Below are 72,089 nucleotides of genomic sequence, written 5' to 3' on the forward strand. Positions count from 1 at the left end.
CTTGTGAGAAGATAGCTCATGAAAGCAGGGAACATAGAATCAAGCTTTAAACCCTTACTGGTAGTGTATATGCACTCTAGTCACTCAAGTGTATAGGGTTATTCACTCTACTCTTCTCTAGTCATGCTTTCTAAATCTTGTTCTTCACCTAACCAATTAACAAATATTTAATGTACCAATACAAACATCATGAGGTCTTTTCAAGGTTGTAATGGGGCCAAGGTAAGGGTGAGGGTATATGTATGGCTAAGTGAGCTATAAATTGAATCTTTGAATAACCTAAGCTTTCACCTAACATACACACACTCTATATAACTCTAGAATCATGCCTAGCTACCCAAAATTTCTACTTTTGTATTACATACTCATGCATCAACTCTTCTTTTAGTTTGTATCACATATGCATTGATTTTTTATTAAACTTAACAATGGGGTAATTTTGTCCCCTTATTTATTTACTTATTTATTGAATATTTTTTTCTCTTTTTTTTTCACTTTTTTTTATAAAAGTAAACATAACATATCAATGCACATGAATATTTGATTTTTCTGGTTTCACATGAGTAGGTACCCAAATTCCTAATATTTTGTTAACAAAATACTATACACTTTCTTCAACCCAAGTTCCCATAGTTTCCCACACTTAATTTATACACAATCTCTAACTTAAGCTAACCAAAGATTCATTTGGGGTAATTAATTTATTTTTCTGATTAAGGCTAGTAATATGGTAAAATACAGAACAAGTGGGGATTAAAAAGGTTCAAGGTGGCTAACAAAGGTGATTGAAAGGGTAGGCTATTTGGGATAAGTGAGCTAATAACAAATGATGGCCTCAATCATATGCAAGCATGTAAATACACTAAACAATGGACATATAGAGTGGAACAAAGCAAAGATTGCAATCATAGAGAAGAAAACACACAAGGAAAAATATTATGGTTAAATAGTGTAACCATGCAATTAAGCTCAAGTCTCACAGGTTGTGTTTTCTTTGCTATAATTCATGTTCCAATTTACAGTCTTCAAAAAAATTTAACACAAAATTTTTTAATTCGAATTAGTGGAATTTTTTCAAAAATAGGGTCTTAAAAGAAACTTATTATTTTTCAACCAAGTAGAACATACATGCAAACACTTATTATTATGCAATCTATCCTATCTAACAAAAGAAAGAAAAACTAAAAATGTTGGTGTAAAAAGCTAGAGAAGTTACCTCCGGAAGTCAGGTACTGACCGACCTCCCCACACTTAAAGCTTGGCACCGTCCTCGGTGCCATCTGTCAGGAACAAAGGGGGGCTGGTAGCAACATCTCCATAGTCGGGATTGTCATGGCTTCCTATGCTGGTGGATGAAGTGGAATCTGGAGTGTCTGGGTCTTCTACAGGTGGTTGGTTGTCAACAATTAGCTCCTTGAGGTATGTAAATCGGTGCTTGTTACGGCGCTCCATTTATTTTGCCTACCGGTCTAGCCGGTCCAACCTCTGAAGTATCTGAGGGAGCAGCTGATTTGTTGAAGGTGCTTGTGCTTTTCGTTCCTCTTCTTGCTGGTGGCTTGTTAGAGGCTCTCTCTGCACCCTTCCTGATGGCCATCCTGAAAAGGGAGAAGAAAAAGGGACATGAATTGAAAGGGATAGAGGAAAGAAGAGGACAGTATGAGTGATAATCATGCCAAGGTAAATAAGAATGTCATTAAAACATGGTCGCGACTCCATGCAATTAGGACATCAATGGAAATATAGCATGATAAATTAAGGAAATTAAATGCAAGATGTTTATTGGCATGCTGGCAAAGGCATGAGTAGCGTAGATCAAGCATTAGAAGCCAAAATGTGTTATCACTCATAACAAACTAGCAATAACATTCGTATTGACAATTATATTTAATTAATAAAATTTTGGAAGGGTTTTGTGAAAAACAGGCATTAGAGCGAAAGGATAGAATAATTAAGAATTTATAATGCTATACGGGCTTTTCACAATCACTTGGTATGCATGTAAAATATGTTAAGGAAAGTAAGAATTCTAACATGCATGCAATCCAAAAATTAATATTAATTGTCAGATCACTCTTGATGATATTCACCAGCTCAAGTATAATAATATAAGACCTAAATAAAGTTCCAACACCAATATAAAAATTAATGCATGAAGAAAAAGAAAAGAATGAAAAAGAAACCATAAATAACTAAACATGAAAGAAAAAAATTAAAGAAAAAAAGTAAGTAAATGCAATAAGAAGAATGAAGGAAGAAAGGAGAAGGGAATGCAAAGCAGGATGCGACGCGCGCGCGCAAGGCATGCGTGCGCGTGAGAACTATATTCGCCATGTGATGCGTACGCATCGCCCATGCGTACGCGTGGGTGGTCTTGGAAGCAAAAAGACACGCACGCGTCAGGGACGCGTACGCGTAGATGACCTTGTGCCTCTAGCACAGTTCCAGCGTGGGGGCAGTACAACTTTCTGTCCAACATGCCATTTACGCCGATTTTCCTATCCACGCGTGCGCTTGCTTGACGCGTACGCATGGGTTTCCCTTGTGGCAGATGACACGCACGCGTCATAGACGCGTACATGTGGGTCGAATTGTGCACAGAGCACACCAGCTGCACGATTCCATCACAACTTTCTGTCAGTTGGATGAGGGAGCAAGATTACTATTGACGCCCACGCGTGGCCTACGCGCACGTGTGGTTTTCCCCCCTTTTTTTTCGAATGCAGAATGCAAAATGCAGATGATGATGTGATAAACCACGATTTCGTGATTTATCTTGTGCTTATTTTGGGGGATTTTGTCACTTTTTCTCACATTTATTCAATGAAATAGCATGATTTTGTAATTCTCCCTTGAATTTTGCTTAAGTGTAAAAACATGCTTTTTAGGCCCTAAATTGGTGATTTTAATTCACTTTAATTCCATTCGATGCCTTGATGCATTTGATGAGTGATTTCAGGTCCGTAAGGCAAGTATTGGATGGAAGAAATAAGGAGAAAAGCATACAAAAAGGGAAAATGCATGGAGAAACAAAGGTTGGGAATGCACAAAGGACGCGCACGCGCAAAAGTGATTTCGCCTACGGACGCGCCCGCGTACATGCTGCGTCCGCACGGGTTGAGAATTCGCCAGCGAGGCGCACGTGCCGATACCCTCACGTGGCCCACTTGATGGCAAAATGCTGGGGGCGATTTCTGAGCTGCCGAGGCCCAAATCCAACTTGTTTCTGAGTGTATTTCATGCAGAATTGAAGTCCAAGCAAGGGGGAGCAATTAGTTTAGCCAACATGAGCCTTTAGTTAGTTTTCTAGAGAGAGAAGCTCCCTCTTCTCTCTAGAATTAGGTTAGGATTAGGTTAGATTATCTCAATTTCATGTTTGAATATTAGATCTCATCTTGTTTCTTTGATAATTTCTCATTTCTACATCTTGACCCTCTTAGTTTTTATGTCAATTTCTCAATTTGCTCTCTTTTGTGATGATGACTCATGTTGGATTTGTTTATATTTAATGCAATTTGATGTTGATGTTTCTTTACTTGATGAATTGAGTTGTGACCTATCTTTTCTTGCAATTAATAGTGATAGATTTTGATATCCTTGCATTTTATGGTGTTAATTTTTATTGCACTCCAAGTGTTCGATGAAATGTTCTCTTTAGTTCTTGAGTAGTTTTATCAACTATTGGCCTAGGCCAAGGGACTTGAGTGATCTTGAGTTTTTGGACACAATGAATTTGGTAATTTGAGAACCCTGTGTGATCAATTTGAAGCTCATTGACGCTAACCCACTACTAAGCTAATTAGTAGGTAGTTTAGGACTTATGGGTGGATGTGATTAGGCCTATTCGACATACTTCCGGTCTAGGAGTAAATATTACGTACTTAAGGCTTCGAGAAGTAGACTTAATGGGTTGGCCTCTCATAATTGTCAATAATAGGTTTGTTAACTGGGATGGTGATCTCGAGTACCCAAGTCTTAGCCAAGAGTTCTTTATTTTGTTTTCTTTATTTACTCGCTCAATTTACTTTCTTGCCATCTCATAAACAAAAACCCCTTTTTACCACATCATAACCAATACGCATGCACTCCATTGTGTCCTAGGGAGACGACCCGGAGTTCAAATACTTCGGTTAATTTTAATTGGGGTTTGTTATTCGTGACAAAACCATAATTTTTTATTGGGAGGATTGTTTGTTGGTGTAGAACTATACTTTACAATGAGAATTCATTCAATTGAGGAAATTCTATACCACCAAAGAAAACCGATCATCAAAAATGACGCCGTTGCCGGGGATCGAATGGTGCTATGTTATTGGTTATTGTACATATTGTGAATAGCTTGAACTTTGGTTTGTTTGCCAGTTTTTACTAGTTAGGGTTTTATCTTCTTTATTTCTTATTGCCTTTTGTCTTTATTTTCTATTTCATTATAAATTCTCATCCTTTTGGCTATGAGCGTAGTTCAAACTATGTTGTAGGAAATGGAAGTTCCAATGAGGATATGCATCAAGGATTTGGAAATCAAGGATGGGAGGAACTTCAAGCTTATGAACAACCTTCATGGCAACAACCTCCTACGAACTCCTATGGGTATAATTCTGATCTTAATGTATACCAGTCAAATGTGTGTGATGACCTTTATTGTGGTTGTCAACCACAATCATCATATGCATGTGACCCCATTCCTCAATATAGCTACACATCATACTCACAAGCCTCACACCAATATTCCACTCTACATGACCATAATTCATACATACCATATCAACCACCGTTTGAATCATATATAGAACAACCACCATCCCAATACCAATATTCCCAAGAACCACAAATTCCACATACACCACCTCAAGAACTCCACCAACATGAACCACCTTCCGATTACAACAATCTTCCCTTAACCGATGAACTCTCTCTTCTAACACCACCGCCTCCTGACGAAGCCTTCATATCAGAACTGAGAGACCTTGAATCTCACATCCTAAGGCGACAAGAGGAGGATGAAACTAAGTTTAAGGAGCTAAGAGTAAAGATAGCTAGCATGGTAGAGACCGTGAATCACTTGACATCTCACCTAAGTTCATACACCTTGAGTACCCCCATTGTTGAATGTGGAGAGACAATCAAGGAGATCCGTGAGGATGTGAACCTGAAGCTCCATGGTGAGGAAGGAGAATTGAGGCAAGAAGGACAACAAGAGGAGAAGATAGAGATTAGTGCACAGAAGGAAGTAGTGGATGGATGTTTAGGATACGTTGAGCACATAAAGGTATACCGAATTGAAGAACCCTCTTCCAAGAAGTTTGAAGGGGATGTTGAAGGAAAGAGTAATGTTGCGGAAGTAAACAGAGAGTTGGAGGAAATTGATCAGGAAGCGGATTCCATCACTAGTGATTTTTTGCCCATGTTGATCAACCCCCTTGACAATCTTGTTGAACCCTTCCCCAGTGGATTAGAAAGCAAGGTTGAGGAAGACTTGAACCCTCCAAGGCCTACTGAAGATGAAGAACTGGGAGAAGTATTCCAAGCAACAAGCGCCCCTATCTATGATGATTCCGAATCAACATACGATCCGTCCGAGTTTGAAGAGTCCTTCTCCAAAATGTCTAGATTCGACGATAAGGTAGATTTTGCTTTACCTCCTATCTACGATGAGAGTGATGGGGAGGAAATAGAAGAAATCGGTAAAGAAGGATGTGAACTTGAGAAAGCTTGGCATGAGGAGGAACTTGAAGAACCTTGCCAAGTGGTGGAAACCTCTAGAAGAGGATGGACGGGAGTAGAACATGCTTTATCAAGATCTTTGGGAACCCCTCCATCTAGTTCGTCATCCAATCCTCCGCTTGAGTGGGTAAAACTTCTAACTCTCAGTTTTATTATCCCACTTGAGTATGGTTTGCTTAAAACAGATGGCCAACTTAGGGCACTTTGTGGAATTAAGCGAAAGAGGAGGATGTTTAGTGGTTAACGATCTAAATCTAGGTTCATTATGATGGGAAGCTCGAAATTGAAGAGCATGGATTGGTGTAATGTTCAAGTAAATGGGTCTAGGATAGTAGTTTGGTGCTTACATGAGAATTCTATTTTCTCGTAGCCCAGACAAAGTCAAGGCAATCAACTAGAGGATGGGTGCGAGGACAAGATATGGGATCCTGGATTATCCTATGATAGTCAATTTCGGGAGCTCGCGTCTTGGAAAGAACCTCACCAAAGCTTAATGAAGAAGGTTGAAACGTCTGACAACCGATTGAAGGACAAGCACTTTTGGAGGTTAAGGGATGGATACAATCATAAGCCGCCTTGACAAGAAGCCTCCCAATGTCCAACTTAAGGACTTAAACTAAAAGTGCTTGGTGGGAGACACCCCACCATGGTAAACTCTTTCCATTCTCCTGTAGATATAATGAATGAATGAATTGAGTTCCATTGTACAGAGTTTCTTTATTTCTGGGCATATTTTTTTTTTGCTTGCTAAGTTGTCTACGCATTCTATGCTTTGATAGGGGATGAATCTTTGAATTGAGTTTTTGCTTGAATTGCAAGTTTTCTCAAGTTATTTGAAAGATCCCATATGTTTCAAAATGTGCTTAATATCACATCTTAGCTAGTTTAGAGTCTTGAAGAAGAATGGAAATTTTGGAAGTCCTTTGATGCTCTTTAGAAAAAAAAAGAAGAGAAAAAAAGAAGCCAACCTACGCGCAGGCTGCCCATTTCGGCTATCTGGGCCAAAGACCAGAGAGTTGTGCCACTTTTGGGCCAACTCTGTGTCTCAACCCATGCGGACGCACGCTGTATGCATCCGCGCCACCCCCTATTTCTTCATACACGTGTTGGCGTACTTCGCGCTTCCGCGCCCATTCCATAGGCTCATACCATCCACGCGAACGCGCAAGGTGCGTCCGCGCGTCGATGCGTTTTCACATCACCCAGGCCAAAGGACATGTGAGTTGTGCCAACTCTGGGCCTCTTTTGTGCCTCTGGCCTAGCATACCCGCGCGGTCGCGCACTGTACACGTTCGCGCCAACCCTTAACTCGCCCATATGTGCGTAGGCGCATGTGGCGCTCCCGCGCCACCTCCATATTTTCGATCACCCATGCTGACGCGCACGGTGCGCGCTCGCGCAGATTCAAAAACCCCATTTAACCAGAGACGCAAAGCCCTAGCGCATTCGCGCACTACCCCTTCGTCCCTTTCACCCCCAACGTTCCATTTCCCTCCATTGCTAACCATCACCCCTGCAACCACCAGCACTCCGGTGAGCCCTCTGGCACACCGCCGCCGCCATCGCCGTGCGCACCCTCATCCCTCTTCCTCGCTCTTTCGCTCTCTTACTCCTCTGCCCCTCCTCTCTGTTTTCTCTCACTCTACTCTGCCCCGTCATCGCCCTCGACAGCTGCGACCCCACCGTCGCCAGCGAACCCTCCGGTGACATCCCAGGCCACCACTCTTGCCCCGGCCGTTCTTCTTCTCTTTTTTTCCCCGTTCAGTCTCTGCACCCCAGGTTCTTGCTTCCCCTGTTCTGCATTCTTTTTACTGCTTACTGTAATTCCATTAATTTAGTTAGAATTAGCTTAGTTAGTTAGTTTAGTTTGATTTAGGTAGTTAGCGAATCTGGGCTGAGTATTGGATTTAGTTATTGTTTGAATTTCTGTTGCTGTGTGAAATTGCTCTCTTTTGCTGCATTATTTTGTGTTCATGTAATGAGTTAATGCTGCTTGCTTGAGATTGATTGGTGAAGGGAGTGCTAATTGAAGCAACTACCCATGTTCTCTGTGTTGTCTGCATTGCCTTGTGCTGAACTATTGGCTATCTGTTATATTCATATGAACTTGTATATGTGTGATTTTGTGCTTCTAATTGTTAATGAATTCGTATGAAATCTAATTTGACTGTTTGAATTTGGAAAATAGCCAATTTGCTGCTGAAATGCTGCCAGGTTTTTCTTAACCACAGTTTTTGTGTTGATCTTGTTTGATGAATGTAGCAACCCTTAGTTGATGAATTCTGTTCAATTAGAGTTTTGTTGCTTAAATGGTTTTGGAAAATCCTTAGGAACAAGTTTTGGTATCGTTTAACCTCTTTGCTTGTTATGCATGATGGCTTGCATATAGGCATTAAATGGTTTGAATAAACTTTCTAATTGACCATCACTTGTGATTTCCTTAAAAAATTTTGCCTCTTTTGCATGGACACACAAGTTCGAACATTCTCATCTATGTGACCAATTAGTTCATTATGTTCATACGTTGTCTCAGTGAGTTACATAGACCATGAGATTTCCAATTAACATTTGAACTTGTGACTTATGTGCATTGTTAGAATTGGTGTTAAATGTGCTTGATTTACTTGTTTCTCAAGGTTTTAATTTCACCAACATTGCTAGTGATCCTTGCATTGATTGATGGTTTGTTTCACATTAACTGCTTTCTAGCTACATCATATTTCATCATCAATGACTTGTTGCAATTCATGATTGTGAACATGCTTACATCCTTGTTTTGTGCGTTCCTTTCGAGTTGAGTCGGTAATCGCCATATCACTAATTTTCAAACTGATTTCTAACTTTAACATGTTTAACCACCTGACTTCTTTTGGTTTTCAACTTAACTCTTTATATCATTCTTTTAGATATGGTGCTTTCTAAGCTCAGTGAACAAGCAATGTGCAAAATATGGTTTGAATTCTTGGGTTGAAGTTTGGTTTAAATTCTGAATTTTGTTTGCTTGCATTCCAAGAAATATCCTTTCTTTATTCACTTCATGAGTATGCTTTGCTTTGAGTGCTTTATACCTACTTGGCTATATGCTTATATTATATTATTTCCGTTTTTCAGGATGTCGGATAAAGGAAAAGCTATAGCCACCACTTCCAAAAAGAGGAAGCGCTCCAAGACCTCTACCCCCTCACTATATGCTAATTATGCCAGGAACCCGCTGAATGATGAAGATATAGAAAATCAGTCACTTTCATCCACTAATTCAATCAAATTCCCCAACCTCTACTGTGAGCTACGCTTCTCTCGTTATACAAAGAAAAACTTGAACATTGAGAAGAAGCTGAATCTTCCCAATGACGTGAGGCGTGCCATAAACGCCCGTATCTCAGAGTTGGGATTGGATTTCGTTGATAGGGACCGAGGAAGGATTAACGTTTCATGGGTTAAAGAGTTTTACTGTAACTTCTTCCGATTGAATTTGGATTCAGTGCACGTAAGGGGTAGAGAGATTATGATCACTGAGGAGGCTATAGGGGATGCGCTGCTTTACAGAGTTGGTACTCCTGAGACTTGTGCCTACCAGCAGGCAGATGTGGCTATCCTCTTCATGAATTTTGACTATGAGGTGCTTAGGCGCGTGATTGCTACACCAGACGCTCCCTGGGTGATGGATGCGAACAACAAGAAGCCTAAGGGGATACTATCTGCATATCTGTCTAGGGAGGCTAGGACCTGGCAGCAGATCTTTGCCCACTACGTCCTGCCTACCACTCACTTCTCATAGATCCCGATGGATATGCTGACTCTGATTGGGTGTGTCATGGAAGGGAAAGAGGTGTATTTCCCACGGCTGATTAGGCATAGCATGTGGAGAGCTCACATCCCCGGCTTGCTACCGTTTCCTACGCTTGTTACCAGCTTGGCTGAGCTGGCTGATGTCCCGTGGGAGAACGATGATGCGACACCACCACCCCGCAGATGACGACGACAAGGAAGTTACTATTCCATGGGGTGGATGGGTACACGAGAAGCCCTCGACCAGACGTCGTTCTCGGGCTAGAGCGGCAGTTGAGGCCGCAGGACCCTCTTCCTCCACAACAGCCGCAGCATCCTTGCCACCACCGCCACCAGCACCTGAGCCGACTTACCTGTTAGTACATCACCTTCTTCGCTTCATGATGCTCTTCGAGCGTCGTGTCATGCGACGCCTTGACCGGATAGATCAGGTGTTTGCATCACAGGGCATTGAGCTCCCTCCACTTCCAGGCTCTCCCGCCTCTGACGAGCAGGACCAGGAGGAGGAGCATAGTGAGGAGCTGACACAGCAGGAGGCACCGCCAGAGACGCAGACCACCACTGAGGTCCAGCAGCCTCCTGAGGTCCAGCATGACATTCCACAGCCAGTACTTGAGCCACAGCCAGTACCACCTCCAGTTCCACAGCCCGAGCCTGAGCATGAGCCACAGCCTGGTGCGATTGTTGACCCCCATCCCGAGCTTCAGTAGTAGCATCGAGGACGATGCTTAATTCTAAAGTGTGAGGAGGTCACCGTTCGTGACCGGTGTTTGCATCCATGTGGTGAACTATCAGACTCTTATTTCTATTCACTACTACTTTATTTTGTTTTATTCCGTACTTTATGTTTTAGATCATTTTGGGATTATTGTACATATTTATGCTATTGTAGACACTTTTATCTTGGTTGCGCACACTCTTAGTATATATATATATATATATATATATATATATATATATATATATATATATATATATATATATATATATATATATATGCTTTGCATCTTAGTTTTTGAGTGTGATTAGAAAAGTAATGGATTGCTAAAAATCTAGTCAACCCTTTTTTTTTAATAAGAAATGTGTTTTGATTGAAAAAGGGGTAAACTAGGAAAATTTTTAAAATTTTCTAAATCACAATATTGCATTAGAATAAGCTTAATCAATATGATGAAAATTTCCAAGAAACTCATTTTTAGGGCACCACCCCAATTGGTTGAAAATTTTTTTTAACTTGCTTGAGTTATACACGTTGTGGATCATGTTTTGAGCAAAGAACACAAGCGTGTGAGATTTGATCCTAATTGTGTGGTTTCATCATACATAACCACTTACTTCCATTCTTGTGTGCATTATTCTCCTCCTACGATTGTAATCTTTGATTTGTTTGATTCTTTATGTCCATTAAATTGTATATACATGCATTTATATGATTGAGGCCGTTGTTCAAATAGCTCACTTACCCAAATAGCCTACCTTTTATCTTCCATTGTTAGCCAATTTTGAGCCTATGCTTAACCCATTTGTTCTTAATTATAGCACATTACAAGGCTAAGCGAAAAAAAACAATAAATATCCCTTAATTTGGATCTTTGATTAGCCTAGGCTAGTGAGAGTGTTTGTCAATTGATTTTGGGAAAGTTGGGAACATTGAGTAGAGATAGAAGTGTAATTTTTATCTTTGTTGAAAAATATTGGGAATTAGGTACATATTCATGTATTAATCATGTGTAAACCATATGCATTGATGTTCTTGTATATATATCTTTACTTGATGAAAAAAAATAATAATAATTTTATTTCTCATATATAAAAGAAAGAAAAAGAAAAGCAATAAAAAGGGGACAAAATACCCCAAAGTGAAGTTCGATAAGAGTCAATGCATAGGTGTGGTGATCAAAAAGAGAATACATGAGTGTGTGAGAAAAGTGAAGAATGAGTATTTAGGCTTGTTTAGAATTGTATGGGTTGTCATAGGTTAGGTGGGAAGTTTAAGCTAATCAAAGATTCAAATCTCAAGCTCACTTGACCAAAAGCATCCTACCTTAACCCTAGCCTCATTACAACCTATGGGAAAGACCTCATGATATCTGTATGCATGCATAAAGTAATTGTTAATTGTTAGATGAAAAACAAATCTTGGAAAGCATGATTAGGGGAGAATTAAGTGAATCAACCCCATACACTTGAGTGCCTAGAGCGGATACACATCCGGTGAGGGTTCGATCGCTCAAGTACATGTTTCCACCCATGATCATCCTTTCTTGCAAGTTTGTGAACCTTTTCAACGATTCAATCTAATTGTGGTTTGCTTGATTGCTAATACCTTAGCCCTTGTGCTTATATGCGTATTCTTGGAGGTTGATTTATCTTGACTAAGCCATTGCATTATGTAGATAGATTGCATTTAGTAGTTGCATTGAATAAATGTTAATACCCTTTTGCTTCTTCTTGATTTTAGCATGAGGACATGCTTAGTTTAAGTGTGGGGAGATTTGATAAACCCCGATTTCGTAATTTATCTTGTGCTTATTCTGGGGGATTTTGTCACTTTTCTCACATTTATTCAATGAAATAGCATGATTTTGTAATTCTCCTTTGAATTTTGCTTAAGTGTAAAAACATGCTTTTTAGGCCCTAAATTGGTGATTTTAATTCACTTTAATTCCATTCGATGCCTTGATGCGTTTGATGAGTGATTTCAGATCCGTAAGGCAAGTATTCTCTCATTGATCCTTCATAGTTCTTGATTGCCATCTCTTGGTTCTTCATGAGCTTTTCCATCATCATCTCTAGATTAGAAATTCTTTGAGACTCTTGATGTGGCTGAGGTTGTTAATGAGAGGTTGGTCATTGATGGAAGTTGGTTGGGTTATTTGAAGGGTTATTTTGTGGGTAGAATGTGGATGTGGAGTTATTATTTTGTGGTTTTCAGTATGGATTGTTGTTAATGGGGTGATGGTTTTGGTTGCTTGTGTTGCAAAAGTTATTGGGATTAGAGTTCCTCTGCCATTGGTTCTGGTTGTCTCCCCATCTCAAGTTGGGATGGTTCCTCCATGAGGAGTTGTATGTCTCCCCATGGAAGTCATTTTGGGAAGAACTTGTGTTGTGCATGTACTGGACTTGCTCAGACTGCTGCTCATTGCTGTATGCCTTATAGCTTTCCTCATTTTGGCCCCATGCATTTGGAGCTTGGCTTGTTGTGCTAATTGCTACCAATTGCAGTCCATCCATCCTTTTTGCCATTATTTCCATCTGCTGCTGAATTTGTTGATGCATTAGCTTGTTCTGGGCTAGGATAGCATCCACACCCTCAAGCTCGTATACACCTCTCTTTAGAGTTGCTTGTCTCTCTGAGGAGTAAAAGTACTGGTTGTTGGCCACCATATCTCTGAGGTCATATGCCTCCTCTGGAGTTTTCATCATTTGAAGTGACCCTTCTGAAGAATAATCCAGTGCCTTTCTTGCTTTCATAGAGAGACCTTCATAGAAGTTCTGAAGCTTCACCCATTCACTAAACAAATCTGAAGGACATCTTCTGATTAGTGCCTTGTACCTCTTGATGGGTCCACATTTTCCAATATATTTTAGCTTGATTTAGATGGATTTTATCATATAAACTCACACTTAAGCACCAAAGTAGCATACTTTTGTGTTTTGTTCCTAAATTGATCTTAAATGTGAAAACATGCATTTTTGTGCTTAAATTAAGTGATTTTGATTCCACTTTCATGCCATTCGATGCCGTGATATGTTTTGTGAGTGATTTCAGGTCATTTTGGCAAGATTGGCTAGGCAAAAATGGAAGAAAGCATGTACAAGGGAGAACACACGAAGAAAACAAGGAATAGCACACACAGACAAGTGTGCGTGTGCACAAGTACCCGTGTGTACGCACAAGAAGGAATTTGTATGTGTGCGTGCGCACAACCCTCTCTGCGTACGCACAGGACCCTGAACGTGGTTTTATTAATGAAACACGTGCTGCGTGATTTCTGAGGGATTTTGGCCCAATTTTGGAAGCTCCAATGCTGAATTGAAGTGCTATATGAAGGGGTTATCAACACATATCAAGACATGAGGTTTTATTAGGACTTTAGATTAGGTTTTATTAGGTAGTAGTAGTTAGGAAGCTTCCATAGGAGTAGGAGTAGAGTAGAATGCTCTCTTAGGGTTTATCAATTTCTATTGTAGCATTTTATAGCAAGCCTTGATCTTTGATTTTACTTCTTTAATTGTAAGTACTCTCAATTTCATCTTTAATTATAGCACTTTTACTTTCATTTCCTTTGGTTCAAGTTACTTTGTTCATAATTCCAATTTTGTGTTTCTTGAAGTTTTGATCTATGAATTTACTGCTTGATGTTTCCTTTATGTTTGATTGCTTGTTTCTTGTTGCTATTGTGATAGTTGGTTATAGTTTTTCATTTTCCTTTGTGATTTTTCATGTTTTTACTTTTATGAACACAAGGTGTTTGTAAAAATGTAAATCTTCGAATTTGAGTATATTTTCACACCTTGGCTTGGGATTTGAGTTTCTAGGATACTAGAGTCATAATGTCCGACATTTAGTGGTAATTCTTGGGTAGTTAGTTGACTCTTGTTGCCATTGACGCTAGCTTTTTATCAACTAGTTTGGTAAGTTAGCTAGGACTTATGGATTAAGGTCAATTATGCTTGCTTGACTTACCCCTCGATGTTAGGGGTTAACTTGGTGAGATTCACTCATCATGATTATCATAGTTGTGGTTATGACGATGATAGGATTCCTTGGATTCTCTTATTCCCAAGTGAAGGCTCTTTTGCATTTATAGCATTTTCACTAGTTTTGATATTGTTTCCTTATTAATAGCATTGATTGCAATTTTGATCATTCCTTACTTCTTTCATTTCTTAGTTCTTTTAATCTTTAGTTCTTTGATTTCAAAAACCCTTTTTTTGTCCTAACAACTGAGGAAGTGACACTTCAATTGCATCTTATGGAGAATGACCTGAGGTTGAAAGACTCTCAGTTTATATTTTGTATTTGAAAAATCTAAACTTTGATTGACGGTCGATTGTCGGGGTGGGACTATACTTACAACGCTAATTCTATTTTGAGAGAAAAAATTCCTAACCCACTTTAGGCCATTATCAAGTTTTTGGCGCCGTTGCCGGGGATGCAATTGGTGTTATATCTTAGGTTGTTGTGAATATGTCCATAGTGTAAATATCTTACTTTTTGGTTGTTTGTTTGTTTTTTTTTTTGTTAATATCTAGGTGTTTATTTTTCTTGTTTATTAATGTCTTTTGCTTCTTTTATTTTCTACTTTCTTTATGGGCTATCACTGATGCCAGGGCATTTTGGCCAGTTTTACTGACCTTTTCTTTACTGTTTTTAGGATAGTTTCATGCATTTCTTTAGGAAATAAGCTAGTTTTGGGTAAATATTCACTTATGCCTTGACTCAAGCATACATTGTGCATTTTACATGATTTCATGAGGATTTTGCATAAGTTTAGTGACAAATATTATGTTGCATTACTCATGACTTAGACTAGAGCTTTGATGCACTTTGTTGCTTGGTTTCAGGACCAAAAAGAAGCAAGAAAAGGAGAGGTAACTTGCAAAGATTAATGAGAAAAGTGATTGCCAATAACACTCTCAAAAAGCCATCAATGCCCACGTTAGAGAGTCACGTTAACCAAGTTAACATGAACTCTAACGTGGAGAAAAGAAGTTGAGCCAATGTTAGTGACACTCAACATTGTCACTAACGTTGGCACTTACTCATAAGTAGCCACGTTAGAAGCCACGTTAACCTAGTTAACGTGGCCTCTAACGTTAAGGGGGAGGGAGAGAAGCCAACGTTAGTGACACTCAACATTGTCACTAACGTTGGCCTATGGTGCTAAGTACCACGTTAACTCCCACGTTAACTTGGTTAACGTGGGAACTAACGTAGAGGATGAAGAGTTGTCGACAGAGTTAGTGACACTCAACATTGTCACTAACGTTGAAGCAACCACACTACCCCCAAGAGTCACGTTAACTTCCACGTTAACTGGGTTAACGTGGAAGCTAACGATGAGGAATGAAGGATGAGCCAACGTTAGTGACACTCAACATTGTCACTAACGTTGGGATGGCTAAAGATGGCAACGTTAGAGGCCACGTTAACCTAGTTAACGTGGACTCTAACGAGAGACCCAGGGGCACATTGGAACGTTAGTGACAATGTTGAGTGTCACTAACATTCTCGAAGGATAGCAAAGGCCACGTTAGAAGCCACGTTAACCCAGTTAACGTGAGCTTTAACGTGAAGCAAGAAGGGGCACACTGGAACGTTAGTGACAATGTTGAGTGTCACTAACGTTCTCGAAGGTTTACAAGGCAACGTTAAAAGCCACGTTAACCTAGTTAACGTGGGTTTTAATGTGAGGCAAAGGGGTGCATTGGAACGTTAGTGACAATGTTAAATGTCACTAACGTTCCCGAACTTGGACTTTCATTAAATAATTAACACTCCTTACGCCCTGAGCTTAAGTCTCTGCCCACTCCGCACTTTCTCTCTGCAAGTAAAGCCAAGCCCAAATAAAGAAAGGAACTGCTTCAAACTCAAGATCCAAAGGCCCAAGACTTGAAGAGTGAACTAGAAGCTGAGAAGAGTAGTATATATAGGAGTAGCTTTGAATTGTAAAATAGTTCTGGAGGCTGAGGAATTACTCTCTGTATTTACTTTCTTTGCAATTTCTAGTTTCATGATGTATTCTCCATCTTTATTTTCATTTTCAAGAGCTATAAACAACTAAACCCCTTTCATTGGGTTAGGGAGCTCTCTTGTAATTTGATGGATCAATACTAATTTTCATTGTTCTTCTTCTATCTTTCCTCTTGATTTTACTTGAAAGCTTTCGATCTTCATCCAATTGAGTAGTTATCTTGGAAGAGAAGCTATTCAAACTTGGATCTCTTTTGAACCTTGGAAGAGGAATGAAGAGATCAAACTAGAAATGCTTTCTCATGCTGGACCAAATTGGGTTTGGATGGGTATGTGACTGTAACCCTCTCAATACTTGGTTTGGGAAATGCATGTGGTATAATCAGTGACCATACTTCATCTCTTCTCATGAGCAATTGACCAAGGAATTGGCTATTGATCAAGATTTGAGAGATTGAATTGCAAGGAATTGCAATTCAATCACTTAAGATTGCCAAGGAGATCAATGAGTGCATTGATTGAGGAAGAGATGAAAATGAACTTGATCCGGAGAATTGCAACATCTCCTAAGCCCAATGAACTTCCCATCTCTAATCTTACCCATTCTCTTTAATTTCTGTCATTTACTTTTATGAGCAAATCCCCCATTCCCATTTACAATCTGGAATTTATTTTCAATCATTTACTTCCAGTCCTTTAATTCTAGCATTTACTTTTCTGTTATTTACATTCCCGCCATTTTATTTTCTGCAACTCTCAACCCAAATTCTGGATTCGCTCAACTAGAACATTCTTCTAATTAAAGTTGCTTGATCAATCAATCCGTGTGGGATTCGACCTCACTCTATTGTGAGTTTTTACTTGACGACAACTTCGGTACACTTGCCGAAGGGAGATTTGTTGAGAGACAAGTTTTCCACGCATCAATCACCCTTGTTGCTTGGAGCTTGGTTGTGAGTATTTTGTAAGGTATTATGAATTCAAGTTGGGATTGCTTCATGGAATGAGAGAATCAATTTAGGGAGGAATCAAGTACGTATGAGCAACACTCATGACAAACACCTCCCTCATACTACAACGAGCCAAACTTTCCCTTTTGTAAATATCAACCCCAAAGATATGGAAGATACCCCCTACATGACCCCCAACCACCAAACTTTCATGTACCATACTATCCACCTCTATGGAATCCCAATGTCTATACACCTTACTACCAACCATATGAACCATCACCCCCTTATATACCAAACCCTCACCCACATAATACACCTTCCAACTTTACAACCTTTCTCCCAACCTATGAACCTTCTTTTCCATCAAATTGTGAAGTTTTCCAACCTTTGTCCCAAGAACAACAAGACCTTCAAGCATTCTTCGAAGAGCAAGAAGGGTTTTGAAAGAAGCAAGGGGAGTTCATTGCTACCATAGCCGAAGCGGTCAACCGTTTGGCCCCACTACGCTCAACCACTCAAGACATCCCCCTTGAAGAAAGTAGAGGATGAAGTAAGGAGTGTAAAAAGGAGGAGAACATGGAGCCTCAAGGAAAGGAAGAAGAGTTAGGACAAGAATTGCAAGAAGAAGAAGAAGGTAGAACTTATGAACCAGAAGGGGTGAATGGAGACTTGAGGGAGTTTGATCAAGAAGTGGATTCCATCATCAACGATTTTTTGTCCGCCTTAGTCAACCTCTTCAATGATCTTGAGGAGCCTTCCACTTTTGAGTTTGAGAGAGATAGGGGAGCACTAGAGAAGAGTGGTGAGGAAGAGGTAGTCAACTGGTGCACAAAATTGTGATCTTTGGTAATGGCTCCAAAAACTTGGTGCTCTAATCTCAATTCATAATTTGTCACAACTTCGATACAACTAACCAGCAAGTGCACTGGGTCGTCCAAGTAATAAACCTTACGTGAGTAAGGGTCGATCCCACGGCGATTATTGGTATGAAGCAAGCTATGGTCACCTAGTAAATCTCAGTCAAGCAGATAATAATTGATTATGGAGTTTTCGAAAATAATACTAATTAAACAGAAAATAGGGATAGAAATACTTATGTAATTCATTGGTGAGAATTTCAGATAAGCGTGTAGAGATGCTTTTGTTCCTCTGGATCTCTGCTTTTCCGCTGTCTTCATCCAATCAGTCTTACTCCTTTCCATGGCTGGCTTTATGCAAGGGCATCACCGTTGTCAATGGTTACATCCCCTCCTCTTGTGAAAATGGTTCAAATGCTCTGTCACAGCACGGCTAATCATCTGAGGTTCTCGATCATGCTGGAATAGGATTCACCCTCCTTTTGCGTCTGTCACTACGCCCAGCACTCGCGAGTTTGAAGCTCGTCACAGCCATTCAATCCCAGAATCCTACTCGGAATACCACAGACAAGGTTTAGACTTTTCGGATTCTCATGAATGACGCCATCAATCTAGCTTACACCACGAAGATTCTGATTAAGAGATCTAAGAGATAATCATTCAATCGAAGGTAGAACGGAAGTGGTTGTCAGGCACACGTTCATGGGAAATGATGATAATTGTCACGTTCATCACATTCAGGTTGAAGTGCGAATGAATATCTTAGAAGCGGAATAAGTTGAATTGAATAGAAAACAGTAGTACTTTGCATTAATCTTTGAGGAACAGCAGAGCTCCACACCTTAATCTATGGAGTGTAGAAACTCTACCGTTAAAAATACATAAGTGAAAGGTCCAGGCATGGTCGAGAGGCCAGCCCCCAAAACGTGATCACAGGATCAGAAATACAATCCAGGATGTCAAATACAAAAGTAAAAAGTCCTATTTATACTAAACTAGTTACTAGGGTTTACAGAAGTAAGTAGTTGATGCATAAATCCACTTCCGGGGCCCACTTGGTGTGTGCTTGGGCTGAGCTTGAATGTTACGCGTGCAGAGGCTCTTTCTGGAGTTGAACGCCAGGTTGTAACATATTTCTGGCGTTCAACTCTGGTTTGTGACTTGTTTCTGGCGTTTAACTCTAGACAGCAGCGTAGAACTGGCGTTCAACGCCCTTTTACGTCATCTAAACTCGTTCAAAGTATAGACTATTATACATTGCTGGAAAGCCCTGGATGTCTAATTTCCAACGCAATTAGAAACGCGCCATTTTGAGTTTTGTAGCTCCAGAAAATTCACTTTGAGTGCAGGGAGGTCAGAATCCAACAGCATCAGCAGTCCTTCTTCAGCCTCTGAATCTGATTTTTGCTCAAGTCCCTCAATTTCAGCCAGAAAATACCTGAAATCACAGAAAAACACACAAACTCATAGTAAAGTCCAGAAATGTGAATTTAACATAAAAACTAATGAAAACATCCCTAAAAGTAACTAGATTCTACTAAAAATATACTAAAAACAATGCCGAAAAGCGTATAAATTATCCGCTCATCACAACACCAAACTTAAATTGTTGCTTGTCCCCAAGCAACTGAAAAGCAAATAGGATGAAAAAAAGAGAATATACTATAAATTCCAAACTATCAATGAAACATAGCTCAAATCAGATGAGCGGGACTTGTAGCTTTTTGCCTCTGGAATAGTTTTGGCATCTCACTTCATCCATTGAAGTTCAGAATGATTGGCATCTATAGGAACTCAGAGTTCAGATAGTGTTATTGATTCTCCTAGTTCAGTATGATGATTCTTGAACACAGCTGTTTTATGAGTCTTGGCCGTGGCCCTAAGCACTTTGTGTTCCAGTATTACCACCGGATACATAAATGCCACAGACACATAATTGGGTGAACCTTTTCAGATTGTGACTCAGCTTTGCTAAAGTCCCCAATTAGAGGTGTCCAGGGTTCTTAAGCACACTCTTTTTTTTGCTTTGGACCTTGACTTTAACCGCTCAATCTCAAATTTTCACTTGGCACCTTCATGCCACAAGCACATGGTTGGGGACAGCTTGGTTTAGCCGCTTAGACCAGGATTTTATTCCTTTAGGCCCTCCTATCCACTGATGCTCAAAGCCTTGGGATTCTTTTTATTTGCCGTTGCCTTTTGGTTTTAAGGGTTATTGGCTTTTTGCTCTTGCCTCTTGGTTTTAAGAGCTTTTGGCTTTTTCTGCTTGCTTTTTCTTTTTCTTTCTATATTTTTTTTTTTGCCTATTTTTTTTTCTGCAAGCTTTGTTCTTTGCTGCTTTTTCTTGCTTCAAGAATCATTTTTTTTTTATTTTTCAGATTATCAAATAACATGTCTCCTAGTCATCATTCTTTCAAGAGCCAACATATTTAACATTCTTAAACAACAACTTCAAAAGACATATGCACTGTTCAATCATTCATTCAGAAAACAAGAAGCATTGTCACCACATCAATATAATTAAACTAAGTTCAAGGATAAATTCGAAACTCATGTACTTCTTGTTCTTTTGAATTAAAACAGTTTTAATTTAAGAGAGGTGATAGATTCATAGGATATTCATAACTTTAAGACATAGTTACTAACTACTAATGATCATGTGATGAAGACACAAACATAGATAAGCACTTAACATAGAAAACGAAAAACAGAAAGTGAGAACAAGGAATGAGTCCACCTTAGTGATGGTGGCGTTTTCTTCTTGAGGAACCAATGATGTCCTTGAGCTCTTCTATGTCTCTTCCTTGTCTTTGTTGCTCCTCCCTCATTTCTTTTTGATCTTCTCTAATTTCATGAAGGATGATGGAGTGCTCTTGATGTTCCACCCTTAGTTGTCCCATGTTGGAACTTAATTCTCCTAGGGAGGTGTTGATTTGCTCCCAATTGTTTTGTGGAGGAAAATGCATTTGAGGCATCTCCGGGATCTCATGGTGATGAGCTTTCTGTGCCTCTTGAGCTCCATGAATGGGCTCTCTTGCTTGCTCCATCTTTTTCTTAGTGATGGGCTTCTCTTCCTCAATGTGAATGTCTCCTTCTATGAAAGCTCCAGCTGAGTAACATAGATGGCAAATAAGATGAAGAAAAGCTAGCCTTGCCCCAGGGGAGGGCTTTTCGACTATTTTGTAGAGTTCAAGGGAGATGACTTCATGAACTTCTACTTCCTCTCCAATCATGATGCTATGGATCATGATGGCCCGATCCATAGTAACTTCAGATCGGTTGCTAGTGGGGATGATGGAGCGTTGGATGAACTCCAACCATCCTCTAGCCACAGGCTTGAGGTCCAGTCTTCTTAGTTGAACTGGCTTGCCTTTGGAGTCAATCTTCCATTGAGCTCCTTCTACACATATGTCCATGAGGACTTGGTCCAACCTTTGATTAAAGTTGACTCTTCTAGTGTAGGGGCGCTCATCTCCTTGCATCATAGGCAAGTTAAATGCCAACCTCAAATTTTCCGGACTAAAATCTAAGTATTTCCCCCGAACCATTGTAACATAATTCTTTGGATTCGGGTTCTTACTTTGATCATGGTTCCTAGTGATCCATGCATTGGCATAGAACTCTTGAACCATTAGGATGCCGACTTGTTGGATGGGGTTTGTTAGAACTTCCCAACCTCTTCTTTGGATTTCATGTCGGATCTCCGGATACTCATTTTTATTGAGTTTGAAAGGGACCTCGGGGATCACCTTCTTCTTGGCCACAACATCATAGAAGTGGTCTTGATGGGCTTTGGAGATGAATCTTTCCATCTCCCATGACTCGGAGGTGGAAGCTTTTGTCTTCCCTTTCCCTTTTCTAGAGGATTCTCCGGTCTTAGGTGCCATCAATGGTAATGGAAAAACAAAAAGCTTATGCTTTTACCACACCAAACTTAGAATTTTGCTCGCCCTCGAGCAAGAGAAGAAAGAATAGATGAAGAAGAAGAAGAAAATATGGAGAGGAGGGGGGAGGTGTGTTTCGGCCAAGAAGAGAAAGGAGGGTTGTGTTGTGAGAAAATGAGGAAGAATGGAGGGGTATATATAGGGAAGGGAGGGGGGTAAGTTCGGCCATTTAGGGTGGGTTTGGGTGGCAAATTGATTTTGAATTTTGAAGGTAGGTGGAGTTTATGAGGTAGGTTTATGGGGAAGAGTGGATGGATGTGAGTGGTGAAGAGGTGATGGGGAAGAGAGATTGAGGTGATTGGTGAAGGGTTTTGGGGAAGAGTGTTTATGGGATTGTGTGAAAGAGGGGTGAGAAGAAATGAGTGGAGGTAGGTGGGGATCCTGTGGGGTCCACAGATCCTGAGGTGTTCAAGGATTTACAACCTTGCACCAAATTGGGCATGCAAAATGCCCTTGCACACAACTCTGGGCGTTCAGCGCCAGATTGGTGCTTATTCTGGGCGTTTAACGCCCATTTGTAGCCTATTTCTGGCGTTGAACGCCAGAACCATGCTTGTTTTGGGCGTTCAGCGCCAGCTCTTCTCCAGGGTGCATTTCTGGCATTCAAACGCCCATATGCTGCCCATTTCTGGCGTTCAGCGCCAGAACCATGCTCTGTTCTGGCGTTGAACGCCCAAAACATGCTTCTTACTGGCGTTTAAACGCCAGTAAGGTCTTCCTCCAGGGTGTGATTTTTCTTCTGTTGTTTTTTATTCCGTTCTCAAATTTTTGATTTATTTTGTGACTCCACATGATCATGTACCTATAAAGACATATAACTAATAAAAATATAAATAAATAAAAATTGGGTTGCCTCCCAACAAGCGCTTCTTTAATGTCAATAGCTTGACAGTGGGCTCTCATGGAGCCTCACAGATATACAGAGCTTTGTTGAGACCTCCCAACACCAAACTTAGAGTTTGGATATGGGGGTTTGACACCAAACTTAGAGTTTGGTTGTGGCCTCCCAACACCAAACTTAGAGTTTAACTGTGGGGGCTTTGTTTGACTCTGCTTTGAGAGAAGCTTTTTATGCTTCCTCTCCATGGATGCAGAGAGAGATCCTTGAGTTGTAAACACAAGGTTGTCCTCATTTATTTGAAGGATCAATTCTCCTCTGTCCACATCAATCACAGCTCTTGCTGTGGCTAGGAAGGGTCTTCCAAGGATGATGAATTCATCCTCATACTTCCCAGTATCTAGGACTATTAAATCAGCAGGGATGTAAAGGCCTTCAACCTTTACTAACACGTCCTCTACTTGTCCATAAGCCTGTTTTCTTGAATTGTCTGCCATCTCTAGTGAGATTTTAGTGGCTTGCACCCCAAAGATTCCCAGTTTCTCTATTACAGAGAGGGGCATGAGGTTTATTCCTGAACCAAGGTCACACAGAGCCTTAAAGATCATGGTGCCTATGGTACAAGGTATTAAGAACTTTCCAGGATCCTGTTTCTTCTGAGGTAATGTCAGTTGATCCAGATCAATTAGTTCATTGGTGAACAAGGGAGGTTCATCTTCCCAGGTTTCAATACCAAATAATTTGGCATTCAGCTTCATGATTGCACCAAGGAACTTGGCAGTTTGCTCTTCAGTAACATCCTCATTCTCTTCAGAAGAGGAATACTCATCAGAGCTCATGAATGGCATAAGGAGGTTTAATGGAATCTCTATGGTCTCTAGATGAGTCTCAGATTCCTTTGGTTCCTCAAAGGGAAGCTCCTTATTGATCACTGGACATCCCAGGAGGTCTTCCTCCTTGGGATTCATGTCCTCTCCTTCCTTCACAGGTTCGGCCATGGTAATTAATTCAATGGCCTTGCACTCTCCTTTTGGATTCTCTTCTGTATTGCTTGGGAGAGTACTAGGAGGGATTTCAGTTATCCTTTTACTCAGCTGGCCCACTTGTGCCTCCAAATTTCTAATGGATGACCTTGTTTCATTCATGAAACTTACAGTGGCCTTAGATAGATCAGAGACTAAGTTTGCTAAATTAGAGGTATTTTGTTCAGAGTTCTCTGTCTGTTGCTGAGTGGATGATGGAAAAGGCTTGCTATTGCTAAACCTGTTTCTTCCAACATTATTAAAGCCTTGTTAAGGCTTTTGTTGATCCTTCCATGAGAAATTTGGATGATTTCTCCATGATGAGTTATAGGTGTTTCCATAAGGTTCACCTAAGTAATTTACCTCTGCTATTGCAGGGTTCTCAGGATCATAGGCTTCTTCTTCAGAAGATGCCTCTTGAGTACTGTTGGATGCAACTTGCATTCCATTCAGACTCTGAGAAATCATATTGACTTGCTGAGTCAATATTTTATTCTGAGCCAATATGGCATTTAGAGTATTAATTTCAAGAACTCCCTTCTTCATAGGCGTCCCATTATTCACAGGATTCCTCTCAGAAGTGTACATGAACTGGTTATTAGCAACCATGTCAATGAGTTCTTGAGATTCTGCAGGCGTTTTCTTTAGGTGAATGGATCCACCTACAGAAGTATCCAATGACATCTTTGATAGCTCAGATAAACCATCATAGAATATATCCAGGATGGTCCATTCTGAAAGCATGTCAGAAGGACACTTTTTGGTCAGCTGCTTGTATCTTTCCCAAGCTTCATAGAGGGATTCACCTTCTTTCTGTCTGAAGGTTTGAACATCCACTCTAAGCTTGCTCAGCTTTTGAGGAGGAAAGAACTTGGCTAAGAAAGCCGTGACCAGCTTGTCCCAAGAGTTCAGGCTATCTCTGGGTTGAGAATTCAACCACACTCTAGCTCTGTCTCTTACAGCAAAAGGGAAAAGCATTAGCCTGTAGACTTCAGGATCTACTCCATTAGTCTTAACAGTATCACATATCTACAAGAATTCAGTTAAAAACTGAAAAGGATCTTCAGATGGAAGTCCATGAAACTTGCAGTTCTGCTGCATCAGAGAAACTAGCTGAGGTTTCAGCTCAAAGTTGTTTGCTCCAATGGCAGGAATGGAGATGCTTCTTCCATGTAAATTGGAATTAGGTGCAGTAAAGTCACCAAGCATTCTCCTTGCATTATTATTATTTTTGGCTTCCATCTCCTCTTCCTGTTCGAAAATTTCTGAAAGGTTCTCTCTAGATTGTTGTAATTTAGCTTCTCTTAGTTTCCTCTTCAGAGTCGTTTCAGGTTCTGGATCTGCTTCAACAAGAATATTCTTGTCCTTGCTCCTGCTCATATGACAAAGAAGAGGGCACAGAAATAATAATAATAATAATAATAATAATAATAATAATAATAATAATAATAATAATAATAATAATAGGGATCCTTTATACCACAGTATAGAAGTCCCTGTGTGAGTGGAAGAAAGGAAGAAGAAGAAATTCGAACACAGATGGAAGAGGGGGTTTGAATTTGGGTGAGATGAAGTGTTAGTAGATGAATAAATAAATAGAAGGAGATGAGAGAGAAGGAGAATTTTCGAAAATAATTTTTGAAAAAGAGTTAGTGATTTTCGAAAATAGTTTTTGAAAAAGGTTAGTAATTTTCTAAAATTAAAATAAAAAATTAAAATAATTAGTTAATTAAAAAAGAAATTTTGAAAAAGAGGGAAGATATTTTCGAAAATTAGAGAGAGAGAGAGTTAGTTAGGTAGTTTTGAAAAAGATAAGAAACAAACAAAAAGTTAGTTAGTTGGTTGAAACAAATTTTGAAAATCAATTTTTAAAAAGATAAGATGAGAAGTTAGAAAAGATATTTTAAAATCAAATTTTGAAAAAGATAAGATAAGAAGATATTTTTGAAAAGATATGATTGAAATTAGTTTTGAGAAAGATTTGATTTTTAAAATCACAATTAATGACTTGATTCACAAGAAATCACAAGATATGATTCTAGAACTCAAAGTTTGAATCTTTCTTAACAAGCAAGTAACAAACTTGAAATTTTTGAATCAAAACATTAATTGATGATGTTATTTTCGAAAATTATGATATAAAATGAAGAAAAAGATTTTTAAAAAAATATTTTTAAAATTTTCGAAAATAACTAAGAAATTTGAAAATTTGATTTGACTCATAGAAAACAACTAGATTTTAAAAATTTTTGAAAAAGTTAACTCAAATTTTCGAATTTTATGAGAGAAAAAGGGAAAGATATTTTTTTTTATTTTTGAATTTTTAATGAAGAGAGAGAAAAACACTAAAAATGCTCAATGCATGGAAATTTTAGATCAAAACAATGAATGCATGCAAGAATGCTATGAATGTCAAGATGAACACCAAGAACACTTTGAATGTCATGATGACCATCAAGACTTATTTTTGAAAATTTTTATATGCAAAGAAAATATGCAAGACACCAAACTTAGAAATCTTTCATGTTTAGACTCTATGGATGCAAGAATGCACATGTAAAACAAGAAAAGATGCAAAACAAGACAATATCAAGATCAAACAAGAAGACTTACCAAGAACAACTTGAAGATCATGAAGAACACTATGAATGCATGAATTTTCGAAAAATGCAAGATGAATATGCAATTGACACCAAACTTTCAACTTGACTCAAGACTCAAACAAGAAACATGAAATATTTTTTATTTTTATGATTTTATGATTTTTTTGTATTTTCTTTTAATTTTTTCGACAATCATTTTGAAAAAAGAAAAATAAGGATTCCAAAATTTTTAATATGAATTCCAAGAATCTTATGCTCTTTAGTCTAAAGCTCCAATCAAAGGGTCAGGCATGGATTAATAGCCAGCCAAGCTTTAGTAAAAATATGAGTGTAATTCATTCAATTTTAAGCCAAAACTTCTGTCCAAAAGAATTTAGACATGGTTTTATAGCCAGCATGCTTCAACATGCTTCATGAAACTCTAGAATTCATTCTTAAAAATTCTGAAGAAAAATATATTTTTGAAAATATTTTTATTTTTTTTCGAAAACAAAAGAAAAATTTTTGAAAGATTTTTGAAAACTTTTTGAAAACAAAATAAGAAGAAAATTACCTAATCTGAGCAACAGGATGAACCATCAGTTGTCCAAACTCGAACAATCCCCGGCAACGGCGCCAAAAACTTGGTGTTGTTGCCGGATCAAAATTTGGCACTGATGTTACCGGACCAAAAGCTTGCCGAAAATTCGAACAATCCCCTGCAACGGCGCCAAAAACTTGGTGCACGAAATTGTGATTTCTGGTAGTGGCTCCAAAAACTTGGTGCTCTAATCTCAATTCATAATTTGTCACAACTTCGATACAACTAACCAGCAAGTGCACTGGGTCGTCCAAGTAATAAACCTTACGTGAGTAAGGGTCGATCCCACGGCGATTGATGGTATGAAGCAAGCTATGGTCACCTTGTAAATCTCAGTCAGGCGGATAATAATTGAATATGGAGTTTTCAAAAATAATACTAATTAAACAGAAAATAGGGATAGAAATACTTATGTAATTCATTGGTGAGAATTTCAGATAAGCGTGTAGAGATGCTTTTGTTCCTCTGGATCTCTGCTTTCCCGCTGTCTTCATCTAATCAGTCTTACTCCTTTCCATGGCTGGCTTTATGCAAGGGCATCACCGTTGTCAATGGTTACATCCCCTCCTCTTGTGAAAATGGTCCAAATGCTCTGTCACAGCACGGCTAATCATCTGAGGTTCTCGATCATGCTGGAATAGGATTCACCCTCCTTTTGCGTCTGTCACAACGCCCAGCACTCGCGAGTTTGAAGCTCGTCACAGCCATTCAATCTCAGAATCCTACTCGGAATACCATAGACAAGGTTTAGACTCTCTGGATTCTCATGAATGCCGCCATCAATCTAGCTTACACCACGAAGATTCTGATTAAGAGATCTAAGAGATAATCATTCAATCGAAGGTAGAACGGAAGTGGTTGTCAGGCACGTGTTCATGGGAAATGATGATAATTGTCACGTTCATCACATTCAGGTTGAAGTGCGAATGAATATCTTAGAAGTGGAATAAGTTGAATTGAATAGAAAACAGTAGTACTTTGCATTAATCTTTGAGGAACAGCAGAGCTCCACACCTTAATCTATGGAGTGTAGAAACTCTACCGTTAAAAATACATAAGTGAAAGGTCCAGGCATGGTCGAGAGGCCAGCCCCCAAAACGTGATCACAGGATCAGAAATACAATCCAGGATGTCAAATACAAAAGTAAAAAGTCCTATTTATACTAAACTAGTTACTAGGGTTTACAGAAGTAAGTAGTTGATGCATAAATCCACTTCCGGGGCCCACTTGGTGTGTGCTTGGGCTGAGCTTGAATGTTACGCGTGCAGAGGCTCTTTCTGGAGTTGAACGCCAGGTTGTAACATATTTCTGGCGTTCAACTCTGGTTTGTGACTTGTTTCTGGCGTTTAACTCTAGACAGCAGCGTAGAACTGGCGTTCAACGCCCTTTTACGTCATCTAAACTCGTTCAAAGTATGGACTATTATACATTGCTGGAAAGCCCTAGATGTCTACTTTCCAACGCAATTGGAAGCGCGCCATTTTGAGTTTTGTAGCGCCAGAAAATCTACTTTGAGTGCAGGGAGGTCAGAATCCAACAGCATCAGCAGTCCTTCTTCAACCTCTGAATCTGATTTTTGCTCAAGTCCCTCAATTTCAGCCAGAAAATACCTGAAATCACAGAAAAACACACAAACTCATAGTAAAGTCCAGAAATGTGAATTTAACATAAAAACTAATGAAAACATCCCTAAAAGTAACTAGATTCTACTAAAAACATACTAAAAATAATGCCAAAAAGCGTATAAATTATCCGCTCATCATCAACCAAGAAGTAGAGGCATACAAGCAAGAGTTTATAAGAGTGACTCCAACCCAAGGACAATTTGAGTGGGTAACAATATCTTCCATGAGCTTTATAGGCCCATACCAATATGCTCTCTTGGAAATGGATCACCAACTTAAGGCGCTTCTTGGAGTGTTAAATGGTGAAGGAGTGGATTTTGGTTGTCAAAGGAATTCAATGCATAAAGGGTGCAAGGACCAATTGGGAGGATCACAAGATTCAAGTGGGTGCTTCAATGGTGCTTGGAGAGGTTGTTCATCCAAGGACACAAGTGAAAGTCAACAAGAGGATGATAAGAAACCATAGTGTGGGATTCGGGCATACAACTCTACAACCAACAATTTTGGATTCCAATTTCTTGCTTGAGGTTTCTTGAGAACTTAATGTACTTTGTTTGGGATCCCGGAGGATTTTTGAAGAGCAAGCATGGTTGGCAACTCAAGGATGGATGGAAGCACAAGCCTTCTTGATGTGAGCTCCAACCAAAGTCCAACTTGAAAACTTAAAACCAAAGTGTTAGGTGGGAGACACCCCACCATGGTAACAACCTTACATCTCTTCTCTCTTTTAGCTTTTGGTTATTAAATTGTGTCTCTTTAATTAGCTTAGTTTGATTGCATTCTAGGTTTAAATAAGTTATATTTTATGTTTGATCATGTGTTTTTAATGAATGATATGTTTTGGGATTGAAATCCCTTAATTGATATCATGGTTGGTGCCTTAGAGGCTTTAAAAATGATGCAGAAACAGAGTTCTATGCATGTGCATAGCGTTGTGCGTATGCACACTTCCCCTGTTTCTCCCCACCTGTGCGTACGCACACCCGTTGTAACACGCTCTGCCTGTAGCGCTCGCACCCTCTATGCACGCGCACCCCCACTACATTTTCATTCTGTGCGTTCGCACAAGCACCTGTGCGTGCGCACACATGGTCATTATGCTTTCTTGAAATAAAAAAAAAAGAAAAAGTTATGTGTGTACGCACAGCCCTGTGCGCACGCACACGTCTTGAGACCCTCTCTGCCAGCAGCGCTCGCACGTCTTGTGCATTTGAATGGCCCCAAATTTTTGCTAGTGTGCGTACGCACAATTCCCTGTGCGTATGCACAGGTCGCATTCTGGGCATTAATGAGAAAGGATGCCCTGTTCAGCCAGCAGTCTTCCTCTCTCTTCTCCTTGCTGCTGCTGCTCGTTCCCTCACCCAAGCCCATCCGTTCTGCCGGCGACCACCACGTCGCCGTCCGACCGCCTCCTGATAAACTCCTTTTTAGGGTTTATCTTATGTTAAATTTAGAGCATTTTATTAACCTTTTCTCACATTTATTCAATGAAATAGCATGGTTTTGTGATTCTCCCTTAAATTGTGCTTAAATGTGAAAACATGCTTTTAGACCTCTAATTTGATTATTTTGATTCACCTTTGATTCTACTAGATGCCTTGATTTTCTTGTTAAGTGATTTCAGGTAGAAAAGGCTAGGAATGGATCAAAGGAGTGAAGAGGAAAGCATGCAGAGTGGAGAACACATGAAAAAGCCAAATATTTGAGATGCATCATCCACGCGCACGCGCACTGTACGTGCACGCGTGCTGTACGTGTACGCGTCGGTGGCTGCACGTGATTTTTAAATAGAAAATGTGCCCAGCAAATTTTGAGAAGCTGTGGGGCCTAGTTTGCAACCAACTTTGGCGCCAAAGTGCTTTAAAGGACCAAGGATTGAAGGGAATTGACATCTTGGCACCATTTTAGACACATTAGGATAAAGATTAGTTTAGAGTGAGTTTTTAGAGAGAGAAGCCCTCTCTTCTCTCTAGGATTAGGATTAGGTTTAGGTCAATAATCTTAGATCTAGGTTTGATTCATGCTTTCATCTACTTCTACCTCTTAATTCTTTGTTGTTACATGTTCTTCTTCCACTCTTTTGTTGTAATTCCTTCTACTTTGTTTCTATACTTTGTTGTTGATCTACTCTTATTTCTTCTATTTTCTTTCTATTCAATTTGAGGTAATTCATGTCAATAATGTTCGTTTTTATTGTTGTTGTCAATTCCTTGCAATAATTGTTGTTAGATTTCATTCTTGTTGTCAATTTACTATGTTCTTCTTTCATACCTTCCAAGTGTTTGTCAAAATGCTTCAGAAGATGTTAGAGTAGAATTTTATGTTCTTAACTTGGGAAGGTAACTTAGGAATTCTTGAGTTGCTAATGTCCAAGTGATTGATAGTTGGTAACCATTGACTCTAGCTCTCATTAATTCAATTAGTGAATAGCTAGGACCTATGGACTTGGATTGATATAGCTCACTTGACTTTCTTCTACTTGTTAGAATATGATTTAATGGGATTGATCCTTACAATTATCATATTGTGGTTAGTGATAAGGATAGAGATTCTCGACCACCAAACCTTGCCAAGACCTTTTTGTCATTTGATTTCCTTTATCATCTACTTTTCTTATTTCCTAATCAAAACCCCAAAATATATATGTCCATGGCCAATAACAAGAATAGTACCCTGCAATTCCTTTGAGAGACGATTCGAGGTTTAAATACTTCGGTTATTAGGATTATTAGGGGTTTGTACTTGTGACAAACAAATTTTTGTATGAAAGGATTCCTTGTTGGTTTAGAGACTATACTTCGACGAGAATTCATTTGTAAAATTCTAAACACACAAAATTCCATTCATCAAAATGGCGCCGTTGCTGGGGATCTTGCAATTGCGTGCCTTATTATTGGTTATTGTATATATGTAGATATTGTGAATATTTTGTTTTTTTTTTTACTTCTTTGTTAGTTTTTAATAGCTTTAGAACTTAGTTAGTTTGTTTTTGTATCCACTATGAAGTCTTACCCTTTTGGCTATAAGTTTGGTTCTAATTGTGTTGTAGGAAATGTGAACCTCAATGACCACATGTCTCAAGGATGGAACCAACAAAGATGGGAGGAGCCTCAAGGAATTGATCACTCCTATTGGCAACAACCTCCAGATACTTACAGGTATAATTTCCATCCTAATGCATGTCAATGGCTATGGTGAATCTCTTTGTGACATCCAATTGCCACCATCCACTACAAAAAAAAAGGCCTATGGTCACGGTAAAAAATCGTGACTATAGCTAGTAAAAAGGGTAACCATAGATCTATGGTCACAGTTTTGGACCTATGGTCACGATTATTTACCGTGGCCTATTCTCTCGTGGCCATAGGTCTATGGTCACAGTTTTTTTATCTATGGTCACGGTTTCTATGGTCACGGTTTCAATTTTTAAAATCTGACACTTTAGGCCACGTTTTTTTACCGTGACCATAGGTTAATCTATGGTCACGCGTGAAAACCGTGACCATAGCCTCTATGGTCACCCCCTTAAAACTGTGACCATAGACTCTATGGTCACCCCTCCTTAAAACCGTGACCATAGCCTTATCTATGGTCACGGTTTTTACCGTGACCATAGCTCTATGGTCACCCCCCCTTAAAACCATGACCATAGCCTTATCTATGGTCACGGTTTTCACCGTGACTATAGCCTCTATGGTCAGCCCCTTTAAAACCGTGACCATAGCCTTATCTATGGTCACGGTTTTTACCATGACCATAGCCTCTATGGTCACCCTTCCTTAAAACCGTGACCATAGCCTTATCTATGGTCACAGTTTATCTATGGTCACAGTTTTCATCGTGACCATAGCCTCTATGGTCACCCCTCCTTAAAACCGTGACCATAGCCTTATCTATGGTCACAGTTTTCACCGTGACCATAACTCTATGGTCACCCCTCTTTAAACTGTGACCATAGCCTTATCTATGGTCACGGTTCACCGTGACCATAGCTTATCTATGGTCACCCTATTTAAAAAACCATGACCATAGCTTACTTTCTTTTATAAGATTTATTTTTTAAAAGCATAATCACATCCCAAATTTATGATAATCAAAAAATAAATCTAAAAATGAAAAACTCAAAAAATCTAAAGCATAAAATTTATATTATAAACTGGATATGTTTTTAGTCCAAACAACACATATAAAAATACAGTGTAATTTATTCATTACATGTAAAATACATAACACATCAAAATATATATATATATGAGACCCATATCATCCCCACTGTGCTTAGCACATCGCTCAACTAGCCTCAAAACAAAATTTGGCATCCCCAATGTGTTCAGCATATCCAATGCTTTCCTATGAGCACTCTGCAGAATCATTTAGTGTTAGCATTACTAGAAACGAAATCTAAAGCAACATTTTAAATTTAGCTTTTCACCAAAGAAGAGATAGAAGTTACACTTGTTCAAAACCAACTTATTAGTCACAAATGAAATCTGCAAGAAAATGAACTATTTCTTCAAAGAGTGCTATGTAAACAACAGTTTTGACATATAAAAACAAGCTCAGCTCAAAGGTTCAAGTGTTTCTAGTAACATTCGAGTGAAAACAATTTTTCAGAAAAAGCATTTCAGCAAGTTATTGCCCTATAAATAAGTGTTTAATTTCAGATGATAATGCATTGTGCAACATCATAGTGGATTACTGTACCATATAAAAAGATAGGGCATTCAATTGTCTTGTCCTGTTCAGTATGATAACCCTTGTAGACGACTTCTGCTCTACCAAAACCTGTCAAATTAAAATGAAGTATCAAGAGACAAACTAACATTTTGAAAAAGAAAGAAAATAATGAAAGGAAAATATTAAGAACAATAGTTGAAACATCCCAAAAATGAGAATTAATCAGTAAAGTATCACACTTTGACACAAAATAACAGAAACAACAAAGCAATTAATAACTATGCAGAACATGACCTATTCAAGTTAGCACTAGAACCTATGTGAAGCTTCACACCTCAGATTGTGTAACTGTTGTCTTGAAATGGTGTGTGAGTGAATTAAAAAATAATAAAACTAATTGAAAGCCCACATTTCAAGTGGCCGGTGTTTAGGCATGGAAGATAAGCAAAATTGGGAGTAGGTAAAGTGAAAAACGCTGAAAATGAGTGAAGAAAACAAAGAACTTTTAAGAGGAAATTATGAACCTGATCATCCTCGGGTTTGGTGTAAGAAGCCATAATAACGATGTATTTTTTTCTTTATTTCTGGAACCTTGGAATCAAATTGCAGAGATATTGCAATTTGTAAAGTGAATTTTGTGAAATAAATCCATAAATTGAGAAAGAAAAAAGAACCTGCAAATGATGGCAAGTATGAAGGTGAAGAATAATAATTCTGGTTCAAGAAAATGATTTATGACAAAGTATAATGGTGTTGTTTAACGAAGAGGCAAATATCTTTGGCAAATATCAACTAAATTAAGAACAAATCAAAAACAAATACAAGTAATAATTTGAAGTTTCAATAATCCTAAATTACTAATCAGAACAAGTAAAAAAAACAAGTAACAACTCAGAAAAAATACTATACAGAACAATAATCAACGACCCTAATATTCACAAGTTCTGAAAATTAAAAACAACATCCTTAATCAAAAGTTCTAATAATCAAAATCAACACTTTTACCCAACATCAGAAGTTCTCATTATCAAAATCTCTATTCCCTAATGAGAATATTAATTCATTATAATAACTAATTATTTACCTGAGAAGAGAAGAAGAGGATGACCGGAGAAGAGAGTTGAGAAGAGGTGGCGAGGCGGGATGGACAGCGGCAGCAGCGCGGCTCCTCCCTCTCTCACGCGCGTCTTTCACCCTCAAGCGCTGACGAAGAACCCAACAGCGACAACGAGCGACGGCCCGTGATGAGAGCGGCGACGAGCTGGGCGCGACGCCGGCACGCTCTTCTCCCTCTCCTTCCCTTCTTCTTCCCCCTCGAGCTCCCCCTGTTTCTCGTTTTCTTCCTTTTCTGAACGTGTGTGTGCGTTGTGTTCTGATTTAGGGATTGGGGAATTAGGATTTTATTTAGGAATTTTAGAGTTAGAGTTAAATATATACTAGCAATATAATAATTTTAGAAAATATTTGTGATAGAATAATAATTTAGAATTTAAATATAATATTGTAAGAATTATTTTTAGAATAGATAAAATTTCATTTATCAAAATATTATTAAGTTTAAATAATTATTTTTAATTTAAACTATAAAATAAATATACTAATTATATTTTATAAAATACGGTTAAATTTAAAATATCAATTACCTAAATTAAATTATATAATTTTTTATTATTTTTCTATTATAACTTTAATTTTAATTTATATAAAATAACTAATTAAAATAAAAGTTGTACATAAATATTAATTGACTTAAATCTAAAGTATTTATAAAAATTCATTTAATCATTTCTAATAAATTAATCTCTAACTTTAAGAACTCAATTTAATAAATAAACCAGAATTTATTCATAATAGAAATTTCTTAAATTTATTTATATAACACTTCCATTATTAAGTTATTAAATATTTTTTATGTTATTAAGTTTTAAATCTTTTTTAAATTTAAAATTAATAGTATTCAGTTTAATTTTTTATTTATAAAATTAAATTTAATATTTTTATATTTAAAATAAATCATATAAAATTATTATTAGTTTTTAATTATTAAAATTTTTAAAAGATAAAATATTTAAAATTATAAAAAATACATGAAAATCTTAATTAATTTAAACTCAAATGATTAAAACTGTTACCATAAAACCATTTAGGTCAACCCTAAAACCGTGACCATAGACCCTTTTAGGTCACCCTTTTGAAAAATCGTGACCATAGACACTTTTTGGTTATTGTAAAAAACCGTGATCATAGACCCTTTTAGGTCACCCTTTCTCAAAACCGTGACCATAAACTCCTTTCTGGTCACTGTAAAAAACCGTGACCATAGACACCTTTAGGTCACCCCCAAAACTGTGACCATAGACCCTTTTAGGTCACCCCCCAAAACCGTGATCATAGACACTTTTAGGTCACCCTTTTTGGAAAAACCGTGACCATAGCCCCCCTTTTTGGTCACTGTAAAAAACCGTGACCATAGACCCCTTTAGGTCACCCTTAAAACTGTGACCATAGACCCTTTTAGGCCACCCCCAAAACTGTGACCATATACCACTTTAGGCCACCCCCAAAACCGTGACTATAGACACTTTTAGGCCACCTCCAAAACCGTGACCATAGACCCCTTTAGGTCACCCCCAAAACCGTGACCATACACCCTTTTAAGTCACCCTTTTTTGAAAAACCGTGACCATAGCCCTTTTTTGGTCACTGTAAAAAACCGTGACCATAGACCTCTTTAGGCCACCCCCAAAACCGTGACCATAGACCCTTTTAGGCCACCCCCAAAAACCGTGACCATAGACCCCTTTAGGCCACCCCCCAAAACCGTGACCATAGACCCTTTTAAGTCACCCTTTTCTGAAAAACCGTGACCATAGACCCTTTTTGGTCATTGTAAAAAACCGTGACCATAGACCCCTTTAGGTCACCCCTCAAAACCGTGACCATAGACCCTTTTAAGCCACCATTTTTTAAAAAACCGTGACCATAGGTACTCTATGGTCACCCTTTCCAAAAAAAACCGTGACCATAGCTTTTTTTTTTGACACCTTAAAAACCGTGACCATAGAGGGTCTATGGTCACGGTTTTTTACCGTGACCAAAAAAACCGTGGCCATAGACCCAAAATATTGTAGTATCATATGCCTATAAATCCTATCCTCAACATGAACCTTAACCATTCTCACAAGCCTTTCCTTACCAAGTACCTTCCTATGATCCATGTCCATCATGTGACCAATCATCCAAAGTAGCATACTTTTGTGTTTTGTCCCTAAATTGATCTTAAATGTGAAAACATGCATTTTTATGCTTAAATTAAGTGATTTTGATTCCACTTTCATGCCATTCGATGCCGTGATATATTTTGTGAGTGATTTCAGGTCATTTTGGCAAGATTGGCTAGGCAAAAGTGGAAGAAAGCATGTACAAGGGAGAACACATGAAGAAAATAAGGAAAAGCACACATTGACAAGTGTGCGTGCGCACAAGTACCCGTGTGTACGCACAGGAAGGAATTTGTATGTGTGCGTGCGCACAACCCTCTGTGCGTATACACAGGTGGACTTTCAGCAAAGTGTGTGTACGCACACATCTGTCTGTATGCACAGGACCCTGCACGTGGTTTCATTAAGATGAAACACGTGCTGCGCGATTTTTGAGGGCTTTTGGCCCAATTTTGGAAGCTCCAATGCTGAATTGAAGTGCTATATGAAGGGGATATCAACACATATCAAGACATGAGATTTTATTAGGACTTTAGATTAGGTTTTATTAGGTAGTATTAGTTAGGAAGCTTCCATAGGAGTAGGAGTAGAGTAGAATGCTCTCTTAGGGTTTATCAATTTCCATTGTAGCATTTTATAGCAAGCATTGATCTTTGATTTTGCTTCTTTAAATGTAAGTACTCTCAATTTCATCTTTAATTATAGCACTTTTACTTTCATTTCCTTTGATTCAAGTTATTTTGTTCATAATTCCAATTTTGTGTTTCTTGAAGTTTTGATCAATGAATTTACTGCTTGATGTTTCCTTCATGTTTGATTTCTTGTTTCTGGTTGCTATTATGATAGTTGGTTATAGTTTTCCATTTTCCTTTGTAATATTCCATGTTTTTACTTTTATGCACACAAGGTGTTTGTGAAAATGCAAATCTTAGAATTTGAGTAGATTTTCACACCTTGGCTTGGGATTTGAGTTCCTAAGATACTAGACTCATAATGTCCGATATTTAGTGGTAATTCTTGGGTAGTTAGTTGACTCTTGTTTCCATTGACGCCAACTTTTTATCAACTAGTTTGGTAAGTTAGCTAGGACTTATGGATTAAGGTCAATTATGCTTGCTTGACTTACCCCTCGATGTTAGGGGTTAACTAGGCGAGATTGACTCATTATAATTATCATAGTTGTGGTTATGATGATGATAGGATTCCTTGGATTCTCTTATTCCCAAATCAAGGCCCTTTTGCATTTATAGCATTTTCACTAGTTTTGATCTTGTTTCCTTGTTAATAGCATTGATTGCAATTTTGATCATTCCTTAATTCTTTCATTTCTTAGTTCTTTTAATCTTTAGTTCTTTGATTTCAAAAACCCCTTTTCTTCTCCTAACAACCGAGGAAGTGACACTTCAATTGTATCCTAGGGAGAACGACCTGAGGTTGAAAGACTCTCGGTTTATGTTTTGTATTTGAAAAATCTAAACTTTGATTGATGGTCGATTGTCGGGGTGGGACTATACTTACAACGCTAATTCTATTTTGAGAGAAAAAAATTCCTAACCCACTTTAGGCCATCATCACCTCTCCGAAGCCTCATACAAAGATTCTCCCTCCAATTGTTTGAAGGTTTGTACCACAGTTTTGAGCCTGATAATTCTCTGAGGGGGGTAGAACTTGGACAAGAACTTATTAACCAAGTCATCCCAATTTGTGATGCTTTCCTTTGGGAAGGTTTCTAACCATTGAGTCACTTTGTCCCTTAAAGAGAAGGGAAATAGCAGTAGCTTATAGATGTCTGGGTGCACTCCATTAGTTTTGACAGTGTCACATATCCTTAGGAAGACAGGTAAGTGTTGATTTGGGTCCTCCGAAGCACTTCCTCCATATTAACAGTTATTCTAAACCAGAGTGATGAGCTGCGGTTTAAGCTCAAAATTGTTGGCATGTACATTAGTAGTGAGTATACTGCTCCCACAATTCCTAGGATTAGGGATGGTATAGGAGGCCATCACCTTCCTGGCAGGTCGGGTATTGTTGTTAGCCACTCCTTCCTCATGCATCTCATCCTCCATGACTTGATCCAAGTCCTCTTCTGAGTCTTCTTTCACTAACAACTCTCTTCCCTCTAGCTTCTCTTCTCAATCTTAGAAAAGTTCTCTCTGACTCAGAATCAAAGGAGGTTGATATTGCCATTCTCCCTCCTAGCATACACAACACAAAGACAGACCAAAAGCAAAATGATCACTCTATTGCTAGAGTGATGTTAAAGTTAGCTGACACAAAGTGTCAAATGGTTAGTGTGCTTTAAAGAAAACAAAGAAAAATGTTTAATCTAGAATATCACCCACTTAATCATTGTTAATCTAAATCAATCCCCAGCAACAGCGCAAAAAACTTGATGAGGAAAAATTTGCACTACACAAATTCCTTCGACAAGTGTACCGATTCGTCAAGAAATAACTCACTGTTGAGTGAGGTCGATCCTACATGGATTGATGGATTAAGCAACTTTAGTTAGGTGATTTATCTAGTCAAGTAAATAGTTGATTATTTTGGTGAAATTGAATTAACAGAATGTAAATTGCTGGAAATTAAAGTGCTGAAAGTAAATTGTGAATTGTAAATGGCAGAAACTTAAATGGCAAGAAAGTAAAGAACTGAAACTTAACTGGCAAGAAATTAAAAGAGCTAAAACTTAAATGATAAGAAAGTAAAAGCAAGAATGTAAATGACAATGAAAGGTAAATTGCATGAAATGTAAATGGGTTTTGGGAGCTCGGAATCAAAGATAACAAGAAACTCAAAGCAATTAAAATGAAAAATAACAATGGTGAGATTCATTAGGGATTAGAGATATCATAATCCGTCATGAATCAACGGATCTCAACTTCATTCTCAATCATATGAAGTAAATCTATGGCAGATTGTAATTAATTGAGTCCTAATTCCTTGGCAACCCAATTTCTCTAAATATAATCAATTTGTCAATTTCTTGATCTAATTGTTCATGAGAAGAGGTTAAGTTCAATTCTCTTATCTATAATCCACACAAGTTCTCAAGATCTTAACTCAAACCAGGAGTTTGTTAATCAAGAGAGTTGTGAGAGAAAGAGCTTAAAACTAATTTCTATGATTCCCCTTCCGAGGCTCACATAGAAATTCAAATGATCTAAACCCCCTTCTGGTAGTGATTAGATCTATTAAGCACGGAAGTTATCTCTTAGCCACAATAAGCGGATTGAGAAGAAGAAGAATTTCATTCATTCATTTGGATTACAATAGAGCTCCTCCACCTAATGATGTGGGGCTTAGTTCGTCATAGCTCTGGAAAACTTAAAGAGAAAAGAAAAGTACATGAAAGTAAAACTAAGTACATAAAGAAAATGATTCAGAGTTTCCCAATTAGGGTCCCTTTCTCCCAGTGTTTTTTTCTAAGTTCAAAACTCTTCCTATATATACAATCTTCAGCTCAGTCCTCAAGTACTTGGATGTGGGCTTTTGGCCTTAGTTGAAGCAAGTTAAGAGTGGCTATTTCTGAAGTTAATGCTGGCGTCAACTCACTAACGCTCTCATACTTGCATGAGTGCCCTTGGAACTGGCATTGGTACTAACGTTAACAGCCTTGCTAACGCAACAAGTCTTCTTCCATAGTGGCATTAACATGCTGTTAGTGCACTAACGGTGCCACTAACGTTACCTATAAACCCATTCTGGCGTTGCTACTCGCGTTAACACACTAATGGGGCCTGATAAACCCCAATTTTGTGGTTTATATTGTGTAGAATTTTGTCAATATTTTCCACACTTATTCATAGAAATTTCATGGTTTTGTGTTCTCTTCCTAATTTCGCTTCATGATGAAAAACAGGCTTCTTTTGCCTTAAAAATGCCATATTTTGATCCTCTTCTATTGCCATTAGATACCGTGATATGTTAGTTGAGTGTTTCATAGTTATAGGGCAATAATGGCCAAGAAGAGAGAAAGAAAGCATGCACAAGTGGAAGGAACATGAAGAATTGAGCTTTGGAGAATTGGCTGCGACGCGCACGCGTGGGTGCAAGAAGCTAGGGACAAGCACGAAAGTGACGCATTCACGTGGATTAGCGAAATTCCCATCGACGCGTATGCATGCCTGATGCGTACGCATGGATCGCGAAACTCAAGTAACGCGTACGCGTGACGCGCAGCACGTGACCTCAGTAACGAAATCGTGGCTGGTGATTTCTAAGGAGCTCCAGGCCCAAATTCAGCTGGATTCTACATGGAAAAGACATAGGAACTCTAGGGGGAGAGGGGGGATCATTCATTGTAAACTTTACACAAATTTTGGGTAGCTTTTGTTTCTCATGTTCTAGAGAGAGAAATACTTACTCTTCTCTAGATCTAGTTTGATTTGATCTTCCCTTGTTAAATTTTGAATTGGTTTTGTTAATTCTAGTTTTTAATTGTTCAATTTGAATTCTCTAGTATAATTTTGTTTAGATCTTGTGTTTGGATTTAGATGTTCTTGTTATTTTCCCATCTTCTTCTCATTTTATGACTCTTGTAGATCTTGAATTCCTATTAGTGCATTGATGATTTCTAAGATTAATAGTGTTGTTTGAGTTGTTTTCCATTGATAATTGTTAGTGGGTACTTGTAGTTTTCAATTAATTTGCAATTTGAATATGTCTTTTAGTAATGCATCCCATGTGTTTGATGAAATATTTTATTTGATTATGGAGTAGTTTTCTTTACTCTTGGCCTAGGCTAAGGGAATTGAGTAAGCTTGAGTCATTGAGTCTAATTGAGTTGGTGATTTGAGAACCCTAGTGGTAAAATTGATACCCATTGACACAAATCCACTACTAAGTCAATTAATAGTTGGATTGGGGCTTATGAGTTTAGATTGACCAAGCCATTTAACGTACTTCAAGCTTAGAAGTAGACATTGTACATACTTCAAGCATAGAGGTAGATTTAATGAGCTTGGTTCCTCATAATTGTCAAGATATGGTTATTAGACAAGGATAGTGAGTCCAATTCCCACGCCTAGCCAAGAGTGCCTTTTATTATTCATACTCAAAACCCAAAAATACCAATTGCTTGATTATTGTTATAGTTAGTTTAGTTATTTTCTTAAGTCCTAGAGTAGAAATAGATTACATGTTCTCTTGGTAGATTGAAATTGCTCATACTTAGTTTTAGTTACTTGATTTAGTTTCTTGCACTTTAAGATTCCTTTCATATTAAGTTTAGTAGATTAAATTCTTGCTTATGACTCTCAACCCCGGAATTCTAACCAATATTGATGCACATGTTTGCCCATTCCTTATGAGACGACCCGAGGTTTGAATACTTCGGTTTACTTTTATTGGGGTTGAACTTTGTGACAACCAATCTTTTAAAATTTGATTCGAGGATCCATTGTTGGTTAGGACTATACTTACAACGGGATTTTATTGAGAAATTCTTTACCAACGATATTTCTTGTATCAGGGCCATCAACGTTCTTGTTGTGCGTACGCACACTGCCCTATGCGTACGCACCCTAGCCAAATTTTCCAGTCCCAACTCGTGAAATGGTCGAAGATGTTAGTGTGCTAACTTGGGTAACGTTGGCACCTCTTCTTGTGTTGTGGCGTTGATGAGCTAACTTGGGCAACTAACGTTGCCCTTCTTCCTGGATTCACGTTGGTGCTGGCGTAGTGGGCTAACTTGGCCACTAACACCAGCTTCTTCTCCTTGGCAATGTTAGCACTGGAATTAGTGGGCTAACTTGCCCACTAACGCCATAGCCTCTGCTTCTCCTTTGCTTCTCTTTTGCTTCTTTTTGCCTATCATCAACACAACAACTACATCAAATCTTTGCCAAAATCACAAGATAATGCATCATTCACTGCATCAAGTAATTCTTGCATCAATCTCATGAAAATGTTTATAATTCACAATGTTTGATTGAATCAAGACATGCATACATTACTCATCTAAATGCTTGCTTATTGACTAAGAAAATGCATGAAACCAAGTAAAAACTATAGAAAATGGCTTTTGAATCTAGCCAAAGATGCCTAGGCATCAGATGCTGGCGGCTATGGTCCGTCGGAGATGGAGGAGGAAGGAACGGGATGATTTGGGGAAAGATGGAGGTACGGGAAAAGAAGAGAAGACAAGAGAGAGTGAAAATAGGGAAACGTTCTTCTAAATTCAAATCGGGGGATCATGCGTACGCTTGAGGCATGCATACGCATGACGGAGAAGACAAACAAGAATTGTGCGTGGGCACCCCTTTCGCACAAGCCACACACAAGTAGCATTGTGCTCGGAAAGGGGGGGTCATGCAAACGATGCAACATTGATGAAAGAAAGATTTATGCCGGCTTAGAATTTCTCGATGGAAAAGAACTTCTTCATTGTAAGTATAGTCCAAACCGGCAATAAATCCTCACATCAAAGTTTAGATAAAGATTGTCACAATCCAAAATAAAATAACCGGGAGTTTTAAATCCCGAATTGACTTCCCTCAGACTAGCAATTAAGTGTGGCCACTTTTGGTTGTGAAATAAGGGGTGTTTTGAAGCATGGAATGGGAATTTAAAAGAACTAAAGAATAAATAAACTAACAATGGATCAAAATACAATTAATGCTTATTAGAATAAAATAAGATCAAAACTAGTGAAAATGGAGTAAAATGTGTAAAAGAGCTTTGACTTGGGAATGAGAGTTAATGAATCCTATCCTTGTCATAACCATAACTATGACAATTACAATGAGTTAATCTCACTTCATTAACCCCTAACATCGAGGAGTAAGTCAAGAAAGCATAATTGACCTTAATCCACAAATCCTAGCTAACTTACTAATTGACTTAGTAAAAAGTTAGCGTTAATGGAAACAAGAGCAACTAACAAACCAAAAATACCACTAAATATCGAACATTATGACTCTAGTATTCTAGGGACTCATTTCCCAAGCCAATGAGTAAAAATATACTCAAAATTCATAATTGGTATTTTCACAAACACTTGGTGGGCATAAAAGCAAAACATAGCAAATTGTAAAAGATAATGAAAACTATACCCAATCTATGCACAAAATCAATAATAGAAACTTAATCAGGCATATATAAATCATAAAATATCAAATTTATTAACAAGGATTCAAGAAATCAAAATTAGATATATTAACAAGGTAACTTCAACTATGAGAAAAAGTAACAAGATTAGTGTAATTAAGGATAGAAGAATAAAGATTACTTACAATAAAGGCAAGCAAATATCCAAGATCAAAATTGAGAATATAAAGTTCTACTATAAACCTAATACAACCCTAAGAGAGAATTTCCTAAAAATAACCTAAACCTAACTAAAACTAACTAATGTGGTGTGTAATAATGTAATGAAAGCCCCCTCCCCCCCCCCCCTCCTTTTAATATGGAATGTTACCCCTTTGATATAGCCTCTAAATCAGCTTCAGGAACTCCAAAATTGGGCCAAAAGGCCCCCAAAATTGCGAGCCACGTGGCTTTTTAATGAAGTCACGTGTCATGACTTGTGCGTACGCACAAGGTTGTGTGTGTATGCACACTAGTTGAAATCCATCTTGTGCGAACGCACAAGAAGGTGTGCATACGCATACTGGAGAGTGTGCTTCTCCTTTGTTTTCTTCATGAAATCTCTCATTTTGCATGCTTCCTTCCACTTCTACCTAGCCATTCTTGTCTATTGGACCTGAAATCACTCAGCAAAATATATCATGGCATTGAATGGAATAAAGATGGAATAAAATTTATTAATTTAAGTATAAAAAGTATGTTTTCATATTTAGGCACAATTTAGAGAGAAATCACAAAAGTATGCTATTTAAGTGAAATGCGGGTTTATGTGATAAAATTCGCTCAATTCAAGCCCAAAATTTACCATCAAATATGGATTCATTAATTCTCCCACACTTAAATGACACACACACTTCAACCTCAACTAATCAAAGATGCAATTCAAAGAATTCCATGTTTTTACGCTTAGGGGTTTGATGTGGTAATAATTAGAACAAAAGGAAATTAAAAAGCTTAAAAGTCGTTTACAATGGTAGATATAATGGTATGGCCATAATTAAAAGTGATTTTAATCATAATAAAATTACTTAAGAATCTTAATTGATTTAAAATGAAATTATCTCTGAATCTATTTAATTATTTCTAATAGAGTAATTTCTAAAATTATAAAGTTTAAACTTAATAAAATAATATTACAATTTATTCATATGTAGGTTTTCAAAAATGCGGAATGTTACAAAGGTGGCTCTTTTTGTTTCCTCCAATGTCACGACTCTTAATAAACTACGATTCATGCTAGTTGTAACCGTAGAAACAAAATCATGAAAGGTCATAGTCAAGTCACCTTGATTAGTGACTGTAAAAATCTCCTTAAAGTAGGAACTCGCCACCTTAGCAATGCTCTCTGGGTTTGAAGGTCTTTCCCCATTGGTCCCAATTAGACCCTAGATTTTGTTTTTCTGGTTCCTAGAATGAAACCTCTGATAAAAGAACTTAGTATTGCGATCTCTTTCTTTTAGCCACTTGCATCTAGATTTTTCTCTCTAATAACTCTCCTTTTTTTGTGTTCCTCCTCCAACTCCTTCTCCTTTGGTTCTTTTTTATTGTAACATTAATCAAATAAAAAAATATGTTAACATATACGTATACGTCATTTTGAATTGAAAGTTTGTGGTGGACATGTTATAGAATGTTGTGTGTAACTGGTGCGGAATTTAAAGTCCACAAACTAACCGGCAAGTGCACTGGGTCGTACCAAGTAATATTCAGGTGAGTGAGGGTCAATCCCATGAGGATTGATGGATTAAGCAACAATGATTGAGTGATTGGCTTAGTCAGACAAGTAGAAAATGGTGTTTTGAGAATCAATTGCATTAAACAGTAAATTCAGAAAATTAGATAGCAAACAGTAAATTGGTGTGAAGAATATGGGAGAAAACAGTTAAGGTTTCAGAGATGTTTATCTTCCGAATTAACTTTTCTTATCAACTATTTTAATCATGTAAGATTCAATTCATGGCAAACTATATATGACCAAACCCTAATTCCTTTGTAATTTAGCTTCCTCTAACCTAGTTAACCGCCAATTCCTTGGTCACTTAATTTCAATTAGAGGGTTAAGTTCAATTCTAGTTTATATGCCACAGAAACCTTAATTATCCAAATATAAGAGGATTATATGTCACGTATCCCGTTAAGTCCAGATAATTAGTTATTTAGGAGAAATTATTTTCAAGCTGCTGTTCAAGTAAATTGCTTTTCCAAGGTTTACAACAACTCAATTAGAATAAGGGTTATTCTTCCGATCTACCCAAATCCTTAAGATGAAGAACGAAAACAAATTCTTGAATTTGAAATCAAAACATTAATTAAAATAGACGAGTAATAGTATTAATCCACAGAATAAACATAACTCCTAACCTTAACAGTAGTGGGGGTTTAGTTGCTCATGGCTCAGAGAGAAAACTAAGATTCAGAAAAATTGTAAAGAGCGGAATGAGGTGCGTAAAAGAGAAGAGAGCCCAAAGAGCTTAATCTTTTTCCTTTTATATCTAATACTAATAAATGTAAAATATATTTTCTAAAACTAAATAATATCTTTTCTTATTCGTAATTAAAATAAAATTTTAATCAAAATAAAAATACAATCTTCAAATCCTCCTATCAGGCGTGGGGACCATTGAAATTTTGAGGATTGGTGCCTAACTTGGGCTGAGCCAAGTTAGGTGCCACTATGGCCGAGTGGACTTGTGGCTTTTTCTTTCATATGGTTTCCTAACTTGGGAAATTCCAAGTTAGGTGTCACCTTGGCTGCACGAATATGAAGGATTTTGTGATCATGGCGCCTAACATGGGAAATTCCAAGTTAGGCGCCACCTTGGCCATACTTCCAGGGAAATAAGTGTATACTATTATATATCGTTAAAAAGCTCTGAAAATTGGCTTTTCAATGCAACTGAAACTGCGTCAATTGAACCTCTATAGCTCAAGTTATTCTTGTGGCAGTGCAAGGAGGTCAGGGTTGACAGCATCATTCACTTTCTTCCTTTTCTTTTACACAAACCTTGTCAAATCCATCCGAATGCTACCTGAAATAAACCAAATTGTACATGACTCAACATAGCATTCATAGTGGCTCAAAGGTACTTAAATCTTGACTAAACTTAAAAATTCAAATACAAATTTACTAGGAAAAGATAGAAAAGATGGTCACGCATCGGTAACCTCTGATGAAAAATTTTAAATGAAATGTTATAATATGAAAGAAAGACTAAATTATGCTCTTATTCCCTCTTTTTTTTTCAGATGTCTACTCCCACTAGAGTCCCCTTCCCTTTTTGTTTTTTGTTTTCTCCCCTATTTATTGAATAAGAAAAGAAAAAATACATTATTGCACACCAATACTCTCCAAGTCATTTGCATGTAGTGGGTGAAATTTGTTAATGTTCTCTCTATTCTTTTTTTCTGGCCATTTTAGTTTGTCTGGGCTTTTTGTTGTTCAATGAATCTCTATCATAATAATGTTGGTATGTTTGATTTGCATATTGTTGAGTGGGATATGTCGAAAACCACATTTCGGATTCGGTCATTTTTGTTGAAGTCTAGTAGTGAGTCTTGAGCCTTTGCTTTTTGGTCTTGAAGGATGTGTTTGGTATGAGATACTAAGACTGAGATTCATTATTGTGTATGGTGGTCAGAGATTAAAACTAAAATTTTAATTTCGGAACATAAAATTTCAGTCCCTTCAGTACCTCCAAAAAGTACAGACATAGGGACTAAAACATTAATATCATTTATTTCCAAAATTACCTTGATTTAATTTTTCAAATTCCAAATCTAATCCCACATTCCCTCTTCCTCCCACACCTTGACTCCTTCTCCTCCAACTTTATCTCCATCTCCACTTCCACCACCAGCTTGGCCTCCACCTCCGCCCGCATCTCTCGCTCAGCGATAACCTCCACATTCAATGATTTAAGTGGCTTGAACCGCTTGAACTAAGTGAATCTTCACACACACCATCGATTTCAGTGGCCACAATTGCTGGTGGTTCTTGTTCGTGTTGCATTCCTCGAACAGGCATGAAACTGGCTGCGCACAATGGCAGAGGACGAATTCTCTGACTATGCGAGTGAATCCGGTGTTTTGAATTGGTTTCCGTGAATGCGCATATGCATACGGAGGTGGAAGTGCTCCGTGAGGGTCTCTAAAATATCGAGCTCCACGATCTCGCCGAGGACGACCTTGCCTCCTCCGACCGTATCCTTCTCCTGCCCAACCTCGTCTTTATAAGTAGTAGTCAGAGTTTGCTACGAGTTTGAAGTTATATCAAAGTTATTAGACTAAAAAAATGTACTCTGTGTGTGAGAGAGATTATGAGAGTCGAAAATGAAAGGGGATGGATGGATAGGGATCTGGTGAGAGGAGAGAGAGGATGGGAGAGAATTAATGAGTGAGTGAGAGTACAGAGTTTAGAGAAGGGAAGGGGAGAGTAATAAGGAGGTAGAAGAAAAAAAAGGGGTATTTAAGTAACGTTATTTGTTTCACTCTCTATGTTTATATTAAATCAAACAAGATACAGAAACATAAATCAGTTATATACAATTTACACTAAAATATAATATAGAGAGTTAATTTAGTCTCTGACTTTTAGTTTCTATCTCTCAGTCTCTTCTTTTAGTCTATGTCTCTCAAATTGTCTTTCTTCCAAATGCAATCAAAAGAGTATTAGGTTATTGATTAGCAAAATTCTTTTTCTTTCTTTTTTTTTTTTTTTGTACTAATAAAATTGAAAGAATTTTTTTTTTTGGCACAAAGCATAATAACCACAAAATTATTAACTTGTATTAACATCGGTGATCGATCTCAAATGCCTCCTTACCCGTATATTAAGGATCTTGAGTAAACTATTTTTTCTCTTATAAACTACTATAAACACATTGAAAATTACAACTATTTAAGTTTCTAATAATTTTTTCATTAAACATTTTAATTAGCATTCTTACACTTATTAACAAGACCTATTTCTATAACTCAAAAAGTTATCCAATAATTTTAAAGGTTTAACAAACGAATACTCAAAACATTTATTCAGATTAATTTTGTTAGAAAATTTTAAATTTTTTAATTAATTAAACAATAAATATTTTAAAAAGTTTAAATGTTTAAACAATTAAACTTATTAGGGTTTACAAGTTTTCACAAATTTTTGGCTTGCAAAAACCCTAATTTTAATTGAGTATAATAGAAGTACAATTAAAAGGAATTAAAAGATAAGACCAAAAATATTTAACATCTACAGTTTTATTAGGCTGAATATATATATATATATATATGGTTTTTTTATGATTAGCGGCGGTTTAGAACCGCCGCAAAATCAAACGCTGGCGGCTCTGTGGACCGCCATGGTTATGGACGCCGGCATTAGATTTGGTGGCGGTTTCCAGCAACCGCTGGTATAACCACCGCTACATCAATATTTTGCGACAATCGTTTAGAAAACCGCCGCCAAACGCAAGTGACACAATTTTCAGCATATTCACCGATGATTCTATAACCACCGCTATTTACTTTGATGTTTTACTACTAATGAGCTATATTTCGAATATCAATCATTGGTAATTCAAATCAAATAACTTCGATTTACTAATAACCTTGCTAATTCAACTGAAACTGATTCCATTTAGTACCATAATGTATAATTCGAATTAAATCAATTCGATTTACATAGATATATACATGGGAACATCTACGTAATGTTTTTTATTTTAGGACTATTGGGTAATATTAGTGGCTTTTTTTAGTTTGTTTAGATATTTTATCCTATATTTTAATTTATAAAATTAATAAAATATAACTAGAGCTTGAAACTTGCAACAAAATAATCAATAGGCTGAATTTAAAAAAAAATAAAAATAAATGAAAAAGGAGAATATTAAACTCATGGTATCGAATTTGAAATAAGAAAGTTTCATCAAATGAGCTACTTGTCATTTATAAAGATATACTACAAATAATTTTATAAAATATCTGGTAGAGGGAGAGGGGGGGGGAGCCCCTCAAAAGATCCGCCCCATAGCAATTACCGTATTAATAATATAGCGTATTTGTGGAAGAATGGAAAGGAAAAAGGTGTGGCGACTAAAAATAATTTTCATCATAATCAAAGTCAATCTGCTATTAAAAAAATAATCATACTCGTGAGTCCTCAATTCCCATCCCATTCGCAACGGCATCAAAGAGTGAAGGATTTTTAACCGATTAAATTTTTATAATGTCGTGAGATTCATTATTTTTTCTATTTTAACTCTTTAAATTTAAAATTTATTATACTAATCTTCAAAATTTAGTTTCAACTATTATATTTGTCTTTGGACTTTTTTGGATATTGAATCAACACATAAAATACTAAGTTAATTCTGATTTGTCATATTAAAAACAGAATTAAGTGACATTATTTTGTGTTGGTGCTTAAACAAAGCAAAATCAAAATCTTTTTGGAGAATGAAAAAAGATAAATGATTAGCATAACATATATACTATTATTCGTCTTTTGGTTTTTGTCTTGTTTAAACGCCAAAATAAAACGATACTTTTTAGCTCTGGTAAGTTAAAGCCAGCTTAGCACTTTGTTCGCCGACTCATTGCGAAAAAGGATCCAAAAACTAATATGATACACACAGCTGGATCTCAATGATCAATATAGTGAATTTTAAATTTGAAAAACTAAAATGATAAAAATTATGAATTTAAAGGACCACTTTTAAAATTTAATCTCAATATCTCATTTTAAAAAGAAATCAACATGGTGCGGACAAAGTTAGGCTCTCATCATCATGTCCCTTTTTCTTAAAAACTAAAATAAAATAAAAGAAAAAGTATATTTTTTATTATTAAAATTTGTTAAAAATTTTTAAAAATACCTCTAAATTTTACTTTGTTTCAATTTTATTTTAAAAATTTTCGATTTACATAAATATACAATCCAACAATAATGCATAACAACTACATTTTGCTTATTTGTATTCAAGGTTGTTCTTGTAATATTGTTGCTAAATTTGTTCTAAGTTTTTGAAAAATTAACCATCATGAACATATTTGATACAAATTAAAAATTTTTGGAATCAAATTAAAAGAAAATAAAACTTAAAAATATTTTTAAAACTTATAACAAACTTCAAAGACAAAAAATATATTTTATCCTAAAGGTTGTTGAACCGTTTGCGTAGGGCAATGGGCAGAGTGGAGAGAAGACACTGAGGACAGATCGGGGGAAGTGAACTTTGTTTGAAAGGGTATTTCTGGAATATAAAAACTTATAAGATTACCACCTCAATGTTAAGTAATGTAAATTACCTGCAAAATTTAAATTACCATTAATATATATTAACTAAAAAAGGCAGTCTTTACAAAGAGTCAGGTAATTTAAATCAAAATTACTAGTAATCCAGATGGATTTATCATTTATGTTACTGCAAAGTGCCTCCGGTTAGAATTGCAAATCCTCAGACCGCAGAAAAATTTTAAGGAATGCAAAGCAAAATCAAGCACAAACAGAAAAGGTAACCATTTGTTTCCACGTGGGAAAGAAAATTTCCATATTTCTGTGTAAGGGACAAAAAAATACTAGCATTCCATAAAACATTCTTAATCTGCTAACATCTTCCAATACATTTTTCTTAGTTACATTAATCACTGCTTACTTCTTCCACTTGATGATTTATCCAACTGAGAAATGAAAAGGAGAACAAAAAAAAATAAGGGGAGAAAGAAAGAAACCAATAAATAATGGCACCAAAATGGCAAGGAGCAGATTCATAATCCTTCATCTACCCAATTCACAGTCCCGGTTAAACCAGTCAAGTTTGGCTAAACTGTGACCATATCCAGTGGTCCGTTCTGGGCAGCTGCCTCTGCCAATTTTTTCCAGTTCAATTCTCGCTGCTGCTCCACTTCATGGGCTTTAGCCTCTCTCTCTGCATGCTGCCTCTGGCACTCCTCAACCAATTCAGCGTCCATTTCAACAAACATCTTCCGAACATTCACCGTCAACCCATGAACTGCCTGGTTCCAATGACACTTGATATTTTTCTCCAATGCTTCATATATTATGGGTAGCACTACAGTCCTGTTTTGAGCAATTAAGCTGACAATATGCTCATTATTCCAGAGGAAGAGGGCTCGTTCTGCAACCTGCAATGCAAGTGTGCCTAAGAGAAGAGCTCTGTGCGATATTTAAATCTATTTTACCAACAGATCATACAATTTAATACATGATTCGGGAAAAAGGAAAGCAAAAGAAAATGCCCCAATCAAATCACTATACTGATTGTGACTCAAGAAATATAATATGCAAAGATAATCACATAATCAGTTCAGGATTTTTACGTTAAACACAAGGAACCAATGAAAAACCATCCATCTTGCAGTGACTATGACAATCTTGTTAAAGTATAAAATCATTCATATATTACCTCCCTCCCTCTGGCCTATCCCACCATATTTACAAAGTACAAGCATCACTTACCAGTTACCACCTAACAAGAAGACTTTTTTTTGTCCAATAAGGTAAAAGGAGCACAGGAGCAACTAAACATCTGCTTTCTGGTAACATTGATTATGTCCTCTCATATTACAGGATTATGCATTTAAAAGCATGTTCGATTTATTTATTATATTCATTAGTTGATACGATTGCACGCAAATTACAAAAAATGAACATATTTTGTTCGGATTCCTTTTAAGAAAATAAAGGAAAGAAGGAAAATTAAAAGAGATCAAGAAAACAAACCAAAGACACTCTCAAGAAGTGGTGTGTGCCAAACCAAAAAAAAAAAAAAGAACGAACATATCTTGGTACGAGATGAAAGGTTTGGTGGTTACAATGGAGGATATTGCTAAATTTATTAAATCAGGACATGCATTGCGCGACCTAATAAATCGACAGCGCAAGGACAGTAACGCTCGAAACAATAACCAGCAGAAATTCAACTCCAACAAATCGCCTTTGCTTTTTTTATTTCTAAAATATCATCTCATGGACCTCAACAACACAATAACAACAGTAAGAACAATGACAACAACAGTATAATAAAAAAGCGAAGCGAAGCTGTAACCCGGATTTCAAAAACAGTGCATAAGGTCAAACCAGAAACTACATTATAACAATTACTGAACTGATAATTTATATTATAGTCAAAAGCATCACCCATTAAACATTAGGCTACAGTTGGTAAGTGTTTCAGGATAGAAAATGAAAAGATACTTGGACAATGGAGACCAGACTAGACAAAAAAGTTGTGTCCCTGTCCGCTTCCTTATTGTTCCTAGTTTTTGAGTGAACAGGAAATCGAGTAAATTTTGTCCTAAGATGTAGACATTTTTCTTGTTTTGGTATCTATCTGCTCCAAACAAATTTGTGTTCAAAATGTCTTCGTACTTGGTCTTAAGATAATCATCAAATAGAGCCTTAAGTCAATACACACTTACATATTCATAAAGTTTAATCTTAGCAAGAAGTCATAAGTTAAATTCCAATTCTGTTCAAGTTAGCCAGTTTAAGGTTCTGCTGTAAACCAAGAAGAACAAAATTAATATAAATCCACAGGCATGCAAAAAACATGTTCCTATGAACCTTTTTTTTTATTAGGAAAAAAAAGAACTATATTGGGATGAAAATAGAAAGTTAAAAGAAGATTGTAAGAAAATGGATCCTCTATAGTCTTTTAAAAAACAAAACTAGCAGTAGAACAAACCATGAATGAAGCATAACTTTTCAATCTCTCAACATATCTAAGAGGGAAATTCTTCTAAAAAGACTATGTTCGTTACACCAAACACCCAATCCTATCCTTACATAACTTGCTTGTTTGAAAATCAATTACTGCATGTGCATGCATGAATTACTAGTTTTACATTTGTTGTTTAGGGTTGAAACCAAATAAGTCAGAGAGAACAAAGGGTATCTTGCCATATATTGACAGATATTGTCCAATATAATTTTTATTGCCTTTCCGTATCAAACAACTAATCATTTACACAATTAAAATTCAAGAACTATTCATAACAGGAAAGAAACGGAATTTTATATAATCACAACATAGCTTAAGACTAATGGGATAGGACTTCAATTAAACTATACTGATTCTGCATCTGAAACTTACACTAACCTTCTAATTACACCATACCTGTCTACTGACCTATCTTCACATAGAAAGTAGCAGTTCAACAAAAAGCACTCCCTATTCCTTATTTACTATAATGTTAAAGAAAGGAAAAATGGGAAAAGCAAAAAAAAATAAAAATAAAAATAAAAAAAGCTTGACTTGTATCAATCTCAGTCAATAACATGACAAAAACAGTTCCACTTACCTGAAAGTGAGAACTATTGAGGCAGCGGGAAATCTGTCTAAAGAGGGGAACCATGCAGCGTTGGAACTCCGCAGCCTGTGTGGCCTCCAACACCTCCTCCAATTCCCCAAGGAAGAGAACCTCCTTCTGGCAATTCGTGACAGGCCAATACTTCAACAGGCCCCTAATAACCGTATCCGCGAGCTTGAAATCCTTCTCAACAAACTGCAAGATACAGTACGACAACTGCTGATGGTACATGCCAACAGACTTAGGCTTATGTAGGGGCAAAAGCGCCCTAACAAGGAACAACTTGTGTTCCTCCTTCATGGGCAGCGCAAACCCATTAATGATGCTGCCAAGGATCTCCAGAAGCTCCCCAATACCACTATGTCTCTCAGTCTCATATATAAAACGATAAAAAATGTTGTTAATCGCCTTCCTAATGAAGGGCCTGTGAACCATGAATTTCCCATATATACGATGCAATATTGTTTTCAAATACTCACGCTCTCTAGGGTCCTCGGAACCAAACAAATCAAGTAACTTAAGCACGAATGAATGATCAATGTACCGTTTCGCAACCTTGGTATCAGTATCAGAAGAAACCACGTACCGAAGGAGAAGTTCGTAGACGAGCTGCAAGTGCGGCCAGGCCGCGTCCATAGAGGGCTCCTCCTCCTCTGGGTCGTTGTTCTCTGCCCCGGTGTTCTCGTGCGACGCCGGTGGAAGGCACCGGAAAATGTTAACCGATATCATCTTTATCATCTCCTCCTGGCAATTCTCTGTGATCTTTCCAGAACCCGATTGGATAAAATCTACGAGCTCCATCAGCGTTTGCCGCTTGATCTCCTTCTCCCGAACGTTCTTCAATGTGTCGGAGAAGTCCAACAAGAAGCAGCAATTCTGGAGCTTCCGGAGGAACAAGGTCTGCCGCTCCGAGACCGGCACGTCTCGGAACGGGGGCAACGGTTCAATAGTGCCGGAAGGCGGAGGCATCGTCAGCGCCACGGCAGCGCCGGCAGGAGGGGCAGCTCCGCCGCGAGAAGCATGGTTGACGACGACGCCGGCGGCGTTAGGCAATGGATTGCCGTCGGGAGCACCGAAGTCATCTGATTTGGAGGGCTTTTTCGGCCCTCTCTTCATGATTCTATTGAACATTTTGTGATGAAAAAATGGAAACCCTAACCCTAAGGTGTTTTTCTGAGAAGCGAATTCAGGAGGAGGTGATGGTGGTGGTAGCGATGGTGATTGGATTGAGAGAGAGTGAAGTGAGTGGAGGCATGGAAACAGGGTAGTAGGATCTTCCTAATCCATGAACAATTCTTATTGTGCTCCCAATATTTTCGCATCACAACCCAAACGGCGACGGATCTGACAAAACGGTGAGAAATGCAAGTGATGGAAAGTGGTCGAGTAGGGGCGGGAATAAGAGTGGTGAAAGGATCACCGGAATACCGGCGATTGATCGGTCGGAGATGTGTTCCGGCGACGAATCACAGAAGGAGCGTGTAAGAGAGAGAAAAAGAGTGTGCCTATGTGTGTGTATATGCGCGCGTGCGTGTGACCAAGGTTTGGACTTTGGAGAATAATTAAGGAAAGATAAGAGAGATTCCAAAGGACGTGATTAAAGTGATTTGATTATAGACATTAGACAGATTAATTAGATTATAACAAATGATCAGTCATTTAGATACCACTAATCTAATTTAATTTTTATCATCTGCCAAATCTCAATTCGCAATTCAAATATGCTTGGAAATTCAAGAGCTCCTACTACACAGAAAGCTAAGGTCAAAGGATGCTAAGATTTAGACACGAAGGGAAAAAAAATTGCCAAGGTGTAGGCATGGTTTTGAAAATCGGCCGGTCGGACCGGTCTAACTATGAACTGGTAATTTTAATGATTCGATTTTTTTATATAAAATCGACAATTTAAAAACTGGATGCAAATTGTTAAACCGACCAAGAAATAGACGGTCAGAATAGATCTAGAGCCGGCTAGTTCACACTCACTAAAAAAAAAAAAAAAAAAAAAAAAAAGAAGAAAGCCATGCGTGAAGCTCTAGAGCCCCTCCTTCTAGGGATGTCAATGGGGCGGGGCGGGGGCGGGGGATGCCTCCCCGCTCCCCGTCCCCGCCCTCAGATTTTGTCCCCGTCCCCGCCCCGATCCCCGCCGTGGGGAGATAATTGCCCCCATCCCCATTCCCCGCGTTCCCCGTATTCCCTGCGGGTCCCCATTTCCCATCTCTTTATGTTGAATATTTATATGAAAAATTACAATAAAAATTTTAAAAAATATAAAAAAAGACAAAACATTATTACAACACACAAACATACATGTCTTATCCAAGATTACAACTTACAAATCAAGAAATATAAAATAAGAAATCATAATCCATAAAACGAAATTTTAAAATACAACTTCCATTCTTAAAAAAAGCCATAAAATAAAGTCTTCAACTTCCAACAAACAACTCCATGTTCTCTGTTAAAATACAACACAAATATGAATATGTTAACATACATCATAAACAAGAATATCATATATTTAATATGAATTTGACATAATAAAAAAATAATTACCTAAACTCCTAAATCCCCATATCCATCACATAGTCCCAAGGAATTAGAATTTTCGACCCTGATTTATCTATATTATATCAACCAACAATTTACAAGAGTTAAATTTAACATGAAATTGAAATTTAATACGAAATAAAATTTGAGTTATTAGTACTTTTACCTGAAGAGTGTATCCAGTGCTGAGTGCAAATTAACGCCTCAACAAGTTCACAATCCAAATTATTGCGATGTGGATGTATAACTCGACCACCGGTGCTAAAAGCAGACTCTGAGGCAACAGTAGAAATAGGAATGGCTAGAAAATCTCTTGCAATCTTTTGTAAAGTTGGATATTTCACTCCAATATTTTTCCAGTAGCCCAAAATGTCAAATTTTTCCAAATTTGTTTTATCTACCATAACACTCTCTTCCAAATAGAAATCCAACTCCGTTTTCGCGGCGCAGTCTTCAGATGTATCTTCCACAAATTGCAAGTAGATAGAGTTAAATTTTCTCTTTGAAGATCCTTCATCATGTCCAACATCCAAAGTAGAAGCTGAATTATCATCATTTGTTGCTCTTCTTTTAACCCTAGCCTTAAGTTGATATTCACATACTAATTCTTCCATCATTTTCTTCACCTTGCTCAGATGATTCTCAACGGAGCAGCAACGTTGGTGAAGAAAGAGGGGAACGGCGAGGTGCGGTGATGACGCGGTGAGTGGGCCGGCTGAAACGAACAGTGGTGAGGCCGCTAGGGAGGTGTTCGGAGGTGGCTGGCTGGGTGCAAAGAGGACGGAGAGAACGCAGAAGGGGGGGTTCGCATCTTCGCGAGGAGGGTGAGGGTGACTGGGTAGCTGACTAGCTGGTAGCGGCACTAGTGTATGGAAAGAGGGGCTAGGGTTTCCAAATTTTCGATATATATATGGAAGGTGAAATGACTAAAAAACCAAAGTAAAAAATAAATTACTAATGGTATTTAAGTAATTTAATATATTCGGGGAATGTGGGGAATATGGGGACGGGGACGGGGATCCCCGCTCGGGTCCCCGCACCTACTTCGGGGGAATTTTGTCCCCCATCCCCATCCCCGCAGGGAAAATTCTCCGCCATTGGGGCCCCATTCGGGGCGGTCCCCACGGGGATCCCCGCCTCCTGGGGATTTTTGACACCCCTACCTCCTTCCTTCCCCTCACAGAAATCAGAGCAAGTTTAAGCATCTCTCTTCCAAAGAAAAATGGAAACCCTAGCTCTACCACCATCGCAAGCTGCAAGGAGTGAGCCACTGCCACTGTCCGTTGCAGTCAGGAGCTTCTCTCCGTTTGTCTGTCCATCAGTGTTCTCCAAAGAAAACCCATGTTCGTTCTCACAGTTTCATCAGTTGCAGGTGCCCAACTTCTCCCTCGAGCTCGACTACCGTCGCCTTCTGTAACAACCCTAGTTTTTGAAAATCAAATAATTAATTATTTGTGATTTATTTTAAAAAAATTATTTTACTAATGATAATTAAATAGAGTTTCATGATAATTGAAGTTTAAATTAAATAGAATTTTTTTATATAATCTTTATTGGATATTTGGTATAATTGAAATTATAAGTTTGATAATTGAAAAATTAGAATAATTGTATAATTTAATTTAAATAAATTCTATTTTGAATGAATTATATTATTAACTTGAACTCCTAGAAATTATTTTATTAGAAATGATTAGATTGATATTTATAAATACTTTAAGTTTAAGTCAATTAATATTTATGTACAACTTTATTATAATTAATTATTTTATAAATTGAAATTAAAGTTTCGGAGATAGAAAAATAATAGAGATTTGTATGATTTAATTTAGAAAATTGATATTTGAATTAAAATTGTACTTTACAAAATATAATTAACTTGTTCATTTTATAATTTAAATTAGAAATAATTGATTGAACTTAGCAATATGATGATAAATAATGTTCCTAAATATTTTTAATAAAGTATATTTGATTTTAAAATTATTCTACCCTCCAATTTTATCAAAATATCTATTCATATCTATCCATATTCTTTTATAAAATCCCAATTTCTAACCCTAATTCCCAAATCAAACTCAGAAACACTAATTTTCCAAATTGAGAAACCCTAACCCACTAACCCCACACCCCAGCACCGTTCCCCCTTCGTTCACCTTCAGCTTCATTCCTCAATATACACACACACAAAACAAGAGAAAAACAGAAGAGGGAGGAGCTGCTGCCGCTACCGTGCCCAGCCATCGAGCCATGCGTCGCTGCCATTTTTGCACCGCCGCCGTCGCTCTCATCGCTGCTCCGTGGAGGCCGCAGAGAGGAACGCGAACCAGGAGCTTCCGTGTCGCACCGCCGATCTATCACCATGCTGCTGCGTTGCCATTGATGAAGCTTCTGCCACCGCCGTGAACTGCGAACAGAGGAGAGGGAGAGAGAGGAGTTCGCGAGGGAGAAGAGGAAGCAACGCTGCCCTTCCATCACCGCTGCCGCCAAGGTTTGTGGAAGAGAGTGTCGTCGTCGTCGTGGGTGGAGTCCACCGTCCCAGCCGCCACCAGAGAGAGCGCGCGCGAAGGGAAAACCTCACCACAAAGCCATCGCCGCTGTCGTCATGCTCCACCGCTGCCACTTCTCACCAAGCCGTAACTATCGTGTTTCCTGGTCACCATCGAAGGAAGCCGCCGCCAGCGTCGATTTGGAGTTGCTGCAATTAGAACCACTAACGGGGTGAGTTGTTACTGCCCTGTTACCATTCTAATCATATTCAACGTCCACTGTCATGAGCTGTTTCTGCCTTGAGTTCGTCAAATGCGGATTCCTTGTACTACTGCAACTGTCACTACTGCTGTAGGAACCAACTTTGCTGTTTGGCCGCCGCTGAGGCCTTCCACCATCACTGGAGTTGCTCAAAACCACCATGCTTGTTACCCAGGAAACAAAATGAGTGTTGGAAATTGTTATTGAAGCTACCCAAGAACACTGTGTTTCCTGCCAAGGGGACAGAACGGATGTCAGAACCTGACAGAGTGCTGCTGCCGTCAATCGGAGATGCTAAAATTGCCGCTGCTGCAGGTGGCTTCGAAATACTTAGTTGTGGCGTTTAGACTCTGCAATTTCGACTAACTGAGGTAGGGGATTTAACATTTTTAATTTAGAATGCCCACCAAGTTATTTGAATAAGTGCAAATGGTTAACAATGATTTAGAATTTCTTAATTGTCATGAATGACTTGAAATACATTTGAAATTAGTTAGTTAGTTATGAAATTTGGAGTAAGTTTGATGATGTGTTAGTGCTTCAATTGGATTATTGAATTCAGGTTAAGGCTGTGAATGTCTTTGGGCTTTGTTGTGAGTGTTTGAAGTTGTAATTGATATTGTTTTCTCTGATATGGATGGAATTGTTGAAAAGTTCTGACTCTATGTGATTATACTAAATTAGTTGAGTTGTGTGGCTGAAATTATGATTGGAATGATTGAGATTTTTGATTGGAACTTTGGTTGAATTTGTTGATTTTGTGAGATTGAATTATAGATTGTTTGATGAGAGATTATTGTGATTTCGGTATTTTGATGGGTCAAATTGAAACTATTGCTGTCGAGTTGGTTTATTGTAATGGGTTTAGTTAGTGATTAATTGAAGTTGGGCTTAAGAAATAATTGGAAGATTGAATCTTAAAATGTTGAACTAGTTGCTGAAAATCTGATTTTTGAGATTAAAAGATGACTTTGGAAGTGAATCAGTTATTCAATGATAATCGAAATGATATGAGAGTAAGGGCTGAGTAAACTGTATTTAAAGTAGTTGTTGGGACTCAATTTTGGAAAGTTTGAATTAACTATAGAACTAGTTAAGATTTTTCAAAGTTAAAATGTAAAACTTGATTTTCTGCATTACTTTTAAATGAAGCCGGAGACTTTGAAAATCTATATCTAATTCTGTGATGATTGGAATTGCGTGGGACCAAATCTGGATTAAGCTTTGGGATATAGGAAGCTGGACTGGTGAATTAGAGGCTTTTTTATTAAGTTTATGATTTATGGAAAATTTTTGAATTAGGAATTCCAAATTTGGTTTTCTGCAGGACGCTTAAGACAACAGCAACTTGTTTTCTCTTTTAAAAATTCTCCAGTTTGAATTTTGAAATAAGGTTTGCGTAATTCCGAATTCGTTTGATATTCTTAAAATAAAACTGAAATTAGACGGCCGATGTTGTTTTGATGATTACTTGGATATGGAATTTGAGAAATATATTTTCTATACTATTATCAAATGTTTTTGAGAATTTATTATTATGGCAATTGTTGAGAAAGGTTTGATAAGATAGAGAAAGAGGGAACCCGTAAGGGTGGTTAAGTCCGAGTTTTAGGGGAAGTGCTGCTGAAATTTTATAAAATCAGTTTTATTTGAAAAGTTATTTTAGAAGATTTGGATTTGGAAAATGATATAATTTAAGTTTTATTTAGTTAAGAAAAGAATTATTCTATTTTGAATTCGATTTACCAAAGAAAGGTTTATGTTTCAAAATTAAATTATTTTTGAAAGAAACTATGTTTTGAGATTGATTCAATATGAAAAGAATTATGTTTTAAGCTTGAAATAAAGGTTTATTTTCTAGAAGTTTGATGAATTTATAATATTTGAATTTGAATAGTAAAGAGAGAGATGATTTTTGAGTCTTTGGGAAGTTAGTAAACTTGGAAGAATTTTATTTGAATAATTTTAATGAGAGGATTATATTTCAAAAAGTATTTAGTGAATTTAAAATATATGATTTACTTAAGTCTTTTGAAGAGGGTTAAACTAAAAAAAAATATTTCTAAGGTTAGTTTTGAATTTAGATTGTTAAAGTAGAGATTATGAACTGAAATGAGGATTAAGATTTTCATGAACAAATGCTTGAGAAAGTTAAGAAAGGTTTAAGAAGATGTGTTAAGGATTCAAAGGGAAAGAGAGAATGAAGATTGATTTGTGGATTGTTGAGATTGAGAAAAGGATAATGAAAAATGTTAAAAGGTGGGAATACCCCACGAACTGTTAGTTGTTTAACTACGGGGGAAACGCAAAATTGATAATTGGTTAAAATCTGGAAGTACCCACGAACTGAATGATCATTGATCTCGGAGAAACCTATAGATTGTTATTTGTTTTATATGCGGGAAAAACCCACGGACTGATAATCATTGATTACGGGATTAACCCATGAATTGTTGTATGTTGATCTCGGGTATAGCCCATGAACTGAAGATCATTGTTTGCTGTGTATTGATCTCGGGTATAACCCACGAACTGAAGATCTCTGTTTTGTTTCTGAATTGATCTCGGGGACGCCCACGAACTGAGGATCACTGTTTCCCCTTGTGCGTATATAATGGGGTCGGACTTCGCGCCGACTGCCGGTAGTCACGAAGGAGTGGTATTCTTACCACCGACACATATGCACTAAGGACACAAAAGGAAGCCATATCTGAGACTTGTTCCTAGGTAATGTCGGGTTGTAGGGTGTAAACCGACACGTGATCTCATGGCCTGCTTAGGACAGACATGCGTCATATTGGTTGTGCATTTGCTTTTGGTTGTGTTTGCTTGTATTACTTCTCTGTGATTGTGTTGTTTGTTTTATTGTGATTTGTTTATGTGTTTAATTGAGTTTCTTACTTGTGCTAGTAGTCTGTGAATGTAATGAGATGATTGATAACTGTTTGTTGTGACTGAGAATCACTTTTACAACATCTTAATTCAAACCATTTCTCTTTATCACATTACTCTTTTCTCTTTGTCTTTTTACTTTGCTCTGATTACTCTTTTCTCTGTATCCCTTTATTCTGCTCTGGTTACTCTGTTCTCTGTATTTCTTTACGCTGCTCTAATTTCTCTGTTTAACGTATGTATTTAAAGCTTATGTAAATTTCGGTATGAATAGTTAGTCTGTCCCAAGTATAGGTTCATTAAGTCTATACTGAAACAGTTTAACTTTTCATATAATACCTAACCCTATTCGCAATTCCAGGACTAACTATGTTGCCCTAATTCGTTCACTAGTTTCTGTCTGGCTTTCTGTCATTAAAACTTTACAGACTTTTTTTTCGATTTCTATCTTTTCTTCAACTTTTTATCTTTTATTTATCTTTGCCTCACTAATATGTTTTTACTACTCCCTAAGTGTTTTATTAAAGTAATTATGAAAATCTATAACTAATTCTGTGATGATCGGAATTGCGTGGGACCAAATCTGGATTAAGCTTTGGGATATAGGAAGCTGGACTGGTGAATTAGAGGCTTTTTTATTAAGTTTATGATTTATGGTAAATTTTTGAATTAGGAATGCTAAATCTGGTTTTCTGCAGGACGCTTAAGACAGCAGCAACTTGTTTCCTCTATTAAAAATTCTCCAGTTTGAATTTTGAAATGGAACTAATTTTAAATGAAACTCTGTTTCTAGTACTTTAATTTCATAAAAATTTAGAATTGTTAGAGTTGTGGTTTTAAAGATATGAATTTTTAAAGTAAGAGGTATTAAGCAGTAAAAATTAGGTTTTGTTTTCTAAGTCAGCAACTTTGAGCCTTTATAATTTTTAATTCTGGAATGATATTGAGATGCAACCAATTGGAGGTGAAATTTGAGTATGTTTAGTATATATGATTTAAATTTCAGGGTATTCCATGTTTTAATAAGTAAGTTATGGGACTTGGAAGAGGTTGTGTTCAATGATTAGTAAAACAGATTTCAGCAGAAAATTACTTAACTTCCAAGCTACGTAACTCCTTCATTAAAAATGGTATGACCCTGAAACCAATTGAGAAAGAAATTTGGATAAGTTATGTTTAACCACGTTAATTTTGAAGGTTGTTGGATTTAATTTGGATTTTATATGAAATTTTGAATGTTGTACGCTGCTGCTGTCTTCTGGTTTTAAGGCACTATAGAGCAGTCACGGTTTTGCTTATATTCCCGAAGCTAGAGCCAGTGAAAAACTGTGATTTTTAGTTTAATAGGAAGCTTAATCCGAGACGGACGCGTGGATATAAGGTTTGCGTAATTTCGAATTCGTTTGATATTTTTAAAATAAAACTGAAATTAGACTGCCGATGTTGTTTTGATGATTACTTGGATATGAAATTTGAGAAATATATTTTCTATATTATTATCAAATATTTTTGAGAATTTATTATTATGGCAATTGTTGAGAAAGGTTTGATGAGATAGAGAAAGAGGGAACCCGTAAGGGTGGCTAAGTCCGAATTTTAGTGGAGGTGCTGTTGAAATTTTATAAAATCTATTTTATTTGAAAAGTTATTTTAGAATATTTGGATTTGGAAAATGATATAATTTAAGTTTTATTTAGTTAAGAAAAGAATTATTCTATTTTGAATTCGATTTACCAAGAAAAGGTTTATGTTTCAAAATTAAATTATTTTTGAAAGAAACTATGTTTTGCGATTGATTCAATATGAAAAGAATTATGTTTTAAGCTTGAAATAAAGGTTTATTTTCTAGAAGTTTGATGAATTTATAATATTTGAATTTGAATAGTAAAGAGAGAGATGATTTTTGAGTCTTTGGGAAGTTAGTAAACTTGGAAAAATTTTATTTGAATAATTTTAATGAGAGGATTATATTTCAAAAAGTATTTAGTGAATTTAAAATATATGATTTACTTATGTCTTTTGAAGAGGGTTAAACTAAAAAAAAAAGTTCTAAAGTTAGTTTTGAATTAAGATTGTTAAAGTAGAGATTATGAACTGAAATGAGGATTAAGATTTTCATGAACAAATGCTTGAGAAAGTTAAGAAAGGTTTAAGAAGATGTGTTAAGGATTCAAAGGGAAAGAGAGAATGAAGATTGATTTGTGGATTGTTGAGATTGAGAAAAGGATAATGAAAAATGATAAAAGGCGGGAATACCCCACGAACTGTTAGTTGTTTAACTACGGGAGAAACGCAAAATTGATAATTGGTTAAAATCGGGAAGTACCCACGAACTGAATGATCATTGATCTCGGGGAAACCTATAGATTGTTATTTATTTTATATGCGGAAAAAATCCACGGACTGATAATCATTGATTACGGGAATAACCCATGAATTGTTGTATGTTGATCTTGGGTATAGCCCATGAATTGAAGATCATTGTTTGCTGTGTATTGATCTCGGGTATAATCTACGAACTGAAGATCGCTATGTTATTGTGTATTGATCTTGGGTATAACCCACGAACTGAAGATCTCTATTTTGTTTGTGAATTGATCTCGGGGACGCCCACGAACTGAGGATCACTGTTTCCCCTTGTGCGTATATAATAGGGTCGGGCTTCGCGCCGACTGCCGGTAGTCACGAAGGAGTGGTATTCTTACCACCGACACATATGCACTAAGGACACAAAGGGAAGCCATATCTGGGACTTGTTCCTAGGTAATTTCGGGCTGTAGGGTGTAAACCGACACGTGAGCTCATGGCCTGCTTAGGACAGACATGCGTCATATTGGTTGTGCATTTGCTTTTGGTTGTGTTTGCTTGTATTACTTATCTGCGATTGTGTTGTTTGTTTTATTGTGATTTGTTTGTCTGTTGAATTGAGTTTCTTACTTGTGCTAGTAGTCTGTGAATATATAGAACTGATTAATAACTGTTTGTTGTGACTGAGATTCAATTATGTGGCTAAAAGATATTTAATATGACAAATTGTGATTGAGATCTATTTTGGGTTTAGAAATTTAAAGAAAGTAATTATTTATCTAAAGTAATATTAAAAAGTACTTCAAAAGGTTTGACTAAGATGGTTTATTAAGCAAAGTTAATTATTTGCATGTTAATCATTACTTTTACGGCATTCCCATTCCCTACTGAGAACGTGTGGTTTGTTCTCACCCCAAAATCTTCCACCCTTTCAGTGACACAGGTTCGAAGATTCAGTTTGAAACTGCGGGCGATTCTAGAATTTACTTACGAGTTAAGTTTATGACTTGAGTTTCTTTCATAGAATTCCCTCGCCCTTACTGCTTAAGGTTTTTATTTTATGCTGAGGGATAGGAGTTGTACCTAAATTTTATTTAAATTCTTTTGTATAATATTACTATTATTAATAATTATGTGATTATTATTACTTGGTGATGTTTGCTATATGATTTTAATAAACAAAGACAAAAATTTCTGGTATTTTTACTAAAATTGAATCGCGATATCGAACTAAAGGCTTAATAGTAAATAGTTAATAAGGAAAACAGATCAGTAACGCCTTACTTTTGGTACGATCATGACGTATTGGAAGTTGGGTCGTTACAAATGGTATTAGAGCAGTTCGTTCCTATTAGAGCCTTGGGAATGGACTGACTATGCTTCACTGCATACTCTGAGTGTCTGTCATGCTTTGTGACTTGTTCTGATAACAAGAGTTTGAGTTTTATATGCATGACTGTCTGATGATTAACGCTGTTAGTCTACCATTGCATGCTTCATGGTATTAGGTCTGGCCAACTTAATACTAATGATTTATGTTTATGGGAACACTAATAGGTTATCATAGACGAAATAGAAGTTATAAGTGATGCGATTAACGGGGTTTGGGAGCGATAGAATTTATGAAGTTAGTTTCGATTCAACGTATAATCTTTATTCGTGCCACATGAACTCGTGCCATATTTTTCTTAGTTGCTTTCATTAGAATTCTCTAGTTTGAATTTCCTCCTTAGAATGTGATTTGATTATTTCCCAACCATACCTTGTCATTCTTGTATATCTTTGCTTGCCTATAAATCTGATTGCTTACTTAACTCTTTGAATATTCATTCTTGATAATGCCTATGCTTCTGTTCATATATTCTGTTTTCTTTGATTTTAGTTTGAACTTATTTTATTCTAGCAATTTTTGAGGGCAAAAATTTTTTTTAAGGTGGGTAGAATGTAACAACCCTAGTTTTTGAAAATCAAATAATTAGTTATTTGTGATTTATTTTAAGAAAATTATTTTACTAATGATAATTAAATAGAGTTTCATGATAATTGAAGTTTAAATTAATTAGAATTTTTTTATATAATCTTTATTGGATATTTGGTATAATTGAAATTATAAGTTTGATAATTGAAAAATTAGAATAATTGTATAATTTAATTTAAATAAATTCTATTTTGAATGAATTATATTATTAACTTGAACTCCTAGAAATTATTTTATTAGAAATGATTAGATTGATATTTATAAATACTTTAAGTTTAAGTCAATTAATATTTATGTACAACTTTATTATAATTAATTATTTTATAAATTGAAATTAAAGTTTCGGAGATAGAAAAATAATAGAGATTTGTATGATTTAATCTAGAAAATTGATATTTGAATTAAAATTGTACTTTACAAAATATAATTAACTTGTTCATTTTATAATTTAAATTAGAAATAATTGATTGAACTTAGCAATATGATGATAAATAATGTTCCTAAATATTTTTAATAAAGTATATTTGATTTTAAAATTACTCTACCCTCCAATTTTATCAAAATATCTATTCATATCTATCCATATTCTTTTATAAAGTCCTAATTTCTAACCCTAATTCCCAAATCAAATTCAGAAACCTAATTTCCCAAATTGAGAAACCCTAACCCACTAACCCCACACCCCAGCGCCGTTCCCCCTTCGTTCACCTTCAGCTTCATTCCTCAATATACACACACAAAACAAGAGAGAAACAGAAGAGGGAGGAGCTGCTGCCGCTACCGTGCCCAGCCATCGAGCCATGCATCGCTGCCATTTTTGCACCGCCGCCGTCGCTCTCATCGCTGCTCCGTGGAGGCCGCAGAGAGGAACGCGAACCAGGAGCTTCCGTGTCGTGCCGCCAATCTGTCACCATGCTGCTGCGTCGCCATTGATGAAGCTTCTGCCACCACCGTGAACTGCGAACAGAGGAGAGGGAGAGAGAGGAGTTTGCGAGGGAGAAGAGGAAGCAACGCTGCCCTTCCATCACCGCTGCTGCCAAGGTTTGTGGAAGAGAGTGTCGTCGTCGTCGTGGGTGGAGTCCACCGTCCCAGCCGCCACCAGAGAGAGCGCGCGCGAAGGGAAAACCTCACCACAAAGCCATCGCCGCTGTCGTCATGCTCCACCGCTGCCACTTCTCACCAAGCCGTCACTATCATGTTTCCTGGTCACCATCGAAGGAAGCCGCCGCCAGCGTCGATTTGGAGTTGCTGCAATTAGAACCACTAACGGGGTGAGTTGTTACTGCCCTGTTACCATTCTAATCATATTCAACGTCCACTGTCTTGAGCTGTTTCTGCCTTGAGTTCGTCAAATGCGGATTCCTTGTACTACTGCAACTGTCACTACTGCTGTAGGAACCAACTTTGCTGTTTGGCCGCTGCTGAGGCCTTCCACCATCACTGGAGTTGCTCAAAACCACCATGGTTGCTACCCAGGAAACAAAATGAGTGCTGGAAATTGTTATTGAAGCTACCCAAGAACACTGTGTTTCCTGCCAAGGGGACAGAACGGATGTCAGAACCTGACAGAGTGCTGCTGCCGTCAATCGGAGATGCTAAAATTGCCGCTGCTGCAGGTGGCTTCGAAATACTTAGTTGTGGCGTTTAGACTCTGCAATTTCGACTAACTGAGGTAGGAGATTTAACGTTTTTAATTTAGAATGCCCACCAAGTTATTTGAATAAGTGCAAATGGTTAACAATGATTTAGAATTTCTTAATTGTCATGAATGACTTGAAATGCATTTGAAATTAGTTAGTTAGTTATGAAATTTGGAGTAAGTTTGATGATATGTTAGTGCTTCAATTGGATTATTAAATTCAGATTAAGGCTGTGAATGTCTTTGGGCTTTGTTGTGAGTGTTTGAAGTTGTAATTGATATTGTTTTCTCTGATATGGATGGAATTGTTGAAAAGTTCTGACTCTATGTGATTATACTGAATTAGTTGAGTTGTGTGGCTGAAATTATGATTGGAATGATTGAGATTTTTGATTGGAACTTTGGTTGAATTTGTTGATTTTGTGAGATTGAATTATAGATTGTTTGATGAGAGATTAGTGTGATTTCGGTATTTTGATGGGTCAAATTGAAACTATTGCTGTCGAGTTGGTTTATTGTAATGGGTTTAGTTAGTGATTAGTTGAAGTTGGGCTTAAGGAATAATTGGAAGATTGAATCTTAAAATGTTGAACTAGTTGCTGAAAATCTGATTTTTGAGATTAAAAGATGACTTTGGAAGTGAATCAGTTATTCAATGATAATTGAAATGATATGAGAGTAAATGCTGAGTAAACTGTATTTAAAGTAGTTGTTGGGACTCAATTTTGGGAAGTTTGAATTAACTATAGAACTAGTTAAGATTTTTCAAAGTTAAAATGTAAAACTTGATTTTCTGCATTACTTTTAAATGAAGCCGGAGACTTTGAAAATCTATAACTAATTCTGTGATGATCGGAATTGCGTGAGACAAAATCTGGATTAAGCTTTGGGATATAGAAAGCTGGACTGGTGAATTAGAGGCTTTTTTATTAAGTTTATGATTTATGGTAAATTTTTGAATTAGGAATGCCAAATCTGGTTTTCTGCAGGACGCTTAAGACAGCAGCAACTTGTTTCCTCTATTAAAAATTCTCCAGTTTGAATTTTGAAATGGAACCAATTTTAAATGAAACTCTGGTCCTAGTACTTTAATTTCATAAAACTTTAGAATTGTTAGAGTTGTGGTTTTAAAGATATGAATTTTTAAAGTAAGAGGTATTAAGCAGTAAAAATTAGGTTTTGTTTTCTAAGTCAGTAACTTTGAGCCTTTATAATTTTTAATTCTGGAATGATATTGAGATGCAACCAATTGGAGGTGAAATTTGAGTATGTTTAGTATATATGATTTAAATTTCAGGGTATTCCATATTTTAATAAGTAAGTTATGGGACTTGGAAGAGGTTGTGTTCAATGATTTGTAAAACAGATTTCAGCAGAAAATTACTTAACTTCCAAGCTACGTAACTCCTTCATTAAAAATGGTATGACCCTGAAACCAATTGAGAAAGAAATTTGGATAAGTTATGTTTAACCACATTAATTTTGAAGGTTGTTGGATTTAATTTGGATTTTATATGAAATTTCGAATGTTGTACGCTGCTGCTGTCTTCTGGTTTTAAGGCACTATAGAGCAGTCATGGTTTTGCTTATATTCTCGAAGCTAGAGCCAGCGAAAAATTGTGATTTTTAGTTTAATAGGAAGCTTAATCCAAGACGGACACGTGGATATAAGGTTTGCGTAATTCCGAATTCGTTTGATATTTTTAAAATAAAACTGAAATTAGACTGCCGATGTTGTTTTGATGATTACTTGGATATGGAATTTGAGAAATATATTTTCTATACTATTATCAAATGTTTTTGAGAATTTATTATTCTGGCAATTGTTGAGAAAGGTTTGATAAGATAGAGAAAGAGAGAACCCGTAAGGGTGGCTAAGTCCGAGTTTTAGGGGAGGTGCTGCTGAAATTTTATAAAATCTGTTTTATTTGAAAAGTTATTTTAGAAGATTTGGATTTGGAAAATGATATAATTTAAGTTTTATTTAGTTAAGAAAAGAATTATTCTATTTTGAATTCGATTTACCAAGGAAAGGTTTATGTTTTAAAATTAAATTATTTTTGAAAGAAACTATGTTTTGAGATTGATTCAATATGAAAAGAATTATGTTTTAAGCTTGAAATAAAGGTTTATTTTCTAGAAGTTTGATGAATTTATAATATTTGAATTTGAATAGTAAAGAGAGAGATGATTTTTGAGTCTTTGGGAAGTTAGTAAACTTGGAAGAATTTTATTTGAATAATTTTAATGAGAGGATTATATTTCAAAAAGTATTTAGTGAATTTAAAATATATGATTTACTTATGTCTTTTGAAGAGGGTTAAACTAAAAAAAATAGTTCTAAAGTTAGTTTTGAATTAAGATTGTTAAAGTAGAGATTATGAACTGAAATGAGAATTAAGATTTTCATGAACAAATTCTTGAGAAAGTGAAGAAAGGTTTAAGAAGATGAGTTAAGGATTCAAAGGGAAAGAGAGAATGAAGATTGGTTTGTGGATTGTTGAGATTGAGAAAAGGATAATGAAAAATGATAAAAGGCGGGAATACCCCACGAACTGTTAGTTGTTTAACTACGGGGGAAACGCAAAATTGATAATTGGTTAAAATCGGGAAGTACCCACGAACTGAATGATCATTGATCTCGGGGAAACCTATAGATTGTTATTTATTTTATATGCGGGAAAAACCCACGAACTGATAATCATTGATTACGGGAATAACCCATGAATTGTTGTATGTTGATCTCGGGTATAGCCCATGAAGTGAAGATCATTGTTTGCTGTGTATTGATCTCGGGTATAACCCACGAACTGAAGATCGCTGTTTTGTTTGTGAATTGATCTCGGGGGCGCCCACGAGCTGAGGATCACTGTTTCCCCTTGTGCGTATATAATGGGGTCGGGCTTCGCGCCGACTGCCGGTAGTCACGAAGGAGTGGTATTCTTACCACCGACACATATGCACTAAGGACACAAAGGGAAGCCATATCTGGGACTTGTTCCTAAGTAATGTCGGGTTGTATGGTGTAAACCGACACGTGAGCTCATGGCCTGCTTAGGACAGACATGCGTCATATTGGTTGTGCATTTGCTTTTGGTTGTGTTTGCTTGTATTACTTCTCTGCGATTGTGTTGTTTGTTTTATTGTGATTTGTTTGTCTGTTGAGTTGAGTTTCTTACTTGTGCTAGTAGTCTGTGAATATATAGAACTGATTAATAACTGTTTGTTGTGACTGAGAATCAATTGTGACTGAGATTCAATTATGTGGCTAAAAGATATTTAATATGACAAATTGTGATTGAGATCTATTTTAGTTTTAGAAATTTAAAGAAAGTAACTGTTTCCCCTTGTGCGTATATAATGGGGTCGGGCTTCGCGCCGACTGCCGGTAGTCACGAAGGAGTGGTATTCTTACCACCGACACATATGCACTAAGGACACAAAGGGAAGCCATATCTGGGACTTGTTCCTAGTTAATGTCGGGCTGTAGGGTGTAAACCGACACGTGAGCTCATGGCCTGCTTAGGACAGACATGCGTCATATTGGTTGTGCATTTGCTTTTGGTTGTGTTTGCTTGTATTACTTCTCTGCGATTGTGTTGTTTATTTTATTGTGATTTGTTTGTCTGTTGAATTGAGTTTCTTACTTGTGCTAGTAGTCTGTGAATATATAGAACTGATTAATAACTGTTTGTTGTGACTGAGAATCAATTGTGACTGAGATTCAATTATGTGGCTAAAAGATATTTAATATGACAAATTGTGATTGAGATCTGTTTTGGTTTTAGAAATTTAAAGAAAGTAATTATTTATCTAAAGTAATATTAAAAAGTACTTAAAAAGGTTTGACTAAGATGGTTTATTAAGCAAAGTTAATTATTTGCATGTTAATCATTACTTTTACGGCATTCCCATTCCCTACTGAGAACGTGTGGTTTGTTCTCACCCCCAAAATCTTCCACCCTTTCAGTGACACAGGTTCGAAGATTCAGTTTGAAACTGCGGGCGATTCTAGAATTTACTTACGAGTTA

At 37.0% G+C, this 72,089-nt stretch overlaps 3 protein-coding genes and 1 non-coding gene across 5 annotated transcripts in view; 2 read left to right on the forward strand and 2 right to left on the reverse strand.

The window, feature by feature from the left end:
• The first annotated feature begins 24,562 nt into the window (after positions 1-24,562).
• LOC148555554 (small nucleolar RNA R71) lies at positions 24,563-24,670 on the forward strand. The gene has a single exon (XR_015888016.1). It is a non-coding gene; the product is annotated as a small nucleolar RNA R71 (small nucleolar RNA).
• An 8,174-nt stretch (positions 24,671-32,844) lies between these two features.
• LOC148555555 (membrin-11-like) lies at positions 32,845-33,867 on the reverse strand. The gene is made up of 3 exons (XM_088489951.1): positions 33,835-33,867; positions 33,338-33,418; positions 32,845-32,994 (listed from the first exon to the last, which is right to left on the reverse strand). Exons 1-3 carry the CDS (start codon positions 33,865-33,867, stop codon positions 32,845-32,847), a joined length of 264 nt encoding a protein of 87 aa, XP_088346077.1.
• Positions 33,868-51,129: 17,262 nt separating this feature from the next.
• LOC107648750 (serine/threonine protein phosphatase 2A 57 kDa regulatory subunit B' beta isoform) lies at positions 51,130-55,711 on the reverse strand. Its single transcript, XM_016352579.3, has 2 exons — positions 53,932-55,711; positions 51,130-51,753 (listed from the first exon to the last, which is right to left on the reverse strand). The coding sequence occupies exons 1-2, from the start codon at positions 55,069-55,071 to the stop codon at positions 51,430-51,432; spliced, it is 1,464 nt and encodes a 487-aa protein (XP_016208065.1). The 5' UTR covers positions 55,072-55,711; the 3' UTR covers positions 51,130-51,429.
• Positions 55,712-58,577: 2,866 nt separating this feature from the next.
• The window catches only part of LOC110263322 (uncharacterized), a 21,819-nt gene continuing 8,307 nt past the window's right edge, over positions 58,578-72,089 (forward strand). Inside the window, exons 1-3 of one of the 2 annotated variants that reach the window (XR_002348750.2) lie at positions 58,578-59,211; positions 59,336-59,612; positions 65,376-66,444. The gene's annotated coding sequence lies outside the window, so the exon portion shown is untranslated. Of the gene's footprint in view, positions 59,212-59,335; positions 59,613-65,375; positions 66,445-72,089 lie in introns of those variants that run through there. The other variant, XM_088489974.1, reaches the window with a different exon arrangement.

This window comes from Arachis ipaensis, chromosome B6 (genome assembly GCF_059453495.1).
Source record: "Arachis ipaensis isolate K30076 ecotype BB chromosome B6, ASM5945349v1, whole genome shotgun sequence".
Classification (NCBI taxonomy): domain Eukaryota; kingdom Viridiplantae; phylum Streptophyta; class Magnoliopsida; order Fabales; family Fabaceae; genus Arachis; species Arachis ipaensis.

What these genes read in the sequence shown, in the direction of transcription:
- LOC148555555 (XM_088489951.1), bottom strand. Translation starts at nt 33,867, where the DNA reads ATGGCTTCTTACACCAAACCCGAGGATGATCAG. An exon ending in CCAAACCCGAGGATGATCAG is followed by an intron (nt 33,419 to 33,834) that starts GTTCATAATTTC and finishes TTAATTTGACAG; the next exon opens with GTTTTGGTAGAGCAGAAGTC. An exon ending in ATGCCCTATCTTTTTATATG is followed by an intron (nt 32,995 to 33,337) that starts GTACAGTAATCC and finishes ATGATTCTGCAG; the next exon opens with AGTGCTCATAGGAAAGCATT.
- LOC107648750 (XM_016352579.3), bottom strand. Translation starts at nt 55,071, where the DNA reads ATGTTCAATAGAATCATGAAGAGAGGGCCGAAAAAGCCCTCCAAATCA. An exon ending in TCAATAGTTCTCACTTTCAG is followed by an intron (nt 51,754 to 53,931) that starts GTAAGTGGAACT and finishes CTTGCATTGCAG; the next exon opens with GTTGCAGAACGAGCCCTCTT.